The following is a 72,089-nucleotide window of genomic DNA, read 5'->3' on the forward strand; positions in this document are numbered from 1 at the left end:
CATATCTTATCCTCTTGCTCTTCACATACTTGTAGAATGCCTTGGTGTTTTCCTTAATCCAGTCAGCCAAGGCCTTCTCATGGTCCCTTCTGGCTCTCCTAATTTCATTCTTAAGCTCCTTCCTGCCAGCCTTATAATCTTCTAGATTCCTAACATTACCTAGTTTTTTGAACCTTTGTAAGCTCTTCTTTACTTCTTGACTAGCTCTACACCAGCCTTTGTGCACCATGGATCTTGTACCTACCATCCTTTCCATGTCTCATTGCAAGGTAACTACTCAGAACCCCACACAAGTATCCCCTGATCATTCACCATATATTTTCGGTACGTTTCCCTGAGAAAATCTATTTCCAATTGATCCTTACAAGTTCCTGCCTGATATCCTGACAGTTACTTCACATCTGATTAATTTCTTTCACACCGATCCTTCTCGTTTAACATTGAATTGCTCCTGTTTCTGCCAGCTCACGTTGTTTTGTTTTCTGACCTGAACCATTATCCCCTAACTCTTTCACCTGGTGATATCTGTGATTATCAAAGTGAAAAACTTGAGAAGCTAGAAATCTGCATTAAAGGAGATAATGATGGAAATCTTCAGCAGGTTTGGCAGCTTTTGTGGAGAGAGACACAGAGTTAGTGTTTCAGATCAACGACCTTTCATGACTATGGCAACACACACAAAATACTGCAGGAACCAGCATGTCAGGCAGCATCTATGGAGAGGAATAAGTGGTCTTACATCACCATTTTCTGTTTTCTCATTCCCAAATCCTGTTTCTGTTTTCCCATTTTCTATTTTCACATTCCCAGTTCTCGTTGAATTCTGTTGATTGGAAATGTTCTCTGAGCTGCTAGCAACACCTTATGTATATTCCATCTGGGTAGCCTCCAACCCAATGACATGAATATCATTTTCTAATTCTGGTAAAAAAAATCCCTCCTCCTCTCCTCTTCTTCTCCACTCTGTCCTCTTTCCTCCTCTCAGCTGCCTATCACATCCTCCTTCCTTTTCTCCTGAGCTTCACTGTCCTATCCTATCAGATTCCTTCCTTTCCAGCCCTTTATCATTGCTACCGACCCAGTTTCACCTATCACCTTCTAGCTAGCCTCATTCCCCTCCCCACACCTTTTTATTCTGGTATCTCCCACCCTTCCTATGCAGTCCTGAAAGGGTCTCGGGATGAAACATTGACTGTTTATTCATTTCCATAGATACTGCCTGACCTGCTGAGTCCTTCAGCATCTTGTGTGAGTTGCTTTGTTTCTGCTTTTCATTTTCCACCAATAGCTGGCTTCCCCTCACCTGAGTTACAAGCAGAGCACACTGGGTGTGTCAAATATGCAAGCAAGATTTATACTTCAGATATAAAGTCAAACAACTCCCGGAACATCCTTTCATGCACACAGAGTGGCATGAGTGAATCCCATTTAAGACAGGTAGGTGCCAATGAATTTGAATGCGTGTTCTTTGTAACTATGTTGGGATTTGTTTTCATCTTGGGAAAATGTGTTTCCTTTTTCATCAATGGTCTCTTTTGATACTATCAGCCACTGAGCAATCGGTGGATAGATTCAAACTTGAATGATTCTCTGATCGATTTTCACAATGTTTGGCAAAGAAAAACATTATGGCAATTAGGAATACAGAAATATAAATTCTGAGTGTTGAAGCCCCGATATAGGAGAAACAGACAGCACAAAAAACATGTACAACAAGCTGGAGAAACTCAGCAGGTCTGAGTCCCTCCAGCTTGTTGTGTGTGTTGCTTTGACCCCAGCATCTGCAGTGTACTTAGTGAGCATGAAAAAACATGTTTATTTAGAAAAAAAGTTTAGTATATTAATATAATCCAGATATAGCTTAGGTTTTGTTTGTGTTTGCTTTTACTGTGTTTCTCATTAAAATATTGCCTGTGGCAAATTCCGTGAGTTATCAATTTTATCTACACCATCATTTACACCTATAAAGGCAGATAAAGCCAGCATTGATGCATCAGGTGATTTGTTTAGCTGGAATTCAGCTGTAGAGGCGTAACAGATTTGTTATTTATAGCAGATAATTTTTATTGGAAGAACCAAATCATGAGACTGTAAGCAATGTTTGAAATTGTATAAAAATGTGAGGAGTGTCTGATGCGGTCAGGTGGAGAGAGTGAATAACATAGATGGTGTCAGTGTTAAGGGCTTGTATTTGCAACTGATCTGTCTGGAGGTAGGCAAATATGATGAGCCGACTCGGGACTCAGTGGGCTGAAGACCGTGTTTCCTTATGCACAATTCTACAACCCTGTAATGGCCAGAACTGATATCAGTGGGAAAAGATCCATAGATACTGCCTGACCTGCTGAGTCCTTCAGCATCTTGTGTGAGTTGCTTTGTTTCTGCTTTTCATTTTCCACCATTAGCTGGCCTCCACTCACCTGAGTTACAAGCAGAGCACACTGGGTGTGTCAAATATGCTAACAAGATTTATACTTCAGATATAAAGTCAAACAACTCCTGGAACATCCTTTCATTCACACAGAGTGGCATGAGTGAATCCCACTTAAAACAGGTAGGTGCCAATGAATTTTAATATGTTTTCTCTGAATTATGTTGGGATTTCTTTTCATTTTGGGAAAATGTGTTTTAATTTTCATGAACTTGATCTCTTTGGATACCATCAGCCAGTGAGCAAACTGGGGATAGATTCAAATTTGAGCAATTACCTGATCTGTTTTTACAACGCTTGGCAAAGAAAAACATTTTGACAATCAGGAATACTCTAATATCAATTTTGAGTGTTGATGCCCAGACATCACAAAAACAAAAAGCACAAAAAACATGTCATTAAGAAAAAGATGTTTAGTATATTAATATGACTCAGACATAGCTTTGGTTTTGTTTTGTTTTCTTTCACCATGTTTCTCATTAAAAGTATTAAAGAAATTAGAACAATCAGGAGTATTGAAGTAATACTGATGCTTCACTGAATTGGATCATTAATTTCTGGTTTCCACTCTACTTGTACTGCCAGACCCACATTCCCCTGGTATGTTAAGCTGTATTTCAGATTTTCATCATCTCTTTTATCTCTCAAGCACCAAACACAGTCTGTACAGTTAACAAGCCAGTGCAGGTTGGGAGTGGTATGCATGTTTGCCTTGGTAATAGAACATAGAACATAGAATAGTACAGCACGTTACAGGCCCTTCAGCCCACTATGTTGTGCTGACTCTCAAACCCTGCCTCCCATATAACCCCCCACCTTGAATTCCTCCATATACCTGTCTAGTAGTCTCTTAAACTTCACTAGTGTATCTGCCTCCACCACTGACTCAGGCAGTGCATTCCACGCACCAACCACCCTGAGTAAAAAACCTTCCTCTAATACCCCCCTTGAACTTCCCTCCCCTTACCTTAAAGCCATGTTCTCTTGTACTGAGCAGTGGTGTCCTGGGGAAGAAGCGTTGGCTGTCCACTCTGTCTATTCCTCTTAATCCCATGGGATGATGGATGGAGATCCATGCCAACCATTTGTGGCATCATGACAGCAAATCTTCATCAGAACTGTCCCTAATGCTGTGACTCAGCTGGAATTTTGTGTGATATTTTCAGTGTAGTGATAGCTGTGAGAGAGGCTGTCTTTAAGACAAAGGCTTTCATGTCAGCTAGAAAAGTTGAAATAAGAAGGTATTTCCTCTGCATGTGGACTGCCAGCATGATCAACAGGTTAGAGATGAAGTGGGGATGGCAAGTAATGACTGTGGAAATCTCTGCCGGTGTTGCATCCGGTATCTGAGAGCAGTTACAAAAAAATCCATTGCAATTGTCACGGTTAATTCACTGACAGAATCAGAGATAACATTTGCAATCTTAGGATGGACACAGCTACACATACACAACACACACAGGAAAATGGACACGTACAGACATAGACATGCACACACACACAAACACTCTGACTCAAAGGTATTTACATATGTAGTGATATGCATGTGTATTTACACACACACACACACACACACACACACACACACACACACACACACACACACACACACACACACACACAGAGTTCAAGAGAGAGGAAGAGGCTTCGATTGCTTGATGATTGGTGACGGTATGATTGTGTCATGATCCAGTGGATGTGTAATGACATGCCTGAGAGCTGACATTTGATCTCTGCAAGTTAGCAAACAATTCACTGAACTAGACCCGTCGCACTTTGTCAGGAAAAGAATGGTATTATCACTGTCCTTTCAGAGAGGAATGCTGCGGGTTCAGGAGGGAGTAGGTTATAGTGAGAGAGGAAGAGTCAGTATCTTGGCCCTACCCTATTTCTCTTTGTCAAATGTTATTTCCATTGTCTAATGCACGTCAGAGTCCACTCCATCCCACCCCTGCACTTTCTAAACACATAAAACTAACTTTTCTCTCACTGCATTTCTGACAATGGGTTTTCAACCTGGATCGTGAGCTCTGTTTCCACAGTTGCATGTGACCGGCAGCTTTGTCTATTTTTATGTTATAAATCCTATGTCTGATCAGCTCAAAACTTTCATGATAACTTTGTCTTTGGGTCCTTAATTCTAGATCCCAATATTTCAGAACAGTAAATGCTGGGGATTCATAATTTGCCAGTTTCTTTTAAACTTGTTTTTTTTAAAGAAAGATTTCTGCCATCAATAACAGGATTAATTTGTCTTCCTTTTCTATAAATCTAAATATGTCTTAGTTCATGTAGTCAATATTGAAAACAGAACGTGCATTTTTGTTTTGCAGGAACATTTGATAAACCATCTCAGCTCCACATTATGATCTCCATGCAGAAAGGATATTTCCTTGTCTTAATATTTGCAACTGCAGGTGTGTTGTACAAATGCTGGGATTTAGAAGGCTATTATTCCATTCAAAGGTACATGCTTGGAATATTGCATCTAAAAGACAAATCTGGTTCTGAAAAAGATGTTCCTGATCTTGCATTCTTATACCAGAATCCCGGGATTATATTTCTGGAGTCGACTGACAACGTAGAGCCGACACCATTAGTGGTGTGTTCAGTGGAGTCTGCTGCTCTCCGAAACCCAGACAAACCAATCTATTACTTCATGAAGGGATTCAGTGGCAACTTGAGCCAGTATCCACAGCCTGAGTACAAAGTCATTCCTTTGCTCTCCTCAGTGAGGAATATCACCATTCTACCCTTGAATGTCACTGAACTGTTCGAAGACACTCCATTGAAAAGCTGGTATCAAAAGGTAATCAACAGAAACATTGCTTTGCCTATTTACTTTTTAACCAGTGTGTTGTATCTGAGAGCATTTTACTGCAGGCCAGATGTTGGAGGCAGGGCAGACACGCTAATGGACACCAAAGGGAAAGGTACATGGTATATTTTGAGACAAGGCAGTGCTGTACAAAGCAAGTGGAGAAAATTAATGTGATTAAAAATTTAAACTTGACACCTTGGGTCTCAATCGAAGACAGCAGAGATACGCTGTACAACAGTCACTTGCCTAATCTGGCTTTGGATTCTCCAGTGTAGAAAGACAAGAATCCTGATGCAGTGCACTAAAATTGGTAGAAATACAGATAATTTGTTGCTTGACCTGAAGGAGTAATTGAGCACCTGGAAGATAGATAAGGAACTTTTATAAATAATAACTTCCCTTCTCACATGACCAAAGTGCAGAAATTTTTCCTCTATGTACATGCAAAGGTGCTGTATGATGGAAGATGATTACTGGTGGTAATAGGTGTTCGAGTTAATTCCATAATGAAACTTCCAACATGTGGTCCAAAACCTAAAGTCAAAAGATGATGGATGACAGTGGGAGCCCACATATCCACACAACTCAGAAAACTTCTTAAAGAAACAGCACACAAGACACAAGTACTGCAAATCTACTTCATAAAGAGTCGTAATATCTTCAGTTAGTCACAGCATAGTCCTCTGGAGCATAGAGTTAGTATTTAAATATCTTCCAGCACGTTACAGTGAGTGAATATTTTAGGGAAGTTGTTGATGCCAAGGTCAGTGTTAATGCCCGAACAACAAAGATATGATTTTATTTTGTTTAAGCAACTTTATTTTCAGTGTCTCAGTTCAATACCTGAGGGCCTCCACGTTTTCATCCCACAATCCCCTTTCTCGCCCAGTATGTACGTGCGTACAAGGGAAAAAGCACATCCCTACTAAATGCTTACATAGTCTTAGTTGACAGAACTCAACATTCTCCCATCCTTTTTGTGTATATATTGAAAAATATAAGTTAAAAAAATTCAAGACCATTCAAATACCAATTAGGATATGAAAGTTAGTTTTAACCCCTGTCTTTAAAGAGGGTGACCACTTGCAAGACTGAAGGTCCTGATGGAGTACCAAGTAAGGCTCTGAAAACCTGTGCCAACCAACTGGTGGGAGTACTCAAGGACATTTTCAACTTCTCACTACAAAGGGCGGAAGTTCCCACTTGCTTCAAAGAGGCAACAATTATAACAGTGCCTAAAATAATAATGCGAGCTGCTCACACCTCCGGTTCCATCCACAACGACCTTCTGAGCCTTCGGCCACCGTCCGAACCACCGACATCCAGTATCCATTGCCCTGGAACTGCTGTCTGCTCCTCACACATCCGTCCTCCTCGTTCTCCTCCTGAAAAAGACCACAAACTCCCGCTCAGCTCACACATACAAGATAGCATAACAATTCTCCATTGGTTAGTTCCCTACTTATCGGTAGTCAGAACCCAAACATTCCTGACACAGGAACCCATTACAGCATTACAGAGAAGCCATTTCATTATAACAATACAGAGAAGCCATTTTGTTAGCCTGAACAGTTAACACCACTGTTACTGGTACTGAGAGTCCTACATTCTCCCCCTACTAAATTTAGTCAAGCCCTCGTGACGCTCAGATAATTTGCCAACCCTTCCTGCAAAGCACAAAGCCCAACCCAGGTGCAGAAAGCAGTGACATAACTCCCTAAAACAGTGGAGATCACACCCTGCTCCCCAGGTGCAACATAGACCAACCTATCTGGGGGGCGCCTACTTCTCTGATACCTGCGCACTCCCTCTTCTACCTCCTCCACTTCGGACACTACAGAATACTCATGGAAACTATGAGGCGAACCCTCCTGAAAGCGGTCACCCAAACCCTTCTGCACCTCGCAACCCTCTATCTCTTGCTCGGGCCCCACATCCTCCTCACCAATGCCCTGTGCTACTCCCAACAGCCCATCACTAGCCCCCCTTACCCCCTCTAACCCAGTGGGGGAAGGGCCAGTTGTAGCAGTGAACCAGATGTCCAATATGTTGACTCCATCGACTCTTTTTGCTGATCTCCAGAGTCCCGAGCATGTCTAAAAAAGTCCGATTAAACCTCTCTGGCTGGGGATCGCCCTGTGGATGATAGGGGGTGGTCCTCGATTTCTCAATCCCCAGCATATCCAGTAACTCATAGATGAGCTTACTCTCAAAGTCCCGTCCCTGGTCACTGTGTATCCATCGGGGAAGGCCATAATGCACAAAATACTTCTCCCATAGCACTCTTGCCACTGTAGTTGCCCTCTGATCCTTGGTGGGGAATGCTTGAGCATGCCTGGTGTAATGATCGGTGATGACTAAGACATTCGCCGTGTTGCTGGTATCGGGTTCTATGGCCGGGAAATCCATACACACCAGGTCCAAAGGCCCCGCACTCTGCAAGTGCGACAACGGAGCAGCCTGCACAGGCAGCGTCTTCCGGCGTATGCAACGTATGCAGGACTTGCAATACTCATCAACCTCTGACCTCATTCAGGGCCAATAAAACCAGTCCTTCAGCAATCCATAGGTCTTCTCCACCCCCAAGTGCCCAGAGTCATCATGCAGTGACCTCATCACAACCCTCCGATACTTCCCAGGCAGGACCAGCTGCCAACGCTGAGGTTGGTCCGGGGGTGACGTTACCCGGTATAACATTTGGCTCTTCAACCTCAACCGAGGCCACACTCTCAGTAACAGAGACACTGAGCCGTGTTGTGTCTTCTCCACCCAGGCCACGTCCCCCTTTTCAACTGCGTCCCAAATAGCGTCAATGCCAGGGTCATCTCGCTGAGCAGCTGCAATTTCCCCAGGACTCAACTCTGGCAGCTGTGGGGTCTTCAGAGCTGACATGTCACAGTCAACTAGGGGTAGGGCATCATCAGATGCCCCCAATGGGTCCACCACACACTCTGGCCGCTCCTTTTCCTCGGTCTGCGCGGTTATAGCAAACTGACACATGGCCTTCACTCCGGATGCAGGAACGCTCTCCCACTCCTCGTCCCCCTCCAGGTCCTCATGTTTCCGTCGAGACAGAGCATCTGCATCGACATTCCGGCTCCCCGGCCGGTATTTCAGGCTAAAGTCATTTGCAGACAGGACGGCCAACCAACGATGACCGGTGGCGTCCAGTTTCGCCGAGGTCAGGATGTAGGTAAGCGGGTTGTTGTCCGTCTGTCCCTCAAACTTGGCCCCGTAGAGATAGTCACTCAGCTTATCCACTACCGCCCATTTCAATGCCAGAAACTCCAACTTGTGGCTGGGGTAGTTCCTCTCGGAGGGTGACAAACTCCGGCTGACAAATGCTACCGGCCTCAGCCCGGCACCCTGATCCTGATACAAGACCACCCCTAACCCCTCCCGACTAGTATTGGTGTGTAGCACATAGGGCAACCGGGGTTCCGCAAATGCCAGCACCGGTGGCTTTTCATTAGCCTCATTAGCACCTTCATTAGCCTCGCATCGTTTTCTTCCAAGGGGGATCGAAATACTATCAGGTTGTCCAAATATACCAGCACTTCAAGCAGGTCCATATCCCCCGCGATCTTCTCCACGACCCTCTGGAAGGTGGCGGAGCCCCCAATATGCCCTGGGGCATCCTTTCGAACTGGTAAGATCCCAGAGGACATATAAAGGCCGTCTTCTCCTTATCCACCTCACTCATTGGGATCTGGTAATATCCACTCCTCAAATCCAACACACTGAACCACTTTGCCCCACTCAGACAGGCCAGCATGTCTTTGACCCTGGGGACCGTATACTGGTCAGGGATGGTGCACCTATTCAGGGTCCTATAGTCCACACACACACGAATCTTCCCATTTTTCTTCCTGGCCATGTCTATCGGGGACACATAAGGGCTGCGGGACTCCGAAATTATCTCAGCTTTCTTCAGCTTAACTCAAATGCAGCCACACATTGTTCACTTCTGCAGGGACCAGTTGCTGTGACCTTTCTCGAAACGAGGTGTCTTAAGTCTCCCGGATGGTGTGGCGAGTGCTCCTGGAACAGCCCACGTCAAACTCATCTTGGGAAAAAACATCTTTCAGCATCAACATCTTCTCCACGATCCTCCGCTTCCAACTCTCTGGCACAAGCGAGGCCAAAAATTTAAACGCCCCAGCGGTCAATTTATCCCTGTTTTCCAATGGTTCTCCTCCCGCGAGCCTCACGGGGGCACTATGCATCACCGTCACTGGGAACAAATGCGCCAGGGGCATTCCTCGTTTAAAAGTGATCTCCCGTTGTGTGGTGTTCCTGATGTTCACCGCCACCCGGCGTGCCTTCACCACCGAGAGCTTCTGTAGCTCAGGCCTCACCAGCACCCCAGCTGGGAATCTCGATTCCCCCTCGAGATCCTCCAGGCTGTCCACTAAAAAGGCTTCACCCTCAGGCACTCTGGGGTATCTGGGGATCCCCACCACTCTCGCTACTTCACTGGGCCGTACCACCCTGGGCTTCGACTGGGCACACCATACAGTTCCTCTTTCCAATACCGTGTCCCACCCGTGGCAACCACCCACATCCTTAAAGGCAGCTTGGAACACCGGGTGCACCGACAGTCCTCACCCGCCTTCTCCTTGCAGGCCCCCAGGAGTTTCTGTACAATAGGGGTGTTGGTCCCTACCAGAACTGACACACCTGCTGTTGTGACTGGGTCCGGGCAAACCAGGACCAAGGCCTCATGAACCTCAGACACTCCCACCTCGGCCTCGAGGAACTTCAGCCTCATGGACGAATAACCATTGTATGGGTACTGACCAGCACTGATACCCCAAATTTCCAGGGCATTGAAGGATGTCGGGGTGAATGTGACAAATACTGATCGTAGAACGAATGGTACAATAGTGTGACCTGCGACCCCGTGTCTAGTATGGCTTTTGCATCTATTCCCTCTATCCGGATTGACACACTGGATCTGGGTCCCACCAATCCTTCTGGGATTAGCTCTTCTCCACTCAGGGGTCCCGTGGCACATTGCTGGGAACGTGTTTTCCCAGAGAGTCCAGGCCGTTCCCTCACTGAGTCTCCTCTAAGTTTCACGACACCCTCATCCTTCATCCTTCAAAAATGATAGGACCCGCTCTCGAAAATCTCCAACCCAGCTGCTGGCAACTCCTCAGGTGTCCCATCAAACCCATCAAACCCTTCCTCTGTGACAATATGCACGCCCCTGTCACTGAGGTCACAGAGATGGTGGCAGTCCCACCACCGAGACGTCAGCACCAATCTGCACTAACACATATCTCTAACCGTACTCAAACATCAAATTAACACTTCATCTGAGGTACGCATGTGCACCCCACTTAATACTCAGGCATGATTAACTGCTATGTCCTCGATCTCACACTGGAGTTCAATCTTATCCGAATCCATCTCCCGTCGTTTAAACCGGGGCGTATTACCCCGTATGTGACAAATTCTAACCCAGACAAGAAACCCCCACAAATGTAGCCCAAGTTGGCCCCAGTTCGCCTAGGGTGAATCACCGTCACCCCGCCAATAGTGCAATACTTTGGTGTATATACGGAGTAATGCCCCCCCCAGTACACACTCGCAATACAAATATCAGACAATGCACCCAAAAGCGATTAAATAATTGCAACTTTGTAGTTATCTCTTAGTGATGGGTTAGTAGAAAGAGATAATCTAAAGGCACCAAATAAGTAAGTTTATCAGTTTGTGCACATAATATTTTAATAGATTGGAGCTCAGGCCTCCCGTTCCATCCACTATGACCTTCTGAGCCTTCATTCACCGTCTGAACCGCCAACGTCCAGTATCCATTGCCCTGGAACTGCTGTCTGCTCCTCACACGTCCGTCCTCCTCCCGGAAAAGACCGTGAACTCCCGCTCAGCTCACACATACAAGGTAGCATAACAATTCTCCATTGGTTAGTTCCCCCCTTATCTACAGTCATAACCCAAACATACCAGACACAGAAACCCATCACCGCATTACAGAGAAGCAATTTTTTTATAACAAACAGAAAAGCCATTTTGTTAGCCTAAACAATTAACACCACTGTTACGGGTACTGAGAGTCCTACATATATTATTTGCTTTTGCACAATTTTTAATCTATTCAATATACATATACTGTAATTGATTGATTGATTTATTTTTTCTTCAATATTATGTATTGCGGCTGCTAGTAATTTAACAAATTTCACAACATATGCCGATAATAAACCAGATTCTGATACTGATATTAATAGAATTCATAATGCCTTCACTATGTGCCTTTGACAGCAGAAGAGCTGGTGTTCCTCCTTTGTGAGACACCCAACTAGAACTTCCTTTGTAGTTGACTATTATCTTAATTTCCTTTCTCATTATTTTTACATCTATATTTCTCTTCCTGATGCTAAATACAGTTCTTTATTATCACTGAAATATTCAGTTAATGGATTAAACTTTTCTTGTCATTTATACTGTAGGTAAATCCACAAAAGGAGAGGTTTTGGACTCATGTACTTGCTGATGGCTGCAGGTTAGCGTTGATCTGGAAATATGGAGGAATCTACCTAGATACTGACATTATATCACTGAGGTCTATGCCATTTGATAACTTTACCTGTCCACAAAGCCCAAATGATTTCAGTAATGGAGCAATGGGTTTCTATCAGAAGCATCATACCTTTTTGTGGAATTGCATGGAAGATTTTGTGGCCCATTACATTGGACGTGTTTGGGGTCAACAAGTGTGCTGAAGAGATGGTGCAATACCACTGAACTAGCCACCTTCATTGGCAAGGAATGCAATGGCATCTCTATATGGATCTCAAAACGTTTCTATCCAATCCACTATCCAGCATGGCAGAAGTACTTTGCTCCCTGGAAAAAGGAGCATATAGAACGGGTCTTTTCAGATACGTATGGAGCACATGTCTGGAACTTCATGAATAAACACAAGAAAAGAAAAGTTGCTGCTGGAAGTGGATCATTAATGGAACATTTCTTCCAGTTGCATTGTCCAAATACATACAAAAACTTAATTCAATCCAGCAATAGTACAGAATGATTTTGGATCTGATATTGTACAATGAATGACATAATTAGATTGACAAGTGTGTATTCATTATTAAACTAGGAATTCTGACAAATGGATACCCTTCTTTCAATGATTCAATGGAAAGACTAATCAGAATTGAAAACCAATTTCCAACCCTAGTTTTATGTGATGTAACTGGGCAGTGAAAGTATTTGCCAGTGACCATGAAGCAGCTGATCCACAGTCAGCTCCCCGTAGAACAACAAAGCAGCAACATTTGACAAGCTTCTCTGGTGAAAAATATTGAATGAGAAAGAAAAAGGTTTCAGGTAATCAGGGACTTTGCATTGTTGCATTTACTTTTATCAAACTGTTTAATACTTTTGTATTTAGAAGAATGATGATTCTGCATTATTAGAGAATGGCCAAGTGCATAGGAAACTGCACTTGAATAATTTACATAATTCAAGGAAGGATAGTTTAAAAAAAGAGTTAACAAGGAAGATGAGATTATTTCTATGCAAAGGAAAATATCAATGCTGAGGAAATCACTGGGAAAACCAAATTGACTCTTGGATGCAGGGATATGACTGTAAAGCATGAGTACCATAAAGTCAGAGAACACACAGGCTTACAGTTCACTTTGTACTGCACGAGAAGCTCCAGATATATCAGTGACTGTCACACAGATGTTCTTGAGATCTTCATTTGACAATAGCAGACTATGGACAATGGAATGGGGAACCTACAATGCACTGTCAAATATCATTTTTGTTGCTTTCAGCAGATTATGTGATAATCACGTGACAATAAAAATGAATGGAAATTTTCTGCCATATATCAAGTTATCTTTCATGTCACATCCCGTTGCTGCCAGTCGTTGTTGAGTATGATTGCCAAAAAAAAGACACAATACAGCTCAACATGACTCCCAACTCAAGTGCTTTTTCTAAAACACTTTCTGAATTATTTCCCATTCCCAAGTGTCTCAGTCATACGTTGAGTAAAATCAGGTTCTTTTTGGACCATTTAATGAAGAGCCACATTTGAGGCAGAACTTGATAAAGTTTTAAGGGAATTGGGGGATTCTCAGATACCTGTAAATAATGGGGTAAGTACTGATTATGCCTGTGTATTTTGTGAGTGACTGCAGCGTGTTTGAATATTGGCTCACAGCTGCTTCTTTGGAGCAAGATACGTGTTAAAGTTCACACAGATCCACAAAAGATATCCCCTGATTTTTCACACCTTTTGGTTTCGACAAAAGGCGGTACCTGATGGAAATTAGACAGAACATTCCTTTCTTAATTAAAGCATAAACTTGGTGGATGCTCTTATCTTTGTAATTAAGTTTTGGCTCCAACAAACCAGGTAGGACATTCCTTTTTTAATTAAAGTTGCTGGTGTGTCTATCTTTTGTATCAATAGTCCATTGACTTGGCTGGAATGTTTATCAAGCTGATTGTTCTTTTGTATCGGTGGCCTTATAAATTTTAACAATTCTGGAAGCTGAACAGTGAACTTGTTTGAACCACCAGAGGGATGAGAACGCTTCCCCCCTGTTGTCGGGACCAAGTTCCCTCACCAGCTGAGCTCGAAGAAATAAACTGGTGAAAATATAAGTAACAATCTTTTATGCTGTGGTTATTTGGTCCAGCGAATTTAAGTTTAGAAAGTGATGAATCTAATGTAATGCTGAGATTTGAACATAGAACATGGAACATAGTACAGGACAGTATAGGAACAGGCCATTCAGCACAATGATTCTCTGGGAAACATCATGCCAATTGAGACTAATCTCACCTGTCTGCACGTGATCCTCATCCATCCATTACCTCTGTTTATGCCTCGGTTTAAAAGCTTCTCAACGATTGCTATCATATCTGTTTCCACCATGTCCCCTGGTAGCAGATATATGTGAGACCTAAACCCCCTCTGTGTAAAGAAGATGCTTCAATGTTTTCCACTTCTCACCTCAAAGATATATTGCACTTGTTCTTGCCGTTTCCAACCTAGGAAAATGTCTCTGACCACCTGGGCTATCTCTGACTCTCAGAACTCTCTTGTGTAATTTTAATCAGAATGATAGGCCAATTCCCGACCCAAGGTTTGAGTGACAAAATACATCAGCCCCTAGAAAATCTCAGCAGGACCTCTTTACTTTTCTACTTGATTCCAACAGTTATAAATTGTCCTGTATGTTCCAATGTAGCTGGTATTTATTTTCATCTCCATTCTGCATGTGTAGGATGTATGTTTCAACAATGGTCACTGGTATATATTCATGAAGATTGAGCACTGTGAATAGAATCAATAAACTTTCTTCTTTGTGACTTAAGCAAAGTTGAATAAAGTAACGGAGTAGATTATAGAGGTTTTGACTTGAATGGGGTGCAAATACAGCTGGGCTGTGTGGTGGGTGACTGCTTCTGTAGTCAGGCCCAGATGGTGTACCTGGCTGACTGCTGAAAGATCTGTGCAAACCAAATGGCTGCATTTTTTCAAGGGCAACTTGCGCCTCTTGCACCTGTGGTCTGAGTTCCCCACCTACTTCAAAAGGGTATCTAGCGTACCCATGCCCATGAAGAGTCTGATGGCCTCAATGGCTACTGTCTGTCAACACTTACATCCACCATAACCAAATAGACTAGTTATGGCATTTTGGAGGAGTTGTTGCAGGTCTGCATTGACTGAAGTATCCTGATGATTGTGGCCAACTCCAGCTTCAAAAATGATCTGAATCCAATTCAACAGGTCAATGTTTGATGCTATTTCACTGCCTGCATAATCTCTTCTGCTAGACCATTTGGATAACTGCACGTCAGTCTACTGGTCATTGACTACAGCTTGGAGGTGAGCACAATTATCAGCAGGTCATAGTCACTGCAGATCAGAAACAACATCTCCTGCTGACTAATTCATCAGCAGGTCTAGGTTGAAAAACTCACGACACAGTTCTTAATTAATCAAAGCTCACGTTTGATTGTCTCTGCATACCAACAGAACTATATTGACCCCCGGCCAACAACTGAAGCCATGAATTCTACTCTTCCCTCAGTGCCAATACTCACTCAAACCATTTCTCCAATTTATAAAAGCGAAATAGAAGATCATGCATTGGCCAGATGATTGATCCTTCGTCTGTCAAACTATTGCAAACATAATGGTAAATATTCTGTCAAATTATTTCAAACATACATACTATCTGAGTATATGATTGCTCCTGAAGGCTATCTGCCTGGATGGCTGACAACAAGAGATATAACAGCAAGCTCGGTCTTTTGGTCACACATTGTCTTCGGTACCTTGTTTGCAAAAACTTTTGATCTTATTGAGAAATATACCTGACATAATCATTATATATACCTGAAATATAATCACTATGTATTAGCTATTTACTATACTACGTAATCACTTCTAGGTACTGAATATTACTATGTATTATTTTACTAGACACATTTTGCTATGTATTGTTTTAACTAGATACTTTGTACTCTCTTAGCTGCATACTGTGGTACTTACAGAACACCTGTTTAGCTAGCAGCACTATTAGTTGAAATGTACTCCATATATTACACTCAGCCTTTGTTTAGTAAGAGATAACGGTGGCGGACAGGATGGTGCGAGCAGGAATGTAATGTGAGGGAGGTTGTCTGGAAAAAATAACCTTGGCCAGGAATAAGGCCCCAATGCGAACGGGTGAAACATAACGGTGGCGCACCGCGAGCTAGGCAAGAGCGATTGATTAGTTAATATATAGATGATATGCAATTAAAACTTGATTGGGTATGCTGATGAAACCGAAATGTAACTGAGATAAGAAATTACTATAAAGAATGCTGTACACCGGAGCTCGGGGGGCTTTCGGTGACAAGTTCATTGATTGCCTCAGCCTTTGTTTGTAAATAAAGGTTTAATTTTCTTGAAGAATTATCTGTGTCTCCAGGTCATTTCAAGTAACCACGACAAAATTGGCGCCCGAACAGGGACCGGAAAGAGACCCACGGAAAAGTTTTGGCGGGCTGAGGCCGTTTCCCGGTCCCTCGGGAGCCCTCACAGAGCTAACAGAATTACAGGTAAACCCAAAAAAAGGTAAGCGCTTCTTGTGACAATTTGGATTAAAATTCTGTTGGTTTTGGGGGTCTCAGGGACTCAGAGGTGTGTAGCAACTGCCGAAGGGTTTCTCCGATCCAAAGAATCTGGCAGAATTGAGGGTTTGACAGGAGGCTCAGAGGATTGATCGAGAACACTGCAGTGGGGGTAAGTACGAATAAGGTAATAAGAAGTTGAGTAAAGAAAATTCCACGTGGTGTTGGTAAATCCCTGTGGATACCGCTTCGCATGAAGCGAAGGGCTGAACGGGCAGGGAAAGTGAAGAGAAAGTTCTGTGAGTACTGCCCTAGGTTGAGGGCTGTTCGGGCAGAATGGAATAGAAGGTAAGAAGAATTTGATAAATTGCTTAAACACTGGTAGAATAAACTGTAGGGCTAGGCGTAAAGATAGGATCGGGGAAATATTTGAACTGTGAGACTTTTAAGAAATAGTACCTAAGAGAAGGAGAAAATAACATGGCAGAAGAAAAAGGAACAGCAGTAGACAGACTGTGCAAGAAATTCCCGGTAAGTAGAGGTGAGATTACTGCAATTTCAGAGAAATGGGAAAAAAGAACAAAAAACCTGCACACGAAATGGCCAAAAGAAGAGACATCCGATGTAAGCTTGTGTGAAGAGATGGAAGCACTAATTAAAAATCATAAACCAAACGATAAGTCCAAGAAAAGGGAGGAAAGGAGAGAGCAGGAGATGGAAGTATTGAAACTTTTTAGGATGGAGGGAGAGAGATTGAGAAAGACAGGCAGGATATTGATAATAAATGAAAAAGACAAAAGGGAACAGGTAAAACAGTTGGGTGGGGGAGAGGAAAAACCTAACAGAAGCCCAGCTTCAGCTCTATACCTGGATCTGAAAGAAGTAGAAAGACCCCCTCCCTATCATGAGCAGGGAACACCCAAGCAATGCCCCATGATATCAGGAACAGTAAGCCTGCAGGGGGAAGTAGAGGTCTGGGACCCTGAGGAGGAAAGAAGGAAATATGAGAGGGTGAGAGAGGTGCTGAGGAACGAGATAGAGGGAGAAAGGATAAGGATGGAACAGGAAAGAAGGGAGATGGAAAGAGAAGTGGAAAGGCTACACCAGCTGAGAGAGAAGAGGGATTATGAGGAGTATCGGTTATACTGTAGAGACAGACAGACTAGAAGAGAACAGGAATCATCTAGACGGCAAGAACGGAGTGAGTTGAGAGGAAGTTGGAGGAAGGTAGGAGACGAGAGTTTGGAGGAAGTACGAGAGAGGACGGAGAGGCAGATATTGGAGATGGAAGAGGGGACTAGAGGAGAGAAGGAGCAAGGAAGAAGGTATACCCCAGGAAGGTATGAGTGGCAGCCGGTAGTACTAGGGCCAGCAATAGATGAAGAACCAAGTGAGGAAGGAAGCTTGATTACATGGAACGGGGAGAAGGAAATGCTGCCACTGCTGGTAAAGGGATCAGGACAAGTACAGTATATCCCTTGGGGATCCCAGGACCTGGAAGGGCTGAAAAATACTCTGCCTAGTCTGCACGAGGGGGCAGGAAAGTGGATTAGAGCCTTTGAGGAGGAAACAACAGGACGATTGTTGGCTATGGGAGATTTGAAGGCACTGCTGATAAGGTTGATGGGAACTTCCAAGCTAAAAGAACTGATGGAAATGGCTGGCTTACAGAATGTGGACAGCCCACAGACTGATGGGACCAATTTTGATCCAGTGAGGCAGAGGTTATGGCAGGCCCTCAGGAAGCTTTATCCACCCAGAGTGGACCCCAAAGCCTTAAAGGGGGAACCACTGGGAGACACTGAAAACCCAGCAGCCTATGTAGAAAACCAGTTGAAAAGGTGGAGACTGGAGACTGAGCAAGAAGTGGAAAATAGCTTGTTTCTGAACTCACTGTTCCGACAAAGCATTCTGGACGCAATGCCTCCGCAAGTCAAATCTAAATTGGAGGAAGTGGTTGGGCTGTCGTCGCTGACCCCACAAGAATTCAGTGATCACGTAGTCCACGCAGTGGAGAAATATCGGAGAGACAAACGAAAGCTGGCTGAGCAGCAAGAAGAGGTGCAGCGAAAGCTATTGCAAATGCAGCTCGAAGAACTGAAAAAGAAGGAAAAAGAAAAAAGCAAAAAGATGCTGCCAGCCATCACTAGTGTGAGTACAGCCATTAAAGTGAATGAAGCACCACTAGATGGAGGAACCGGTCATTCTGTCAGTCAAGGGCCAGAAAACCCCATGCCAATAATGAATGTCTCCGGCGGAACATTTCCACAGATACCTTATTGGGGACAGAGTAGAGTTAAGCAACAGCCCAGACAGGACTGGAACTACCAAGGAGGGGGGCAGAGGAGTTATGGGCAAAGAGGATTAGAGAGGAGACAGGGGGAAAGAGAGGCAGAAAGATTGTGCTGGGGATGCAACCAGCCTGGACACATGAAGAGAGACTGCCCATTTAAACCATGGCCCGTCTCGTATCAGCAGGAGCCGATGGCAAGGGAGCCACAGTTTGGCCACATGCTGGCTCCTGGGAGTCCGAGCGGACCTGTAAACCCCTATGCATGGTATTAGGGATGCCCCGAGAACTCGAGTGGGAAGGGACATAACCCAATGATAACGAGGGAGGCAGAGGAGGAACCTATGGTTTAGGTTATGTTAGAAGGGCAACTGACACCAATGATGATAGATACTGGAGCCACGTACACTTGCGTACAGCCACAGTATGCCCTTCACCTTCCCATGTCAGGAAAGTTTATAAAGACGGTAGGGTTCTCGGGGAAAACACAGTAGACACCGTGCACGGCTCCAGTGCATTTGAAAATGGGAAATAAAGGAATTGTTTTGCCAGTACTAGTATCTAAAGGAACTCTGATTAATTTGTTAGGCAGAGATGCTCTATTGAAACTGGAATTAAAATTAGAATGCACCAGAAATGGGCTGAGTGTGGAAAGAGCAGGGGCTCAATTAATAATGCGAGAAGATAAGAGAGCCAATGTTTTTTGGATAGGGGACATAGAAGATCAGATCTGGGATACCTGGGAAAAGTGGAAACAGGGCGTGCAGGCCATATTACCTGAGGCTGTAGCGCCCAAATCTGAGTTACATTGTACTGTAATTTTCGATGAGGCTCAGAATAAGGAGGTAGAGAGGAGATGGAACATGAGGACAGATATTCGACAACACCTAAAAGGGGAAGCCATAGTAATTGGGAAGCAGGGGGCGGCCCTGCAAGTCAGGTGGAATACCTTCTTGAAAGAATGGTACAGGATACCGGAAGCTGTACCCCACATAATCCTGCTGGTAAATGAGGGATACCAGTCTAAAGACCTCGGACCCCTAGTAAAGCAGGTAAGCACCGTAACGGTTTGGAGAAAGGTTATGCCTGAGGTATGGATATCCGGAGACAACAACTACATTAAGATAGGGGTAAACATAGGTGTGACAGGAACTATGAAGGAAGTTGAAGTAACTCCTCAGCCACACATGCCGTTGTTGGGGAAGGCAGAGGATCAGCAGAAAAATAAAATATTGGACAAGTTGCCATCTATTCTGTGGTCGCAACATGACATGGACGTGGGGAAAATAAAAACAGCCAGTCCGGTGGAGGTAAGGTTAAAGAAAGGAGCAGTTCCACCTAGGAGACCACAATATCCCTTAAGACCGGTAGCAGAGGAAGGTATAGTGCCGACAATACAGGGACTGTTAGGGGCAGAAGTACTTAAGAGGGTAAACAGCCCCTGCAATACTCCGCTGTTGCCTGTCCCAAAAGCGGACAGGTCTAAGTGGAGACTGGTGCATGACTTACGAGCAGTGAATGAGGTAGTGAAGGATTTGGCAGCAGTGGTCCCGAATCCACACACACTGCTGACTAATATCCCGCCAGAAGCGAGCTACTTTTCAGTAATTGATTTGTGTTCGGCTTTCTTCAGCATTCCCCTAGCCGAACAGTGTCAGTATTTGTTTGCATTTACATACAGAGGCAACCAGTACACCTACACTAGAATGCCACAAGGATTTAAGCATTCGCCACATGTTTTTAATCAAGTATTGAAGGCAGATTTGGATGGCATTCTGCTGGAAAGTACACTGATACAGTATGTGGATGATTTGTTGATTTGCTCTGAAAGTGAAGAGCAGTGTGAATGGGATACTGTGATACTTTTAGAGAAACTGGCGTATGGAGGACATAAAGTATCTAAGAAAAAGCTGCAATTTTGCAAGCAGCAGGTGGAATATTTAGGAAGGATGGTATCTAAAGGTGTGAAGGCAATAGTGCCGAGTCAGATTGAGGCGATAACGAAGGCTCCAAAGCCCCAGACAGTAGGGCAGATGATGACGTTTTTGGGAATGACAGGATATAGCTCAGATTGGATTGGAGAATATGCTGAGATTGTAGCACCACTGAGAAAGATAATGAAAGAAGCAGGACATACCAATTTGAGTACTAGCCTGCAGTGGAATGAGGAGGCGGAGATAGCCTTCAACACTATTAAACAGGAATTGCAGTCAGCCCCGGCATTAGCATTGCCTGACTATGAAAAGGTTTTCCATCTGTATGTATCTAATCGACGGGAAGGCTATGCCGCAGCAGTGCTGACACAAGTGACAGGTACAGGGAAAGTGAAGCAGCCAATAGTGTACTTCAGTGCAAAACTGGACGAGGTGGCCCAGGGGTATCCACCTTGTTATCAGGGATTGGCAGCACTGTACTATGCGTATGAGAAGGCATCATCTGTAACTATGGGTTATCCAGTGATACTGTACACACACCACAATGTAGCAGAATTGCTGGATAGAGGGAAATTTGTGTTAACACCAGCCAGGATAGCAGCGTATCAGATGCTGTTGACATTTCCGGATGTAACCATACAAAGATGTACCACCAGCAACGTAGCTGATTATGTCCCTTTGAGCTGCGAAGGAGAACCCCATGATTGTGTAGGGAAAACGATGACATTTGCCAAGCTGAGAGCAGATTTACGGTCAGAGCCACTAGAGGATTCGGATAAAAAGGTTTTGTTTGTAGATGGTTCTTGCTATAGGGATTATGATGGAAATCATGCAGGATTCTCAGTGGTACAGCAGGACCAGTCAAGCTTCAAGACCATCAGAGTGGAAGCTTGTCCACAACCGTGCTCCGCCCAATTAGCAGAACTCAAGGCTTTGACAGCAGCATGTGAGATGATGGAAGGTGAGAAAGTAGACATTTACACTGATTCCGCATATGCCCATGGGGTATGTCATCTGTTTGGGGCAGTGTGGAAACAGAGAGGTTTCAGGAAAAGTAATGGAGACCCCATACAGCATTGTCAGCAAATTTCAGACTTAATAAAAGCACTTATGAAACCCCAAGCATTGACTATAGTGAAATGCCAGGCACATAAGAAAGGGAATGGTATGATAACAAAAGGAAATCAAGCTGCAGACGAAGCGGCCAGGAAAGCATCTGGGTGTATATCGGCTGTTATTACACCCCAGGTAAGCCTAGAGCTGGAACCCATGATAGAGGACCTGGTTGAAATGCAAAGTAGGGCAACGTTGGCAGAACAGACGATGTGGAGGTGACGGGGGGCCAAGCAGAACTCAGAAGGCTTGTGGAGCATGGAGGATGGTTTGTGGGTAGCACCTACTCCTTTGTTGACTATCCTAATTTCAGAAGCACATGGAGTGGACCATTGTGCAAGGGGGGAAGTAATAAGGAAAATAAAAAAGGATGGTTTCTGGTCACCTTACTTACAGGCTTCGGTAGACTATGTTTTAGCACAATGTGAGGTTTGTGCACAGAATAATGTTCGAAGGGGGATTGCAACCCCAATAGGTCACATACCCATGCCTGAAGGACCATTTCGACATCTGGTGATCGACTACGTAGATATGATAAAGACGGTAAGAGGGAAAAGATACATTCTGGTGGTAATTGATAGGTTCAGCAGATGGGTAGACGCAGTACCCTCGAAGGATCAAGGGGCAGGAACAGTGGTAAAGTTCCTGACAAATGAAGTGATCCCAAGATTTGGAATACCTACGGAAATTAGCTCGGACAATGGTTCGGCCTTCATCCAAAAGGTGGTCAAATTGGTATTACAAGTGCTGAGAATAAAATAAAGGTTTGGATGTGTGTACCACCCACAGTCACAGGGCATGGAGGAAAGAATCAATGGCTCTCTGAAGGCCAAGCTGAACAAAATTTGTGCAGAGACTAGACTGAATTGGGTTGATGCATTACCGTTAGCACTAATGAGTTACCGTATGCAGACTAATCGGGTAACATGCTTGACACCACATGAAATGCTGACTGGAAGGCCCATGCCAGTGCCCCAATGGAGAGGACCATATAAGGGACCCAGTTTAGAGCAATTGGAACTTGAACTAAGACAATATATGCGGCAATTAACTATGATACATCAGTCTATCTATACACAGGAAAAACAGAAAGAGCCGGAGACTGTCCAAAGGGAAGGACCAATCCAACCGGGAGATCAGGTCTACGTGTGAGCGTTTCGAAGGAAGTGGAGCGAACCAAGAAGGGAAGGGCCTTTCACGGTAATCAAGGCATCACCCACTGCGGTTCAGGTGGAAGGGCGTTCCACTTGGTATCATCTCAACCACTGCACTAGGGCAGTTCCGCAGGTACAGTCAGAGGCGGAACCCGAGGTAAGTGGTGAGGAGGAGCAGATTGCAGAGACCAGCCAGGAGGAACAAGAAGCCGACACTGCAGCACAGGAATTTGACCAGGTGGTAAGGGAAGTCTTTGGTAATTCTGATGACTCTGAGAATGAAGTTGTGGATAGTAGTATTCCTCCAGATAATGGGGATGGTTTGGGTACAATCAGTTTTGCCCCACAGAATAACACACCTGCCTACTATAGCGCAGATTTGGAAACCATCAACATGGAGGATATGGCATGGGAATGATGTAACCCTGGGAAACTCGGGGGCACGCAGTAAGAGAAGTAGCACACACACCGTTTTGCCACAACAAGAGAACACATGGTACCAATGGGCAATGTATACAGCAAGCACGATGGAAAGACAGAATTGCTACCTGTGCTCAAAGGCAAACCCTGCGCAGCATGTAGTCCCCATGCCTTATAATTCTTCCACTTGTGCGCAGTGGCGTAAGGAACACAGGAAGCGATGTGGGCAACGATGTCCTAGTCCAGTCAGTGCCAGGGCTTGTTACATGAGGATTTGTGTTAACACTGATCCCTGTTATCGAAACTGTCTGAACAATGCACCCATGTGCCCATATTGGTGTATGCTATATCAGGAGTCTTCGCAGTTTGACCAAAGCAAGCTTACCTATCACTGTAATTATAGCAGACCCTGGGCTATAAATAGCTATAAATTACCATGGATCCCCACCATCCAGGCTGTGCGCCCTCTTCACTCGTACAGAGCTTGGAGTCCTACTTCACCTGATTTATGAGCATCCACTTTTCTATGCCATTCATTTCTTGAACCAGACAGCCCTAATCCTGCCTCAGTGATGGGTACTGCAGACCACTTCATGCACTCCACAGACCTGCTTTTACTTGATTTTTTTTACCAATTTATGTAAATTTATGTTCAGACTACTGTCCAATCTACGGTTCTGCCAGCAAGTTTTTCATTACATCTGCATTTCAATGTAATTGTGCAGTGAAGTGCATAATAAACACAACTTGATTTGACTTGACTTGAGTGTCATTAAAGCATTCAGTGTGTTTTAACGGCTGAATAATGACATTCCTCATTGAGGAGAGCAAAGAGATGCATCTTTGTTCAGGCTGTGGATACCTGTTCAAGTTGCCATTGAACCCCTTCATGAAGTAATAGAATGGTTTGTCTGGATCAATTGAACATTATTTCCAATTGTATTTTACTAATGGATACCAAAATTTAATTCAGTCCAAAAAAGAAGTTCAGAGTGATTCAGGATCTGAGGGTCAAAATTAAATTGTAGATTTCTAAAATTCTAAAACTGCATAATACTTCTTTGACTACAATGCAATCCACAATGTATTCATATTAATGCTTTATATAGTGACTATTATTCTGATCTGGATACGTTGATTGTAACAATCAGGAAGGCACAGAGTCGACTGTACTTCCTAAGAAGGTTGGCATCATTCAATGTCTGTAGTGAGATGCTGAAGATGTTCTATAGGTCAGTTGTGGAGAGCGCCCTCTTCTTTGTGGTGGCGTGTTGGGGAGGAAGTATTAAGAAGAGGGACGCCTCACGTCTTAATAAGCTGGTAAGGAAGGCGGGCTCTGTCGTGGGCAAAGTACTGGAGGGTTTAACATCGGTAGCTGAGCGAAGGGCGCTGAGTAGGCTACGGTCAATTATGGATAACTCTGAACATCCTCTACATAGCACCATCCAGAGACAGAGAAGCAGTTTCAGCGACAGGTTACTGTCGATGCAATGCTCCTCAGACAGGATGAAGAGGTCAATACTCCCCAATGCCATTAGGCTTTACAATTCTACCGCCAGGACTTAAGAACTTTTTAAAAGCTATTATTAATGCTTTTTGAGATAGTGATTTAGATGTATATCATATTTTTTACTGAGTTAAGTATTGTATGTAATTAGTTTTGCTACAACAAGTGTATGGGACATTGGAAAAAAGTTGAATTTCCCCATGGGGATGAATAAAGTATCTATCTATCTATCTATCTATCTATCTAATCACCATTAGAATCTAGCACCAATTTCCAACTCCAGGTTTCTGTGATGTACCTTGGCAGAAACCAGGCAGTCATGTTCCACAGTTAACTCATCATGGAACATCTGACAGGTATTTCAGGTGAAAACTGTTGAATGAGAAAAACTTTGGGATAATGAGGAACTCTATATTACCACATTAAGGTTTATCAAAATGTTGACTGGTTTTGCAGTTGGAAGAAAGATAATTCTGTATTTTCACAGAGACAGTAGAGAATGGGCAATCATATAGGAACATGCCCATGATCAATTTACAAAATTGAGGATAGATCATTAAAATGAAGATCGCAAAACAAATGAAATTACTTCTATGAAAAGAAAAATATCGATGCTGAGGAAAAGCCAGGTAAAATAGAATTAACTTTGAGATGCAGGGAAATTAATGAAAAGGACAAGTGACATGAAGTCAGAGATGTCACAAGCTTATGGCTCACTTAATACCACATTCCAAACTCCAAGTACAATTGTATAACATTGCCTGTCACATGGATGCTCTTGTTATCTTCCTTTGACAATAAAAGAACAAAATGTCTGTGATCTCTAGTTTGCTACAGCTCAGTTTGTTTGACAATTAAAATGAGAGATACTGTAAATGTTAGTACTACCCCTTTCAAAGGATGCATAAATGGCTGTTCTGGGAATGATGTGACAGAAGTCCCTAAGACCATAAAATATAGGAGCAGAAGAAGGCCATTCAGCCCATCGAGTCTGCTCCGGCATTCCATCATGGGCTGATCAAATTCTTACAGTCATCCCACCCCACTGCTTTCACCTCATACCCTTTGATGTTCTGGCTAATCAAGAACCTATCTATCTATGCATTAAATACACCCAATGACTTGGCCTCTATAGCTGCTCATGGAAACAAATTCTACATATGTATCACCCCCTGAGTAAAGTCATTTCTTCTCAACTCAGTTCTAAAAGGACGTCCTTCAATCCTGAAGTCATGCCGTCTTGTCCTAGAAACCTGTACCATGGGAAATAACTTTATCATATCAAATCTGTTCAGGCCTTTTAACATTCAGAATGTTTCTATGAGATCCCCCTCATTCTCCTGAACTCCAGGGAATACAGCCCAAGAGCTGCCAGACATTCCTCATACGGTAATCCTTTCATTCCTGGAGGCATTCTCGTGAATCTTCTCTGAACCCTCTCCAATGTCAGTATATCCTTTCTAAAATAATGAGCCCAAAACTGCACACAATACTCCCAAGTGTGGTCTCGCGAGTACTTTATAGAACCTCAGCATCACATACCTGCTCTTATATTCTATACCTCTAGAAATAAATGCCAACATTGCATTTGCCTTCTTCACAACTGAGTCAACCTGGAGTTCAGGCTATCTTGCACAAGGACTCCCAAATCCCTTTGCATCTCTGCATTTTGAGTTCTTTCCCCATCTAAGTAAAAGTCTGCCTGTTTACTTCTTCCACCAAAGTGCATGACCATACACTCTCCAACATTGTATTTTATTTGCCACTTCTTTGCCCATTCCTCTAAACTTAAGTCTCTCTGCAAGGTCTCTATTTCCACAGCACTACCGGTTCCTCCACCTATCTTTGTATCATTGGCAAATTTAGCCACAAATCCATTACTACCATAGTCCAAATCATTGACATACATCGTAAAAAGCAGCGGTCCCAACACCAACCCCTGTGGAACTCCACTGGTAACCGGCAGCCAGCCGGAATAGGATCCCTTTATTCCCACTCTCTTGTTTTCTGCCAATCAGTCAATGCTCCACCTAAGCTAATAACTCCCCTGTAATTCTGTAGGCTCTTATCTGGCTATGCAGCCTCATGTGTGGCACCTTGTCAAAGGCCCCTTCTGAAAATCCAAGTATACCACATCTACTGCATCTCCTTTGTCTACCCTGCTTGTAATTTCCTCAAAGAATTGCAGTAGGCTTGTCAGGCAGGATTTTCCTTTCCGGAAAACATGCTGGCTTTTGCCTATCTTGTCATGTGCCTACAGGCACTCTGTAATCTCATCCCTAACAATCGATTCCAGAAACTTCCCAACAGTTGTATAGTTTCCTTTCTGCTACCTCCCTCCCTTCTTAAATAGAGGAGTAGCATTTGCAATTTTCCAGTTACCCGGTACAATGCCAGAATCTATTGATTCTTGACAGATCATTGTTAATGCCTCCACAATCTCTACAGCTACTTCTTTCAGAACCCGAGGGTGCATTCCAACAGGTCCAGGAGATTTATCCACCTTCAGATCATTTTGCTTTCTGAGCACACTTCTCAGTCATAATTTTCACTGCACACTCTCAAATGTGCAGTATATTGCAGACATCTTCCACTCTGATGAAAAATACGCATTCAGTTTCGCTGCCATCTCTGCATCTCTCAGTACAATATCTCCAGCGTCTTTTGGTATTGGTCCTATATCTAAATTCTTTTACCCCTGATCATGCTATTCTTGCACGCCTGTGGTTCCTGCCTTTTAGCTTCCTACCCAACTCCCTGAATTTTCTCTTCATGATCTCCTCCCTTGTTCTACCTATGTCATTGGTACCAAAGTGTACCAAGACTTCTGCCTGTTCACTCTCTTCCTTCAGAATACTCTGCACCAAATCCAAGACACCCGGTACCCTGGCACCTGGCAAGCAACATACCAAGTTGGTATCTCTAACAGGCTGACAGAACCTCCTGTCTCTACCCCTCACTATGGAATCCCCGATGACTACCACATTCCTCATCTTCCTCTTTCCCTTCTGCACCACAGAACCAGGCTTAGTGAAAGGCGCAGTAACACGGCTGTTCTGGAAATTATGTGAAATGGCTGTTCTGTGAATGATGTGAAATGGCTGTTCTGCGAATGATGTGAAATGGCTGTTCTGTGAATGATGTGAAATGGACACTTATGCAAGCTGGTTTTACCTTGTAGGAAAAGACAGTATGCAAGCTCTGATGTCGCCTTTGAGCTTCTGTCTGTGACCAGATTTGTCAAGAATTGTTTCTTTGCATTGGTGTTTGCTCTCTAGAGAAGGTACCTGTAATTCCTTTGTCTCAAACACCACAGATTAGGATTCAGCAGATTATGAATTTTGTACAAGACAATAAAAACCAATACCAATTTCCCTGTCATAGGTCAAAAGATCTTTTTCATTCACACCCCATTGCTGCTGCTTATCATCAGGCATGATTTGGAATAACACACAAGTCTCACACAGCTGAAATGTGTTCTACTCAGAGCTGTTTCTCAAACCTGATCTTTCACTATCTCCCAGAACAAAATGTTTCCAGTGGATGTCCAGTAAGATCGGGTTCTATTTGTAGCATTTAATGAAGAGCAACTTCTGAGGCTCAAATAATTCACATGAACAAGAAGTAAGTTGTCCAATGCTGAGAGTCAGAACAGAGAACATGGAACAGTACAGCATAGGAACAGGCCCTTTGACCCACAGTGTCTATGCTAACCATGATGCCAATAGAAATCCCATCAGTACACACATGGTCTATATCCCTCTGTTCTTTCTGTTTATTGACTATCTAAATGCTTTTGCATCATTGCTATCATATCTGCAACCATTATTTCCACAGGCAGTGCTTTCCTAGCTCCTACCACTCTCTGTGTAAAGACCTTGCCTTGTCTTTTCTGATTTCCTCATTCACCTTAAAGATATTTCCACTTGTATTTGACATTTTCAACCTGGGGAAAAGACTCTGAGCATCTACCATATCTATGAGTCTCAGAACTCACTTGTGTGATTTCAGTCAGACTGATAAACACATTTCCAACCCTAGGTTTGTGTGACAAAGCATATCAGCTTCTAAAAAATCTCAGTGAGATGTTTCTCTTTGCACACACTATATGTTCAATAGCATTTACAAATTTGCCCACAACACCAGTGTTGTCTGAATCACGAGTGGTTTTGAGTGTTTCTCTTTCAACCAATGGTCCCTCACTTGTGTTGTTCCAGAATTCTCTACTTTTATTTCAGTTTGACAGTATCTGCAGGTTTTGATATCATTTTTTATTTTTTCACTTCTAATTACTAATTCCTTTATCCCTGAGCATTCCATTCTCACATTGAATCACTCCTGGTTCCATAGGATCACATCCTTTTTTGTCTCTTACAGTCCCTAGTCTTTGCTCCCCACCTCTGGGCCCATTTTCAAATTGTGATTGCTCCATCTATTGAATCACAGATGTCAGAGAATCAAATTTAAAACTGAAAATACTAAAAATCCTCAGTGATCACATAACTTCCTAGAGTTAGAGTTGGAAGTCACTAATTTTCCATCAGTATATATTGTTTTCATATTACCAACTCCTTTGGAATTTTATTAATTGGGAGTACTACTTCTGGATCTGAAAATTATTTCTAACGCTGAATTTTCATTTAACCATTAACCATTATCACTTTATGTGAATGCAAATTGTTAGGAAATATTTCCTGGTAGTATGACACCAAGGTACTTTGTAAAGTTCAACGTTCAGAACACTAATTTAATAACCCTCCTTTTGAACATACCCCAGTCACAAGGAACGGACAGCATCACAACTTCAACTATGTTACTACAGGTGGGTAGTGCCGTGGTTTCTCGTGCCCCACAAATGACCAGGAGACGCAGAAGATTCTTCGAGAAGGGTTAAACTTTAATTTGCAAATCAAAGCTGAGACAGTCATTAAGCTAGTCGCTGATTGCCCACCGATCCCCGGACACAGCATTCTTTATAGCAATCTCCTGGTCCAGTTGCTTTAGCATATGCAATCGATCTATAGTTGCGTATCACACGTACATCCTGCCACTATTGTTTCTACCCATTGACTTAATCATGTTCTAACCTACATCTCTTAACTACCTCTCATTAACGCACCATTGTCTTCTACATTCTTAGGATTTTGTGACTTATCTAGGTCTCTTAGCTACCTCTCATTAACACACCATTGTCTTCTACATTCTTAGGATTTTGTGACTTATCTACATCTCTTAGCTACCTCTCATTAACACACCATTGTCTTCTACATTCTTAGGATTTCGTTCTCCTACAGAATTGGATACATGCATAGCAAATAGCAGGTTTCAAAACTGATTACATAGTTTTGGTTACACAGCAAAATTTCAACTTTTATACTCCAATATATCCTCCCTTTGAGACCCAGAGGGTCTCACACAGAGAAAAGACTAGGAGTCTGCGCACAAAAGCCCCAATAAACTCAAGCATTTATTCCCAAATCTCGGGTTAAACTATAATTTTCTGCGCCAAGACCTCAAAGTATTCTCTCCCTGTTACCCTGGGCTGCTGAGCCAAAAACCTGTCCCTCTGTACCTGAGCCAGGGAAAAAGACTCAGAAGCCCTTACAATCTACTCCCACACTGTTGTTTTGCTCTTATTCATCCTGCAGGTGTTGTAGGCTGTAACAATACATTTTCAGTGTTTCTTTCTCCACTAAGCTTGCTTCAGTAATTGCCACGAGCATTGGAAATTGTTTGGTTGCAGCACGCACTACAAGAGATTTGAGACAAGGAAGAAAACAGCACAGCACAAGTGCACAGCTCAACAATATAACACTGACAGTTATTGCTATTTTAGTCAGCCATGCTCCCCATCCTCTGAGTCTACTTTCCAACCAATCAAAGAACTGATGTTCAAATCCTGCAGTCTGTTTGACCTCCATCCGCAGATTCTTTAATTTATTCATTGCTCTGGTGAAAGACCCTTCTGGGCTAGTATTGTTTGGTATGAAAGTGCAGCATTGTTCTCCAAACATTACACACACACACCCTTTTTCTGCCAAAAGCCAATCCAGTACCTGTCTGTTTTGCCACGCCATCCTGCTAGTTGCATCTAGTTGTTGCCCTAAGGCCTCCAGTGCATCATCGGTGTAGTTGATGAATCTCTGTTGATTGTAGTATATATAGTTTATCCATTCAACATTTTTGCTTACCCCTATCACAGGTATGATAGCTTTCCAGCCTGCATCTCATGCAGTGTCAGGCATGTCATTCGATTAGTTTGCATGCGGTAACTCATCAATGCTAACGGTAAAGCATCGACCCAATTAAGTTTAGTGTCTGCACAAATTTTGTTTAGTTTTGCTTTCAGGGTTCCATTAATTCTGAAGTGGAAGTTGATAGGTTTTTGATTATTTAGGGTGTCAAAGATTTCAGAGAGAATGAAGGAGTATGGAGTTGATGGAATGGTGGAGCTGACTTGATGGGCCAAATTCTTTTCCTGTGAGTTATGGTCTTATGGTTTAATCACAAGGTATAGAATGAAAATGTGTTGAAGCAGGGAACAGACCTAATGAGATAATGTATTGAAAGAAAAGACCAAGAATCAAAGAACCCAGAAGATTTATTAGATGAGAAAATGAAGACCAGAATGTGATGGGCAGATTAAGTCATCAAACAAGGCATATTGAGACCTGCTGATTCTGCTAGATCTTGAGGAAAAATGGATTTGAATGAGGAAGGCAAACATTAGTTAAGGATCCACCAGGGGTCACTGGAGATGAGCAATATTTTCTTCTATTTATATATACCAACTGAATTCTAAGTTAATGTTAAGTTCTACAGTAAAGAAAAAGCACTAAGAAAATTCACATTGGCTTTATAAAAAGTCAATAAAAAGGTGAACAATCTTTGTCAATGTGATTGAGACTTTCTCTACATTTAGTACTTCTGACCAGGTGATGTGGAGAATTGCATTTTGCATAATTCCCAAGACACATTACATTGATTCTGCTACATACACTACAGCGTCATTGTAAAAAAAAAATCTGAGTCAACTAATTTACTTCATGAATCCCTTCATGAAGTAATAGATTGGTTTGTCTGGGTTTCAGAGAGCGGCAGACTCCACTAAACACACCACTAATGGTGTCGGTTCTACATTGTCAGTCAACTCATGATCAATGATCTACTTTGTATATTGATGAAGGTTGAGCACTGTCAATAGAGTCTATAAAATTTCTTCTTTGCCTGGCTTACTGAGTTCCTCCAGAATTTAGTGTGTGAAACTTTATTCTTTGTTACTGAAGCTAAATTCAAGAAAGGAATGGAGTAGATGATGGAGGTTTTGCCTTAAGTGGCTGAAAATGCAGCCGGGCTGTGAGGTGGATTGGTGAGCTGCTTCAGTAGTCAGAAGCTTCCAGCTCAGAGAATGCTGAGTGCTGAAGATCTGTACAGACCAATGGCTGGTGTTTTCAAGGGTGTCGTACATCTCACATCTGTGGTCTGAACGTCCCACCTACTTCAAAATGGCACCTATTGTACTGTGCCCAAGAAGGGCATGGTGACCTGCCTGAACAACGACCATCTGTCAGCACTTACATCCACCATAACAAGTTCTTCAAGAAGTTGGTTATTGTGCTGGATCCTCTTCATTTGCCGATCAGCGTATCAGGTCAACACCAAACGTTGTTTCACTGGTCCTCTACTGTGTTCTGGACCATCTGGGTAACAGCACGTCAGGCTGCTAATCATTGTCAACACTCAGCATCCACCACATTCATCAGAAGATCTCCATCAGTGCAGATCATTGACAATATTTCCTCCTCACTGATCATCAACACAGGAGCACTTCATGCTTAGACTCCGCTCTTCTCTTTGCACACACTACAGGTTCAACAACACTTACAAATTTTCCAGCAACACCAGTGTTGTCTGAATCACGAGTGGTTTTGAGTGTTTCTCTTTTAACCAATGATGCCTCACTTATTGAGTTGTTCCAGAATTTTCTGCTTTTATTTCAGTTTAACAGCATCTGCAGGTTTTGATTTTCATTTTTTATTTCTTCACTTCTAATTACTAATCCATTTCACTCTGACCCTCCCTTTTAACATTGAATCACTCCTGGTTCCATGGGATCACATCCTTTTGTGTCTTACTGTCCCTAGTCTTTGCTCCCCACCTCTGGGCCCATTTAAAAATTGTGATGTCTCCATCTATTGAATCACTGATGTCAGAAAATCAAATTTAAAACTGAAAATACTAAAAATCCTCAGCGATCAGATAACTTCCTTGGAGAGAAAAATAGTTATCGTTGAAGTCACTAATCTTTCATCAGTATATATCTTGTTTTCACGTTACCAATTCTTTTGTGGTTTTATTGTTAGTTAATATGACTTCCTCATCTGATAAGTATTTCCAATGCTGGGTATTAGTTTAACCATTAACTTTTTCTGATTGCCACTTTATGTGACTGCAAATTGTTACATAATATTTCCTGTTGGGATCATACCGAGGTGCTTTGTAATAAGTTCAACATTCAGAACATTAAATTAATAACCCTCATTTAGAACATACAACCAGACTCAAAGAACGGACTCACAGAGCAGCATCACACATTCAGCCACGTTACTACAAGGTGGGTAGCAATAGCTTTTAAAACCTATCCCTTGTCATCGTGATATGTTTTTCATGTTATTTTAGGAAAATTCATTTTATTTGTCATAAAATTTTGTTTATCGTTAAAAGTGTGAAGGAAATTAACAGCATCAGAAATACTAAAACAATATTACATGTTAAACAACATTTTAAAACACTCATGTAACTTCATATAGCTGAATAGGATTAGAACATTGTGAATCAATTTTATTTCGGAGATAATTTATTCCACATCTAATCTAAAGGTTTTGTTTTAATTAGTTGAGTGGGGCAGATCGGGACTGGGTGCCAGTGTAACAAATGTCAGCCACCAGTCAGGGATGATAAACAGGTGCCATTTGATCTTCACAAATCTCACGACATATGGTGGTGATATTAAACCTGATTCTGGTTCTGACGTCTCTCACAGAGACACCGTCAAAGACAAGGAGTGAGAAGAAAAGATTTTTTTATTGCACCTTCCTAATCTCATGGTGTCCCAGGTGACTGCAGGCAGTAGACATCTTTGAAGTCAGGTCCGTGGCAATGGCAAAGAAACAAAGTAAAGACCAAGAAATAAACTTTGTCCTTCTAACTCATGTGTTGAGAGCATAAAGGACTGACCAGAGCCCAGCACTTGATTCAGTACCAACAATTGTCAAAAACTGAGAAATCTGATTTTCTCTCTGACAATAAACCGAATGTGAAATGGTTGCCAGGAAATATATTCCTTTTCACTGTTTTGTTGCCCAGATTGATCCCGGAATATTCCCTTTGCCGAATTCAGGCAGCATCTGTGAAAAGAGGAACAGCGAATTAATGTTATAGCCGTGTACCAGAATTACTCCACTCTGATACAAAATCAAAGACTCAGCACCTGAAATTGTTGAATTCACTGTGGGGTAGTAAAGGCTGAAACGTCCTTTGTGATAAAATGAGACCCGAATGTTCTTGACCTCTCTCTGCTTACAGCACCTTCATCAACAACACCACCAAGCCTACCCTATCTACCCTGCACTCCACGTTTCCTCTCTTCCTTCAAAGCCAAGGTTATAAGACTGTATGACATAGGAACAGAATTAGACCACTTGGTCTGTGCCAACATTCCATCATGGCTGATTTATTATCCCTCTCCATTCGATTCTCCAGCTTACTCCCCATAACCTTTCATACCCTTACTAATGAAGAATCCATCAACCTCCTCTTTGAATATACCCAATGACATGCCTCCACAGCTGTTTGTGGCAATGGATTCCACAGATACCCCTCCTCTAGCTAGAGAAACTCCTCCCGATCTCCATTCTAAAAAGACGTCCCTCTGTTATGAGGCTGAACCCTCTGATCCTAGACTCCCCCACTATAGAAACATTCTCTCCACATCCACTCTATCGAGGCCTTTCAATATTCAATAGGTTTCAATGAGATTCCCCCTTATTATTCTAAAATCCAGTGTGTACAGGTCTAGAGCCACCAAATGTGGCTCAGATGTTAACGCCTTTGTTCAACAGCCTGATGGTTGAGGGGTAGTAATTGTTCTTGAACTTGGTGTTCTGAGTCATGAGACTCCTGTAATTTCTAACTGATGGCAGCAGGGAGAAAACAGTACTGCTTGGGGGGTGGCGGGTCGAAGCTCTGATGATGGATGGTGCTTTTGTATGTTTTGTATGGGAACGTTTCATATACTCAATGGATGAGAGGGTCTAACCCATGATGTACTGGGCTGAATCCACTCCCTATTTCAGATTTTATGTTCTAAGGCCTTGGTGTTCCCATACCAGGCCATAATGCCGCCAGTCAGCACACTTTCCACCACACATCTATAGACATTTGCCTAGTTTTTAATGACATGCTAAACTTTGGCAGACTTCTGACGAAGTAGAGGTGCCGTTCTGCTTTCTTTGTAATTATATTTATATGACGGGTCTAGAACAAGTCATCTGAGGGAGTGACACCTAGTAATTTAAAGTTACTGACCCTCTCCACCTCTGATCCTCCGATGATTACTGACTCATGGTCCTCTGGTTTCCCTCTCCTGAAATTGACAGTCAGTTCCTGGGTCTTTTGACATGGAGTGAGAGGTTGATGTTATTTAACCACTAGTTATTTAACTAGTTAAATTGCTATTGATCTCAATTAAGAGACTGTAGAAACATAGAAACATAGAAAATAGGTGCAGGAGTAGGCCATTCGGCCCTTCGAGCCTGCACCGCCATTCAGTATGATCATGGCTGATCATCCAACTCAGAACCCTGTACCTCCTTTCTCTCCATACCCCGATCCCATATCCCCTTACCCCTTGTAACACAATACAGGATCATTGTGTTTCTATTCGTTTTGAACATTAAAAAAATTCTTGCTAATGTTAATAAATACAATTGCTCCAATCAGTCTAATCGCATCAAATACAAGTTGTTTCAATGTCTAATGCAAATAAACCAGTCAGCTAGCCAGCAGTCTTGTTGCTGGCAGTGAACGTTTTAAATAATATGGGAAATGCATTAAAAAAGCTTGCATTTATTTATTCACAGGACTCTTTGAAAGAACATCTCAACTCTAGGTCATGATCCTCATGAAGAAGGACTGTTTCCTTGTCTTAGTATTTGCAGTTTCAGGTTTGCTATACAGATGCTGCGAATGGGACCAATATTATTCCATTCAAAGCTATTTCAGAATAGCTCAGATGAAAAACAATTTTGGTACAAAAGTTTCTGATCCTGCATCCCCAGACAAGAAACCCGGGATTATGTTTGTGGAGTCGACTGACAACGTAGAGCCGACACCATTAGCGGTGTGTTCAGTGGAGTCTGCTGCTCTCCGAAACCCAGACAAACCAATCTATTACTTCATGAAGGGATTCAGTGGCAACTTGAGCCAGTATCCACAGCCTGAGTACAAAGGAATCCCATTGCTCTCCTCAGTGAGGAATATCACCATTCTACCCTTGAATGTCACTGAACTGTTCGAAGACACTCCATTGAAAGGCTGGTATCAAAAGGTAACCAATTACAAGATACGATTTCATTTCATTAACTAATCATTTGACTCAAATTATTTTTTCACAATAGCACCTTTAATGCAGTGTGTCTGTGGAAATTATGTGAAATTCAATGATCTCAATATCACCTGGTCAGAAATACAGGGGCCTGAAAGTCTCAGGCACATCAACAAAGAACAGTCAATGTTTGGGCCCAAGACCCTTCAGCAGGACCGGAGAAAAAAAAGGTGAGGAGTAGATTTAAATGTTGGGGGGAAGGGAGGGAGAAACACAAGGTGATAGGTGAAACCAGGAGGGGGGGGGGGCTGAAGTAAAGAGCTGAAAAGTTGATTGGTGAAAGAGATACAGGGAAATCTAATAGGAGAAGACAGAAGGCCATGGAAGAAGGAAAAGTGGGGAGGACCACCAGAGGGAGGTGATGGGCAGGCAACGAGATAAGGTGAGAGAATAGGGGATGGGGAATGGTGAAGGAGAAGGGAGGGGGACGTTATCAGAAGCTCGAGAAATCGATGTTCATGCCATCGGAGGCTAGCCAGATAAAAAGTAAGATCTTGTTTCTCCAACCTGAGTGTGGCCTTATCAAATTCATGGTATCTTGAAGGGCTTCAGAAGATTAACTGAATTCAGAATGACCTGTGATGCACTCCAATCAATTTGACTACTCTGTATCTAATTCCGATAATTTTCTCCAATTATATCCTGCATTTTCTGTGGAAGGGTCTATATCTGGTTTCCTAACTCTGCTATATCTAAAATATTGACCATTGCAAACCTTGATGCATAACATACTTCGTTGAATTCCAATAGTCCTCTCTTTCAATTTTTGATTGACTTGAATCAATGCCGCTTAGCTGTCTCCCAAGAAAGTGAGTAAATAATTGCCTCATTGTAGACAGGCACCATTCAGGAACCATATTTCAGTTCTAAAATTAACTACGCTTACTGATACCCTGGTACCAACGTGACAACTTCCCCTGTATCTAGATACACTGATCCTTTTTTTTTGCACTACCTTACTTTCCCTTTTCTATTTATGATTTATATTTTAAATTTTTAATTATATTTACTATCGATTTGTACACCAGGGAGCGTGAAGCGTAGAATCAAATATTGCTGTGATGATTGCATGCTCTAGTATCAATTGTTTGGCGACAATAAAGTAATAATGATATTCCTTTGTGTTATGCTTCATCTCACTGAATTTAGGATCTGGTGTAGTTCCAGCTATTTGAGGTTGTAGGTAGTCAATTTTACATTAATTTTACATTATTCTCCTGTAAAATATAACCGTAATTTCTGCTCTGATCTCCGGTTTTAATTTTCAATTGTATATCATTTTACGTTCATAGTTTCTATTTCATAGTTTACTAGCCTATCCAATTCAGGTTCCCAATTGTCTTTGGACTCAAGTCATCCATCTTTTTTTTTGCCACCCAAATTCTTTCCTAAATTGGGGTGGCAAGAACCAATATGTTTTCTACTTTTTCTTCATTTTCTTAACAAAACTCCCCTGATTCTCAGAATGAGAGAATGGAAAAAATCCATCTTGGTCAAATCTATTGTAATTCTACTTGGAAAAGCAGTTCCAATCTATTTTGAACAGCAGTTCCAATCTCAAATCTTCCTCAGATCAGAATTACCACATTCATTGATCACCAGGTCTCCAAAATTGGGAACATCATCTACATCAATTGTTATCTGCCAGTGATGATAATATTCCTGTTGCTCCCCCACAACTTTCAATTGGGGACATGGTACCATCCACTTTTATTTGGAGAAATCAGCATCCTGTATACTGATGGATTTGTTTTGTCTATAATTTTCATGGGGCCCTGCAAACCTCGGATTTAGAAATGAGGTGAGTTCGTGCATTTTAATTGTCACTTTCTCCTGGACTTAATCCTATGGGACAACTTTTGAGTCAAAGTCAGCTTTACTCTGTTGCCTCTTCTTTCATAGTTGATGGTTGCCAGATAATTGGTCTCTTTTGCCATCTCTGCATATGATTGTATCCACTTTTCTGACACTATTCCATCTAATATGTACTGAAACATCTGGCTACTCACTCCTCCCCCACCTTTTAGAATGCCATGAACCAAATCAGAGAAGTCCCTGACACTGGCAGCTGGATGGCAACATATCATCCAGGTGTGTCTATTGCATACAAAGAATCTTGTCTCTGCTGCTCTGACTGGAATCTCCTGACACCACTGCTGTCCTCTTCTCCCCACTTCACTTTGAGCCACAGAGATGCACTTAATGCCATTGACCCTGTTACTGTGGCTCCTTCCAGTAGGTTCCCCACTCATAGCAGTGTCCAAAATGCTAAACTTACTATTGAAGGGAATAGCCACAGGCTGCCCATTTCCTTTCCCTCTGCTGACAGTCACACAGATACCTGCCTCCTGCAACTTAAAGGTGGCTACCTCCCTGTAGTTCTTATCTATCACCTCCTCAGTTTCCCCATTTGAGTTGGAGATCATCGAGCTGCAGATTATTTATTAAATGATCTCTGACGAGCTGCAGTTCAGTGTAGCTGATGCAGATGTGGTATCCGGGAGGCTGGAGGTCTCCCAGAATTCCCACATCTCAGAAAAAGGATCATAACACAGAACCTGGAGCCATTCTCCCTGCTCTAACTATGTACTAACCAAGAGAGAGTGAAGAAGAAACAAGAGAAACTTAAATGAAAATAATGGGCTGCCACATAATTGGCCTCTTTCTCTATCTCTACATCTGATTGTACCCACTTCTCTGACACTATTCCATCTAATCTGGGTTCTGACAAGTCAAATCATAACATGTCCTCCAAATCTCTCGCGTCTCTTGTGGTCATGTGTTTATTGGGGTGTATAACAATGTATTCTTTGTTATCATCAGTTCATAAGGCAAAACTACCTGCCCTGTTCTTCCATTTTGTTGCATTATTTTGACTATATTTTTTAATGTTCCTTTGGTACTTTCCACAATTGCACTAGACTGTGAATTATAGGGTATAGCAATCTCTGCTTGATCACAAAAAGTGCCATGACATCTTGCATTATGAGGGAGGGCTGTAAAATGTGTGCCTTGATCCAATTTGATACTCTGAGGTAATTCCCAGTGAGTGAAAACCCCTTCCAATAACATTTTTCACTGGCTTTGGCCATGTTTGTCTTCGTCAGGAACGCTTCCACCCACCTGTTAAAGAATCTACCAAGCCAAGACACCTGGATCCTCGGTGGGTAGCAAATGTCCAGTGTAATATCTCTGCAAGTTCATCGAAGTTCCCTTTACTGTTATGGTAGGTCACAGGGCTCCTTTTTAACATTTCTATCAGGATTGCATTGTGCACAAATCAAGCAAGTCTTGACATGGTGCTCCACACTGTCCTTCATCCAAGGCCACAAACACATCTTTATCTTTTCCAGGGTGCTATTGGCTCCCTGCTGTTCTCATAGATTGTGGTACCAATGGATCATCATTTTTCTTCCTTCCTCTGGGAGCACAAACTTCATTTCATGATGGACTACTTCATCCATGACAAGTATGTCCTTGTGTTCCTTGTATGTTTCTGACCCTGCTCCTTCTATTAATTTTTTTAAATTCTTTATCTTTCTTCTGCTTCTCAATTAAATTTATGACCTTAAACTATTCCTTCTGTCTTCCCATCTCTGTGGCTGCCATTCCTGCCAATTTAAAGCACCTTGCTTTACTAACTCATCAGCCTTCCTATTTCCCACAGAGAACAGCTTTGAGTGAGCTGTCACCTTTCTGGGTCCGTATTCTTTCCCCTTTGCTTCCTCAAATATATACAGCGATGGAGAAACAGATGGGAGGGGCTTTCCATCATCTGAAATAAATCCTCTTGCTTCCCACAGAGGCAAATATTCTGTTAGACGATTACAAACGTAAGTACTATCAGAGTGTATGGCTGATCCAGGTGGAAAACATTCTGGGTGACTAAGCACATATGCCACATTTGCTAATTCTGCTGCCTGGGCACTCATGATATTGGGTAAATTGAGGTTATGCTCTACCTTTTCTAGCTGTCGTCATCCTGTACATATGCCACCTCCAGTTCTTCTCTCACCCATCTGTATTGACGAGAGGGCATCTACAAAAATTTTAAAATCGGGTTTTTCTTTCATTGTGCCTGTGTTCTTCGTCATTACTTTGTCTGATCTTCCTCTACTCCCTCATTAGTTTGATACATATGTTTTCTTGGGTTAATCTGCTGTTATATACTGACACCCATGTGGTTCTCCAGTACAATGAAGATTATCTGCAAAGAAGGTAGAAATTTTGATACCGTTTACAACTACATCTCAACCCTGTAGTGCCAAGACTGACTGAACAAGATATTTTAATTTGAACATCCAGCAGCTGGTGTTAAATGGAAATTCTTAATTAACTAGCCACCAATTAGTAATTTCCTTGAATGCCTATTTCCTTTTGAAATGTGAGCATCTCATACTCAGAATAGAAATGCACATATTTCCATCTGAACCTAGATTACACAAGGCCAATGTGTAATCCAGGATCCCCTCAAATCAATTCCATGGAAAACAAAGAAACACAAACCAAGAACAGAGTCAAGACGAAAGACAAAATTCCATGCTTGCACTGTTCTTCCTTCAGAACCTTCCCCAATAACTGCAAAACTTGTGTAAGCCCTTGGGTCGCCTCAGGTTCGCTCAGCTCGTACTTGTCTGGGGGAGCAGCCTTTGACCCCACCAAACTGGGTAATCACCTTGTGTGGAAGCTGTGTGATGTCCTCGCCTCGCCAAAGAACAAACAGGACACCATATGCGATTAAATAATTACAATTTATAAAGATTACTATAACTAATTAATAACCACACAGTATATGAAGGAAAAGAAAATAAAGAAAAGCCGCCAAACTTATCAAAGTCCAAACCACTTCGTGCACAACCGTTGGAGCTCAATTACTGAAGTCTTCTGGCCACCATTCGATCCCCTCCGAACTCCTCGACTCGCAGCTCAGGACCACCCGAAGTGGTCAACCAAACACATCCATCTTCATCTCCTCTCCTCGGGGTACCTCCTGGCCTTGGACCCCGGCTTGGGGTCCATTCCTCGCCCAGTTTACAGCATCGCATCCTCTCTCTCACCCCCTCGCACCGACTCCCCAAAAGCCCACCAACAATAGCTTACAGACTCAGAAGAAAGAACAACATTAATCCCAATTGGTTTATAAAGGAATACAATTCTCATTATCAGTAAATTTTAACCCAAACAAGCTTCCAGCACTCTCTCGCAACAAAGAAGCATTCCTACTTTTAAAAAAAACAAAGAAGCCATTTTGATTAACATACACAGTAACAAAGAAAAAAAAAACCCATTACACTTAAAACAGTGAATTCTCAATATGTCACAGGGGGACATGGAGACTGGACACAAATGTAGGACGCAGGCACTGATGTACTAGGAGCAGGACAGGAACAACTTAAAGAATAGAACAAGATGGGGTGACCGTGGTGTGCATGAGGGACGTGGCATTCAAAAGTGATCATGAGGTTCAGAGATAGTTTGTAGCGAGGCAGGACCTTGGCTAGGCTAGAGGATGGGTCTATGGGACAAGGAATGCTGGGAGGATAGCCCCCTGGATGGGCCACATAACTCCTGGGCAGGGCCCAGCCTCCCAGGCAGGAACACAGGGGTCTGGGCAGGTCACAGGGCACCTGGGCAGGATGCAGGGCACAACCCATCAGAAGAGAGGGGTAGGAAAGGGTCAGAGTCCCCCACTGGGCAACAGCAGTCCAGCCAGCTTACCCAACAAAGGCAAGGGATCAGAAGGGAGCTCAGTCTAGGGTGGCTACAAGAACGGACTTACAGAACTAGTTGATTAACAGTGGGTACTCCAAGCCAGGATGAACAGAACAAATCCAGGTGAACAGCACAAGCAGGACAAACATGATGCACAGGTCAGAACAGGGCAACCAGGTCAAAACAGGATAGACAGGCAAACAGCATAACAGTGAGAACAAGGCACATCAGACAGACTAGCACATACAAAGCAAACAGGACAACCCCCAACTAGACTCAGTCCCAGAGCCCCTTATATACACCTGCCAGCCGATAGGCATCATGTGCGTCTCCTTAAGCCAAGATGATCCTATTTGGGCTTAAGGGTGAAAGGAGGAATGGCTACAAGACCCGGAGTCCGGAGTCCATGGACCGGATCAAGACCCAGAATGCAGGCTCCGGGCAGGACCATAACACACTAAGAAAAACTTTTACACATTTTCTGAAGAACCAAAGAGAAGAAAAATAACTGCTTTGTGGTGGCCGCTGACACATTAACACACTGATACAATCACTTCAGGGCACAATCTTTTTAAAATTGTTCTTGCTCTCTCTTTCTCTGTCTCACATACAGACAGATATTCTTTCAAGTGAACTCGCATGTGGCTACATTTTACAAAATTAAAACATACAAATCATTCACACTTCAAACCATTCCAGAAAATCTCTTTACCTTAAGGGTTAAACCATTGCCAAAATATTGAGGAAACGCATTACTCTCAAAGTTTAAAACAAAGAATTCTCATCATGCAGAAGTAAAGAACATTCAGCAAGTTTAAAGCATGAGATCCCCACATTAACCAAAATTCCATCATGTTCTGACCCTTTTGTTCTTACAGAAACATCTGCATGATGCTAAGCTAGGGCATATCATCTGTGATGTTACTTGGGGTCGTCAGGTGTTTCGGGTCTATCAGCATAATACATGCTCACCCAGGTGACCCGACCGGGGTTGATCAGACCCCGGCCTGTGCCCTAGCAACAACCCATGGATCTGCCCTCTTTATCCAGAGCCATCTTGATGTTTTCTCTGCTGCATCTGTGGTGGTAGAAATGGCTCTCCTTCTTCCCTCTCCCATGATTCCAAGTGCAGTGTGTAGTTGCAGAGCGACTGGCCTGCAAAGCCACGACACCCAACTTCCATGGGCCAACACTTTGCTCTCCAGCCTCTTCTTTGGCAGTTGTTCATCAGATCCTCATACTTGGCTGTTTTCCGCTCATTGGCCTCCTCCATGCATTCTTCCCATGGAACTGTAAGCTCAAGCATAAGAATGTGCTTCGATGAGTCGGACCACAACACAATGTCGGGCCGCAATGCAGTCTCTGTGATGTGGGGAGGGAACTGCAGCTGTTTTCCCAGGTCTGCTTTTAGCTTCCAGTCCTGCGCAGTGAAGAGCAACCCGGATGCTTTCTGGTGTTCTGTTAGTTTTTTTCCACTCTTTGACAAAGCAGATGGTATACTTGGCCGGACTTGTTTTCCGACAGATGTTAAGGGTGCTGCAGATTGTCTCAGCAATTGTCCGGAGGACCAGGTCATGCCGCCTTCGATAACGGCCATCGGCAAGAGCTCTGGGGCAGCAGCTCAGAATATGCTCTAGTGTACCAGTCTTCTCACAGAGGGGGCAAGCTGGTTGTTCAACAAAGCCCCTGCCGTGCAGGTTGGATGGGCTAGGAAGGACGTCATAAACAGCCTGGATAAGGAACTTGATGCGGTGTGGATCCACCTTCCAGCGATCGTTCGATGTGATCTTTCACTCGATCACCTGCTCCCATTTGGTCCAGGCTCCTTGCTGTTTCATTGCCACTGCTCTGCTGGTCCTCTCCTTCTCCACAGCTGCCCTTACTTCATTCTCATTGCTCTTTCCCTTGTGCTTTGTCAAAATGGAAAACTTCAAGGCTTCCAAGTCCAACTCTTCCCTTGGCAACTGCCCCCACCAGCTCTTTGTGGCGCAGTTGCGCCTTAGCTTCTGCTCTCCACTTTCTTCCAGTTCTCACTGCCACTCTTGCTCTGGCAACCTCCAGATCTGAAGATTCCCGGAACTCCAACACCTCTCTTGCTCGCAAAACCTTGAACTCCTCTTCGATGGATTTCAGGGGGAGCTTCAGTTTGCAGTTATTCCCGTACAGAGCGATGCTGCTGATGTTCCTTGCTAAACCCAGCCATCTTCAGAGGAACCGGCTGACTACAGTCTCTAATTCAGCAACAGTGGAAATTGGAAACTCACAGAGGAGCATTGGCCAGAGGATTCCTGGTAGTATACCGTGCTGGTAAATCCATGCCTTAAACCGCCCTGGAAGGCCAGTCCTCTCACCTCTTGCAACCATTGTTCAAACTCCCCACAGGTGTTTCCTATTGCCGCTTTATCTCGGAGTGTTGCATCAAACATCTTCCCAAGACTTTTAACAAGGTTCTCTGTGATGGTAGGAATTGGAATGTCCTCAATAGAGAAACAAAATTCCTCCTTTACGCTCTCCTTCTTCAGCGCTACAGATCTTGATTTTACAGGCTTAAAAGACATCCTTGCCCAGCTCATCAACCTTTCCAGCCCCTTAAGAAACCACCTACACCTGGCACTGACTCCGTAGTGATAGTCAGATCATCCATGAAGGCTCAAATTGGTGTTTGGCAGATCCCAGATCCTGATTTTGGGCCTCGACACTCTGGCTCTGCAGATTTTACCAGCATGTTCATTGCCAGGACAAAAAAGGTGATTGAGATGGTGCAGCCTGTGATGATACCAATCTCCAGCCTGCACCAGTCTGATGTTATTGGCCCTGTTGAGACTCTCAGGTGGAACTCATTGTAGTAGTCCATAAGGAGGTCTCTGATTCCCTCAGGAACACGGTGCCTCTTCAGAGCATCTTCAACAACCTTCTGGGGGATTGATCCATAGGCATTGGCCAAATCCAACCACAAAACCACTAAGTCATCCTTATTCTCTCTGGCCTCCCTCAGGAGCTGTGTGATGACTCCAGTGTGCTCCAAGCAGCCTGGTACTCTTGGAACGCCAGCCTTCTGGACAGAGGTGTCAATGTAATTGTTCCTCAGGAAGTACTCTGTTAGGCGCTTTGCCACCTCGCTGAAGAAGATCTTACTTTCAACACTGAACAAGGATATTATCCTAAACTGGCTGATGTTCTCAGAGTTCTCTTCTTCTGGAATCTGTTGGGGTTAATTCGTGTTGGGGTTAATTCGAGACTGCCATTACAGGTCAGGAGTGGCTCACGTAACACACATAATGTTAGGAGGCCGGGATGCGAGGGAGGGGGGAGCGAAACTGGGGACCCCGCTACACCGATACTATTGGTGTCACGCGATTCAGTAAACAAAAGAAACGGGTAACTCGTGAGCATATGGCTGCGGGCCAATAAGATGGACACAAGTGCCCGATATTACCTAATATGTAATGGGGGGTGTGCTGGGGGAAAAAGGGGTATAAATAAGAGCAGATTGTAAGGGGAAAACAGAACGCCTTCTCCAGCGACTCCGTGGATTCGCTGTGCCAGTTACGAATTCTGCAATAAAGCCACGTTTTGTAATATTCCGGTGTAAGTTGTCTCTCTTCCTAAACGAACACAGGGCAGAATTTCAAGCCCAACATTTGGTGACCCCGACGTGGGGAGGGAGAGACAACACAGGCTGGCGGGTCCGACGGCAGACAACTTGCGGCCGCAAGCTCGACTAAGGTCAGGAAGTGCCTGTTATATCAAAGACTTCCACTAGGTAGTTAAATCACTGAGTTAGATCTTGTCTGCTGACGGATCCTCACCAACCCCAAATTACCCTGGGAGAGATCATTCCCGGTGCAGAATCGTGACTGGTAAGTACTAACTCTTAATCTGTTTTTAGGAAGATTCTCCGCCCGTGGAAAAGTCTTCTGAGTGAGGGTACCCGCCGCCCACGATGGGCATAAAAGTCTCAGGAGTGAGGAGAAAAGTGTTGCGGGCACCGTAGTACACAGGGATAATGACGGCGCCTACCTTAGACTGGTTGTTAAGAGGAGAAATCTCCCACGCGAAGGTCAGGTTTTGAAAGGCGACCGTCCCACATTTGATCCTCTCTGTGTACTAGGGAGCCATGGAGCACTTCCAATTTCGAGTTACCAAAACTCAGACATTTGTGTGTTGAGTAACAGAGTATATGAGAGTTTTTAGAATTATGGTAAAATTGATAACTGTGCGAGTTCAATAATCTAACAGTGAGCAGCCGCAGGGGTCGGACACCATCAAGGTAGGAGTGGAAGTGTTCCTCCGAGGCCCAGGGAAGCTCACCTGGAACGGAAAACGGTGGCATGGTCCATACCCTGTCGCCGAGGTCTCCAACAGGGCATTAAAAGGTAAGAAGGGAGGGGGACAATAACTGGCATCATTTTCTACTGGCTAAATAAGACCTCTGGCAAGTGGGGAGCGTTTCTGGGACAGTCGGCTCTAGGACTGTCTATTTCAATTGCTATCTTTATCACGTGTGGTTGTTGTTGCATACCCTGTATTAGGACCCTAGTCATCCGGACTATAGATCGAGCCTTGACTGGAAAGAATGGACCTCCACCGGCGTACCAGGCACCCTTGTTCCCGGTGGAAGGGGAGGACACGGCCCTCCCGGAAAGCGGACGCGCTATGGGAGGACACGGACTGAAATGGACCATGGCAAGGGGGGGGATTGTGAATTTGTTATTGAATAAGTTTTCTGAAATGTTGCATGCTACTTGTAAAAATTGCGGATGTTTAGGGAACCCCTACCCATATTTTGTGACCCTAGGTCGGACAAATCAGGATAAGCAAATAGGGAGGACACGCCAAAGAGTGCCGGGGGACGCTCACCTCTCTGCCTGATCCCGGCAGCCGCGGAAAAGATTGTAAGGGATGTGGGGATGTGGCCTCTGGGAGGCCAAGGGAGGGAGTGTTGGGGTTAATTCGTGTTGGGGTTAATTCGAGACTGCCATTACAGGTCAGGAGTGGCTCACGTAACACACATAATGTTAGGAGGCCGGGATGCGAGGGAGGGGGGAGCGAAACTGGGGACCCCGCTACACCGATACTATTAGTGTCACGCGATTCAGTAAACAAAAGAAACGGGTAACTCGTGAGCATATGGCTGCGGGCCAATAAGATGGACACAAGTGCCCGATATTACCTAATATGTAATGGGGGGTGTGCTGGGGGAAAAAGGGGTATAAATAAGAGCAGATTGTAAGGGGAAAACAGAACGCCTTCTCCAGCGACTCCGTGGATTCGCTGTGCCAGTTACGAATTCTGCAATAAAGCCACGTTTTGTAATATTCCGGTGTAAGTTGTCTCTCTTCCTAAACGAACACAGGGCAGAATTTCAAGCCCAACAAATCCACACTCTGTTTTGCATACTTCCATTCCTTGGGCACTTTGCCTCTCTTCCAGATGACCTTGAGGATTCTCCACAACCACCCGAGGAGTTGGGGGCAGCATTTGTAGGTGTTGTAGGTAGTGCCACTCGGACCAGGTGCTGAGCCAGATCTGGCTCTCTTGACTACTTGCTAAACCTCCTTGAACAGAGGCTCTTGAAGGTGGAAAGCCTCTGTTGGTTCTGCGGGGGCGATGAGGGCATCACAGTCTCCCAGTTCAACTTCTCTGTCCGGGTTACTGAAGGTGCTTCGAAGATGGTGGTCCATCTGTTCCTCTGTGCAGGACAGCTTTCTGCTTCTCTTCTGACCCAGCAGCTGTTTGGTGAACTGAAATGTGTTATTGATAAATGCAGATCTTTTCTGTGCTCCTTCTCTCTTGCGCCTCTGATGTTGCTCCATTCTTCTCTGAGTTAAGAACCTTTTCCTCAGCATCACACACAGTTCTTCCAGTCATGCCCTGTCCTCACGGGTTGCCAATTTATGTTGTTGCTTGAGCGCCTTGAGTTCTTTCTGGATGTTGTGGATTTTGGTGGCTCTGTTGTTTCTAACATATGGCTGTTTGGCCCGCTTCTCTTCCTCCATACCAAATCTTTCTGCTGCCATAGTTAAGATCACTGTTGTCATTATCTGGGAGTACAGTTAGACGAGAAGCTAGACTAGACTGCCAACACAGATGCCTTGTGCAGGAAGGCACAGAGTCGACTGTACTTCCTAAGAAGGTTGGCGTCATTCAATGTCTGTAGTGAGATGCTGAAGATGTTCTATAGGTCAGTTGTGGAGAGCGCCCTCTTCTTTGTGGTGGCGTGTTGGGGAGGAAGCATTAAGAAGAGGGACGCCTCACGTCTTAATAAGCTGGTATGGAAGGCGGGCTCTGTCGTGGGCAAAGTACTGGAGGGTTTAACATCGGTAGCTGAGCGAAGGGCGCTGAGTAGGCTACGGTCAATTATGGATAACTCTGAACATCCTCTACATAGCACCATCCAGAGACAGAGAAGCAGTTTCAGCGACAGGTTACTATCGATGCAATGCTCCTCAGACAGGATGAAGAGGTCAATACTCCCCAATGCCATTAGGCTTTACAATTCTACCGCCAGGACTTAAGAACTTTTTAAAAGCTATTATTAATGCTTTTTGAGATAGTGATTTAGATGCATATCATATTTTTTTTTACTGAGTTAAGTATTGTATGTAATTAGTTTTGCTACAACAAGTGTATGGGACATTGGAAAAAAAGTTGAATTTCCCCATGGGGATGAATAAAGTATCTATCTATCTATCCATCCATCCATCCATCCATCCATCCATCCATCCATCCATCCATCCATCCATCCATCCATCCATCCATCCATCCATCCATCCATCCATCCATCCATCCATCCATCCATCCATCCATCCATCCATCCATCCATCCATCCATCCATCCATCCATCCATCCATCCATCCATCCATCCATCCATCCACACCACCTGTGGCCACTGTTTCCAACACTAGATCTCTGTCCTCATCAAATCTTTGCCACTCTGCTATCTGGCAGGCTTTGGGCCATCTGATTCACATGGTCTGAGATGTGATGTTGTTTCCCGGACATCCCACATCCAACACCCAGTACAGAACACCGACCTCACAGACATAGTTCCTGTTCCTATTCTTCACAAGCAACTTAACTCGCATTGACATGTTATCACTGAAACCCCAATGAGCCAACACCTTTCTACTATGATTCCCCTCTACTCTGACACCTGCTCTATAAAGCTGTCTTCTTAAATTCTTCCCACCTGTCTAATTCGATGATGTCCATGTGCCTGTGCAGTCGTGCTTTGACCAAACAGTTGAAGAAAAAATGATCTCCTTTTAACTTATTCCCACCAGTCTAACTCAATGATGTCTACGTGTCTCTGCTGTGAGAACATGATTTGTAGGCTCCTTGAAAGTGAGGTTGTAGGTTGTGGAATAAGTTCAGATTTAGGGTGAGTGAAGTGATCCACACTGTTTCAGGAGCTCAATGGTTGTAGGGTAACAATGTTCCTAAACATGGTGGCATGGAACCTAAGGCTACAGCATATCCTGCCCGATGGTAGAACTGAGAGAAGTGCCTGACCTGGATGGTGGACATTCTTGATGATGGATGCTGCTTTCTTGTGTCAGCGCTGTTTGTAAATGTACTGGATGGTGATGGGGGCTTTGCCTTCGATGGATTAGGCTGCATCCAACACTTACTGTAGATGTCTCCATTCCTGAGAATTGGTGTTTCCATAGCAGGCTGTGGTATAACCAGTCAAGCCACTCTCCACTGTGTGATGATGTGTTGAATCTGTCAAAACTTCTAAAAGAGTAGAGGCGCTCTTGTGAGAGCTGGTCAGTAGTAAGTGAATCCAGATGAGAAGGGGTTGATGGTGTGAGTAGGGATGGGAAGTATGGACACAGAATCAGAATCAGTTTTATTACATCTGACAAGTGTCATGAAATCTGTTGTTTTTCAGCAGCAGTAGGTATGATAAATTCTGATAAGTTATGATATTATGATAAATTAGAAAAGAAATACATAGTGCATAATAAGACATAATACTACATAAAAAGAAAAGGCCAAAAATGGTGTAGAGCAATAGTTTCTTTGCTCTCCAGCAAGCATCTAAAGTTCTGTATAGCTCACATGGTGAGAACTTCCAGATGTCCAAATTACCCTCTTTATAGTGCAACTAATCTTGTGGTGGACTGTGAATTGCCAACAACTTTTCTAAGGCAGAAAAATGTGACCAGCTTCAGCAATCCAAATCAGCATTCACAGGGGACATTGTCAGTCTGTGTGTATACTTCATGTCTAAATCTAGTGTGAATGGTGTGTACTGTAGACAGTTCAAATTCTGAAGTTGACGTGTGATATGATGAAGATATCCAAAATAATAAGGGGAATAGTGAGGGCAGATAGTAAAAACTACATAAAATAAACTGGTATTAGACAGAGGAAATGCATGAGTTTATGTTAAGACTGTGGTTGCAATCTGGAATAAGAAAGTAATGGAGTACTCTCATAATATTCAAGAAGTGTCTAGACAAACTCTTGAATTGTCAAGATGGAGAAGGCTACAGAGCAAACGCAGGTAACTTGGACAGGAAAGGCAGGGGTCCCCAACCTGGGATCCATGGAGAGGTCCATGGCATAAAAAGGGTTGGGATCCCCTGATAGCGGGATATGGGCTAAATGCAGGCAAATGGGATGAGGTCAGTTAGGCAGATTTGGGCTAAAGAACCTGTTTATGTGCTGTAAAACTGTTTAATTCTGGACTGTATGACTCCAAATGGGATTAGTATAAATGAGTGCAGTCAGCTGATGGATGAGATGTGCTGAATGACTTGTTTCTACCTTTACAATACTACAACTTTCTTTCTCAGTGAGTAACAAAGGTGACAGGTTAAATTTCTTTCCCAAGGAGTGGAACCACCAAATTAATCTGGATTGAGGGACAGCTCTGGAGTATATTTACAGGGGTCTTTGGATGAAACATTCCTCTTCTTCAGTGTGGGATTGTGTGGAGTGAACATTTCACACATTCCCTCAGTATACTGGTTGTAGTGTTTTTGTGTGTTGGCTGCAGCCACTGCACACTGGGCTGTCTGACTGAACTGTCATTAGCTTCAGCAAGAGGCAGAGTCTGGACAAGAGATGTTTTAGAAAAAATAAAAATTAACATAAAATATCAACATTGTCTTTATCCATTATACCACAGGTAAAACCAGAAAAGGAGAGGTATTGGACACATATACTTGCTGATGGCTGCAGATTGGCACTGCTCTGGAAATATGGGGGAACCTACCTGGATACTGACATTATATCACTGAGCTCTACGCCGTTTGCCAACTTTACATGTCCAGAGAGCACAGAAACAGTCAGTAATGGGGCACTTGGTTTCCATCATAAGCATCATACATTTTTATGGAATTGCATGGAAGATTTTGTGGCCCATTACAATTTTTCAATATTTGGGGTCAACAGGGTCCTCGACTGATCACCCGTGTGCTGAATAGATGGTGCAATACTAGTAAACCAGCCACCTTCATTGGCAAGGAATGCAATGGCATCTCTATATGGAGCACAAAACGTTTCTATCCAATCTCATATCCAGCATGGGGGAGGTACTACGTTCACTGGGAAAAGGGGAATATAGAACGGGCCTTCTCGGCTACATATGGAGCACATGTCTGGAATTATATGAATTCCAGAAAGAAAAAAAAGTATTGTTGCTGGAAGTGGATCATTAATTGAAAACTTTTTCTAACTGCATTGTCCAATCACATACAAAAATTTAATTCAATCCAGAAATAGTACCGCGTCAGTTAAGACTTGATATTGTACAATGATTGACAAAATGAAGTAGACACATTTCCCAAAATTTCACTTTATAATTTATAAGAAAATCCTTTGAGCATATTTGTAATCCATGAAACACTTATTGTCATACATAGTCTTCAAAGAACATCTCATCCAATCTAGATACCATGCAGTTCAGTTGCCAAATATCAATCAGACAGAAATATCAATTTCCCACTGCAGGTTTGTAAAATGTAATCTTGCATTGAGATCAGATGGCAGTGACCATGCAGGAGGTGTCTCACATTTAAGTCATCACAGAGCAGAAAGCAGCAGGATTTGACAAAACATTCATGTGAATTAGTTGAGAAACAAAAAGACAAACTCTTGAGAAAATCATTCACTGTGTTTTGCTGCATTTAGATTTGTCATAATGTTAATTGGTTTTGTATTTGGAAGAAGGATAATTATGATTGTGTGCTGACAGAGTCAAGAGTGGCTAAGCACATAGGAAGATTTCCATGAAGAACATAACTAAATTTCAAAGGTTGAATGGTTCAATTTAATATCAGAGAATGTACATTATACAGTACTGTATACAACCTGAAATCATCCCCTCCCCCCACTTTCTGCAACAAAAACATCAACACCCCCCCCCCCAACCACCCATTTGGGGTAATAACAAGACCCCAAAGACCATGATCTGGAGTCCGTCAAAAAAACTACTATCCATGCCAACACTTTGACATCACAACACGCATCTCTCTCACTAATGAGAGAGATGGAGAGATATCACTCCTGCCACAGTCAGAGGGGAGGCCAACAGCTCACTGATTCGATGTTACAATCTGCAGCGTTGTTTATTCCAGTTCCTCCAACTCAAGAATCATCAAACTCCCTCTCAAGCCAGAAGTTACTAATAGGGACAAATTATAAAATAAAGTTTTCTGCATTGGGAAATATTTTTGCGGAGGAAAGGGCTAATTAAAAAAGTGATCATTTTTAACTTTACAATGTGGGGATATGATTTGAGAGGACGAAGAACATCAAGTCACTGGCTTCCAGTTCACTTCAAATTGCTGGGCAGTCTCCAGATATGAATGTCTATTCATGACCGCAACACAGAATTTCAACAGTAACAGGATAAAGTGACTTTAATTTTTGTCCATTACTACTGAGTTTATATTTGATATTTAAACTGAGAGCTAAGATCACTAATCACAGTTGGTAAGGCATATCATACAGGAAGTGTAACAATTCATGTCATTGCTGCAAATCTTGTACTTTTGCAGTTTGGTATAAATTGAAAACAGTTAACATGGCATCTGGAAACGCAATCGAAAATTGTAAAATCAAAATCAACTATCAAGTAATATATAATAACAACAATAATAATAGAGACTTTGAAGTACTTTGGTGTTCACTCCAACAAACAATGGAGTCGACATCTCCTTCCACTAGTCAAAGTGTGGAAACAGGCCAGTCACATCTGTGTTTTCACCCAGTTAGCCATTGGTCACTGAGCTGCAGCTCCAGTTCCCTAACACGGTCTGTAAGGAGCTGCAGATGTGTGTACTTCAAGCAGATATACAGCAGCTATTAGTGTGACTGGAAGTCTCCCAGATCTCTCACATATGGCATGAAGAACAGACCACTAACCCTGGATCCATTGTCACAACTCTAGCAAAGCAATAATAGACAAAGACAGAAATAAACTTTGAATAAGCTTACCGTAGCCAACACCTCTAATTTGGTGCACTCACACAATGGCTGTTCCATCTAACCTCAGTGAATAGTTTTGAAAGGCCTCACTGAGAGATATCTCAAGCCTATTATAAAGTTCTAAAAGGTCCCTCTTGGACCCTAAACCTCTCATTCGCTTTCCACAAACATGCGACTGCACACAATATCTTACGCACACTGAAAAGTTCCAGAAGAGCCGGATCACTTTCAAATTTTGTGCTCACTCTCAAACAAGTGAGTGCCAAAAATCACCATGGATACCACCATCCAGGCCATGCCCCCTTTTCACTTGTACAGAGCTTGAAGTCCCACTTCATCTGATTTAGGAACACCCACTTTTCTTCAATCAACCAGACCTCAGTGATGAGTACTACAGACCGCTTCTTGCACTAATTTTGTAGACTGGGAAAAATACACACTCAGGGCAACAAATACTTTATCAGGTCTTTAATTCCTTTATCTGTTTTAATGCAGAAAGAGTGTCTCAAAATAAAAACAACAAAATGAGTTTAAAGATGTCTATCAACTAGTTATATATGCAGTATGAAAATAAATAAAAAATATACAAAACTAATATGGATGTGGCAATTCTATAAAAACAATAGAAACAAAATTTGAACCCCACCAGCCCTCTGACTTATACACATCAAAAATATGAATAAGTACATCACTTCTTAACTGAGAGGTATACTAACAATGGCACACATGTGCTTAACTTCCAAACATGTGTAGGCTAGACTCAAAAGAATTGTCTTTGCTCACACTATGTGAAGAGAAATTAATACTTCCACATTACTCCATTATGTTCACATTCGGTCATGAAACAATAAAGTTAGACAAAAATACACTTTTACAAAGATTTTTGCAGTATATTGCCCTGTGGTTAAATTCACTAGAAAGACTGACCTACTAAGCCAATACGGAACTTTGCACAACCACGCTATCCAGCGCCGATGCCTTACTTGCGAAATCTAAAGCATCCACATGTAAAGCATGTAAAATTACTGATATTCTAGATTTACAAAGTATAAATGAATTTACATGGATATTATCAAATAATATTCACCTTTTCTCACCAAACCTGGGAAAAGCAGCTCCCAGCACTTAACATTTATTCTAGAACATTGTTACTCTTCTTTCTACTCCACATGTGCATAATGACATCACCATTTTCTCTTTAGGTCCCGGGCAGCTATGTCATCATTACTAGGGTTAACGCATTAGTGCATTTTAACCATAAAAAATGATATTCAATGATCATCTGGTTACACTCGTCGTCGTTGTCATGGCTATCCCTCGAGCTTGAGGATGATGGTCTTCATTCCATTGATCTATCACAGAGCTAAGACGCATGTGCGTGTATTTGTTTAATGTGTACTTGATGTTGCACTCCAAGAAGTACACGATACTTCACAAGTCAACCAACTAATTCCAATGGCATGGAAACCACGACAATTGGAGCTGATGGATTTGTTGCAGCCTTCATCCGCCTTCACAGCCATTGAGTTTGAAGTAACCGTCGGCCTGTTCCACCGTTGAGGTCTTGGTTGGATTGTTCTTTGTCAGGGACCTCACCCTCGACCTTAGCGCCATTGGTGACCCTACCAGGAGCAGAGCTCCAGACAGCATCGCTCTCGGGATCTCAGGACAACACAAGCTTCTCCATCACGACAAAGTGACAATCCTCACTACCATAGACTTGTCTTTGGTTGAATATTTTTCACCAATTTATGTAAATTTATGCTTTAGCTGCTGTCCAATCTCTGCTACTGTGAGCAAGTTTTTCATTGCATCTGCATTTCAATGTACTTGTGCAGTGAAGTGCATAATAAACACAACTTGATTTGATTTGACTTGAGTGTCTTCAAAGCATTCAATGGGATTTAATGATAGAATAATGACATTCTTCACTGAGGAGTGCAAACAGGTACCTCTTTGTTCAGGCTGTGGATACCTGTTCAAGTTGCCACTAAATCCCTTCATGAAATAATACATTGGTTTGTCTGGGTTTTGGACGCCATCAATGGCGTCAGCTCTACATTGTCAGTCAACTCCACAAACATAATCACGAGGAAATCTGCAGATGCTGGAAATTCAAGCAACACACACAAAATGCTGGTGGAACGCAGCAGGCCAGGCAGCATTTTGTGTGTGTCGCTTCTACAAACATAATGCTGGATTTCATGTCTGGAATTGTTTTTCACCTAAGAGATTCTGAAGGTGTAGATTTGAGTGAAATGAAAGCTGTCCAATTACCAGCATCTGTACATCACCTATGCTATTGTAAATATTAAGACCAGGAGACATCTCTTCTGCATGGAGGCCATGGTGTGGAGCTGAGATGTTTCTTCATACATTCCTTCAAAAGAGATACAAGCTGTTTTTCAATAAAATATGCTTCGTTTTATAAAATAAAGGGAAACAAATTAATCACATCAATGATGGCAGCAAATCGTTCTTTACCAGCGCCTTATAAGGTTTGAAAGGAAGTGAGTGGGGCAGGCCACAATTAGTTGGTTAATTGGACACTTGGTAAATACTATAAAGATGAAGTTAGGTTTCAGCAGACCAAATATTATGTGAGTGGCCCAGTGTTAGAGTAGAGGGATAAGTCTTTGACTCACATAGGATTCAGCAAGGAGAAGCTATGGAAAGATTTTGAGTAACATTCTTTTTATTTTTCCTTTCTTATTCACTGTTAAAGCAGTGGGAATGCTTGGCAGGACAGTAGAATATTCCTTTTGTGGTATGATAGAAGGCAGGGAGACCTCCAGTGAACCCAACCACTACACCTGTAAGAAGTGCATCCAACTTCAGCTTCTTCTTGATTCCGTTCTGGAACTGGAGCTGCAGCTGAAAGAGCTGCAGATCATTTGGGAGGCTGAGTGGCTGATTGACAGGACATACAGGGAAATCATTACACCTAAGGTGCAGCACATAGGCAATTGGGTGACTGACAGAAGGGGAAAGGAGATTGGCTTCCAAAGCAAAGTACGTATGTGGCTGTTTTTCTCAATAAAAGGAATACCACTTTAGATACTGTTAGAGGGGATGAGTTAGCAGAGAAAAAACACATTAGTCAGACCCCTGGCACTGAGTCTGGCTCTGTGGCTTAGAATGAAAGGGAGAAAAAGAGGTGAGCTGTAGAGCTAGGGGTCTAGTGCTTAGGGAAACACACAAGAGGTTCTGTGGATGAGACAAGGATTACTGAATGGTAAATTGCCTCCCAGATGCCATAGTTAGAGACATAGCTGATTGAATCCACAGAATTCTTAAATAGGAGGGTGAGCAGCCAGAGGTTGTAGTCACATCATACTGATGTCATGGCGAGGAAAAGTGAAGTGAGTTCAGAGGGTAAGGTGCAAGGTTGAAGGGCACAAGTTCCAGGGTTGTGATCTTATGATTGCTACTCATGCTGTGTGCCAGTGAGGCCAAAATAGGAAGGTAAGACAGTTTATCATTTGGCTAAGGTGATGGTGCAGTGGGTAGGGCTTCTTAATTTTAGATAATTGGGCTCTCTTCCATGGAAGGTGGGAACTGTACAGGCAGGGCAGTTTTCACAGGAATGGGAGAGGGAGTAATATCCTTGTGGGAAGATTTGCTGGTGCTGCACTGTGGAAGGTGACTTTAAGTGAGAGTTGCTGGGCAAAGGAAAGCAGAGTACCAGAGCAAATAGTGAAATGTTTGCAGTTAGGATGTTGTCAAGCCCACACACAAAACAGAAATAGAATGGCCCCAATATTCACAAGATGGATGACACAAAGTATGTCAGGCAGAGCATTTTTCAATGAGTAATGAATCCTCTGTATCTTCTTCTCATCGAAGCAGCACTATTATCAGTTGCAAAGGCCATTATGTATGACATCTGTCTGATTGGGCAGTCTGACAGAAAGAAGCTGCAAAAGGTTGCAAATCTAGTCATCTCCATCTTGGGTACTAGCCTACAAACTACCCAGGAGATCTTTAGGGAGCGGTGTCTCAAAAAGGCAGCGTCCATTATTAAGGACCTCCAGCACCCAAGGCATGCCCTTTTCTCACTGTTACCATCAGGGAGGAGGTACAGAAGCCTGAAGGCACACACTCAGCGATTCAGGAACAGCTTATTCCCCTCCGCCAACCGATTCCAAAATGAACTTTGAATTTTTGGACACTAACTCACTTTTCTTTTAGTATATAGTGTTTCAGTTTTTGCACATTTTAAAAAATCTGTTCAATATATATAATTGATTTACTTGTTTATTTATTATTTTGTTTATTTTATTTATTACTATTTTATTTTTATCTAGATTATGTATTGCATTGAACTGCTGCTGCTGAGTTAACAAATTTCCTGTCACATGCCGGAGATGATAAACCTGATTCTGATTCTGATGGACTCATTGGGTGGAAGAGCCCATCATCGTGTTGTATCTCTAAATCAACACAAATGTTTGTAAAACCTGTGGAAGATGTTGGGAAAACCACATTTGGAGTACTGTGTACAGTTCTGGTCATCCTGCAATGGGAAGGAAGTCATTAAATTCAAGTTACAAGGAAGTTACTGTGACCAGAACAGGAGGATTAGAGTTATAAGGAATGACTGGATAGGATCGGACATATTTTTTTGCTTGGAGCACAGAAGGTCGAGGGGTTGACAATATAACATCATGAGGTCAGCTGTTCACACAGAGGGGAAGGTGATTACATGGACTGAGCTGCCAGAGGAAGTGGTAGAGGTGGGGACCACCACATTTAAAAGTCATTTGGATGGGAACTCGGATAGGAAATGTTCAGAGGGACATCCCCCAAATGTAGGCAAATGGGACCAGCTTAGACGGCATCGACCAATTGCATAACAACCTGCATCTTCCTGTAGTCACGTGTTTGATCATCATGAGGTAGATTGTGAAGTGGTTACGGTGCAGTACCTGACCACAAGAAACTGCAGGTTGAGTGCAGTACACGAGGAGAGGATACTTTCCTTGATATGCTGAGCTGCTTTTACAACATTTTCTCGGAATAACTCACAAAGTTAACAGAATTCCATAAACTATCCTCTTTTGGAAGAGGACAGCGAGGCTTTGAGAAGAAGTGCGGCGGCGGCCATTTTCAAACTGCTTCTCAGATCGGAGTTCTGAGAGGCGGGACTGTGCAGGTGCATGAAGGAGGCCTGGGAAGGAGGGAAGATATAAAAAGAACACAGCCTTAAGCAGCAGGCAGCGGAGTGAGCCGGGAGCAGAGTGTAGGGCTTGGGCTCAGAGGGCTTAGGTGGAAGAGGGCACAGTAGGCTTATCATTTAGTTCTCCTTGTTATTTTCAGTTATTCGGGAAGTATGAGTGTGAGGGCAGCTTGTTGTTCTCGGTGTTGGATGTGGGAGATCCTGGAGTCTCCGAGCCTCCCAGACGTCCACATCTGCACCAGGTGTGTCGAACTGCAGCTCCTGAGGGACCGAGTTAGGGAACTGGAGCTGCAGCTCGATAACCTTCGCCTGGTCAGGGAGAGTGAGGAGGTGATAGAGAGGAGTTACAGGCAGGTGGTCACTCCGGGGCCACGGGAGGCAGATAGGTGGGTCACGGTCAGGAAGGGGAAGGGGCAGGTACTAGAGAGTACCCCAGTGGCTGTACCCCTTGACAATAAGTACTCATATTTGAGTACTGTTGGGGGGGACAGCCTACCTGGAGGAAGTGACAGTGGCCGGGCCTCCGGCACAGAGGACGGCCCTGTAGCTCAGAAGGGTAGGGATAGAAGAAAGAGGACCATAGTAATAGGGGACTCGATAGTCAAGGGTTCAGACGAGCGGTTCTGTGGAGGTGATCGGGAGTCCCGGATGGTAGTTTGCCTCCCTGGTGCCAGGGTCCGGGACGTTTCTGATCGCGTCCAAGATATCCTGAAGTGGGAGGGTGACGAGCCAGAGGTCGTGGTACATGTAGGTATCAATGACATAGGTAGGAAAGGGGAAGAGGTCCTGAAACGAGAGTATAGGGAGTTAGGAAGGCAGTTAAGAAGAAGGACCGCAAAGGTAGTAATCTCGGGATTACTGCCTGTGCCACGCAACAGTGAGAGTAGGAATGGAATTAGGTGGAGGATGAATGCGTGGCTGAGGGATTGGAGCAGGGGGCAGGGATTCAAGTTTCTGGATCATTGGGACCTCTTCTGGGGCAGGCGTGACCTGTTCAAGAAGGACGGGTTACACTTGAATCCTGGGGGGACCAATATCCTAGCGGGGAGGTTTGCTAGGGCTACAGGGCAGACTTTAAACTAGTAAGATGGGGGGGGGCGGAAATCAATTTGAGGAAACTATGGGAGAGGAGGTTAGTTCACCAGTAGAGCAAGTAAGTAGACAGTGTGTGAGGGAGGAAAGGCAGGTGATGGAGAAGGGATGCTCTCAGCCCGAAGATGTAGGGGAGAAGAAAGAAAAGGACAATAAATTTGAATGCATTGCTAGGGATGAAAAGAGAGGAGGAGGTGGAGAGTATCTTAAATGTATCTATTTTAATGCTAGGAGCATTGTAAGAAAGGTGGATGAGCTTAAAGCGTGTATTGATACCTGGAATTATGATGTTGTAGCTATTAGTGAAACATGGTTGCAGGAAGGGTGTGATTGGCAACTAAATATTCCTGGATTTAGTTGCTTCAGGTGTGATAGAGTAGGAGGGGCCAGAGGAGGAGGTGTTGCATTGCTTGTCCGAGAAAATCTTATGGCGGTGCTTTGGAAGGATAGATTAGAGAGCTCCTCTAGGGAGGCTATTTGGGTGGAATTGAGGAATGGGAAAGGTGTAGTAACACTGATAGGAGTGTATTATAGGCCACCTAATGGGGAGCGTGAGTTGGAAGAGCAAATGTGTAAGGAGATAACAGATATTTGTAGTAAACACAAGGTGGTGATTGTGGGAGATTTTAATTTTCCACACATAGATTGGGAGGCTCATTCTGTAAAAGGGCTGGATGGTTTAGAGTTTGTGAAATGTGTGCAGGATAGTTTTTTGCAACAATACATAGAAGTACCGACTAGAGATGGGGCAGTGTTGGATCTCCTGTTAGGGAATGCGATAGGTCAGCTGACATGTATGTGTTGGGGAGCACTTCGGGTCCAGTGATCACAATAGCATTAGCTTCAATATAATTATGGAGAAGGACAGGAATGGACCTAGAGTTGAGATTTTTGATTGGAGAAAGGTTAACTTTGAGGAGATGCGCAGGGATTTAGAGAGAGTGGATTGGGTCAAGTTGTTTTATGGGAAGGATGTAATAGAGAAATGGAGGTCATTTAAGGGTGAAATTATGAGGGTACAGAATTTTTATGTTCCTGTTCGGTTGAAAGGAAAGGTTAAAGGTTTGAAAGCGCCATGGTTTTCAAGGGATATTAGAAACTTGGTTTGAAAAAAGAGGGATGTCTACAATAGATATAGGCAGCATGGAGTAAAGGAATTGCTCGAGGAATATAAAGAATGTAAAAGGAAACTTAAGAAAGAGATTAGAAAAGCTAAAAGAAGTTACGAGTTTGGTTTGGCAAATAAGGTGGAAGTAAATCTGAAAGGCTTCTACAGTTATATTAAAAGCAAGAGGATAGTGAGGGATAAAATTGGTCCCTTAGAGAATCAGGGTGGTCAGCTATGTGTGGAGCCGAGGGAGATGGGAGAGATTTTGAACGATTTCTTCTCTTCGGTATTCACTAAGGAGAAGGATATTGAATGGTGTAAGGTGTGGGAATCAAGTAAGGAAGTTATGGAACCTATGACAATTAAAGGGGTGGAAGTACTGGCGCTTTTAAGAAATTTAAAAGTGGATAAATCTCCAGGTCCTGACAGGATATTCCCCAGGACCTTGAGGGAAGTTTGTGTAGAGATAGCAGGAGCTCTGACGGAGATCTTTCAGATGTCATTAGAAACGGGGATTGTGCCGGAGGATTGGCGTATTGCTCATGTGGTTCCATTGTTTAAAAAGGGTTCTAGAAGTAAGCCTGGCAATTATAGACCCGTCAGTTTGACATCAGTGGTGGGTAAATTAATGGAAAGTATTCTTAGAGATAGTATTTATAATTATCTGGATAGACAGGATCTGATTAGGAGTAGCCAGCATGGATTTGTGCGTGGAAGGTCATGTTTGACAAACCTTATTGAATTTTTTGAAGTAGTTACGAGGAATGTTGACGAGGGTAAGGCAGTGGATGTAGTCTATATGGACTTCAGCAAGGCCTTTGACAAAGTTCCACATGGAAGGTTAGTTAAGAAGGTTCAGTCATTAGGTATTAATGCTGGAGTAATAAAATGGATTCAACAGTGGCTAGATGGGAGATGCCAGAGAGTAGTGGTGGATAATTGTTTATCGGGATGGAGGCCGGTGACTAGCGGGGTGCCTCAGGGATCTGTTTTGGGCCCAATGTTGTTTGTAATATACATAAATGATCTGGATGATGGGGTGGTAAATTGGATTAGTAAGTATGCCGATGATACTAAGGTAGGAGGTGTTGTGGATAATGAGGTGGGTTTTCAAAGCTTGCAGGGAGATTTATGCCGGTTAGAAGAATGGGCTGAACGTTGGCAGATGGAGTTTAATGCTGAGAAGTGTGAGGTTCTACATTTTGGCAGGAATAATCCAAATAGAACATACAGGGTAAATGGTAGGGCATTGAGGAATGCAGTGGAACAGAGAGATCTAGGAATAACAGTGCATAGTTCCCTGAAGGTGGAGTCTCATGTAGATAGGGTGGTGAAAAAGGCTTTTGGAACACTGGCCTTTATAAATCAGAGCATTGAGTACAGACGTTGGGATGTAATGTTAAAATTGTACAAGGCATTGGTAAGGCCAAATTTGGAATATTGTGTACAGTTCTGGTCACCGAATTATAGGAAAGATATCAATAAATTAGAGAGTGCAGAGACGATTTACTAGGATGTTACCTGGGTTTCAGCACTTAAGTTACAGAGAAAGGTTGAACAAGTTAGGTCTCTATTCATTGGAGCGTAGAAGGTTGAGGGGGGATTTGATTGAGGTATTTAAAATGTTGAGAGGGATAGATAGAGTTGACGTGAATAGGCTGTTTCCATTGAGAGTAGGGGAGATTCAAACGAGAGGACATGATTTGAGAGTTAGGGGGCAAAAGTTTAAGGGAAACACGAGGGGGTATTTCTTTACTCAGAGAGTGATAGCTGTGTGGAATGAGCTTCCTGTAGAAGTAGTAGAGGCCAGTTCAGTTGTGTCATTTAAGGTAAAATTGGATAGGTATATGGACAGGAAAGGAGTGGAGTGTTATGGGCTGAGTGCGGGTAGGTGGGACTAGGTGAGATTAAGAGTTCGGCACGGACTAGGAGGGCCGGAATGGCCTGTTTCCGTGCTGTGATTGTTATATGGTTATATGGTTATATAGGCTGGTGGTCTTTGGTGGTATTGCCACCGTCTTCAGCTGGTGGGCTGCCTGAGGTTTGGCAAGAAGCGCCCCCAAGCTGTGACAGCCAAGCCCACAGTCGGCATAGCCCAGACACTAGATTCCAGCACTGAGGAAGTGGAGCCGGGGGGCAGTGCTGCTCACTCTGGACTACCAGTCAATAGAATTTACACTGTGGATCTGAAGCCACAAGGTTAGAAGCCAGAGTATGGAGCAGGGGTATATTCAGTCAGAGGATGGAGGAAATGAGCAGGGGATGTCGTCACAGGGACTGGCAGATCGAAGTCCTGAACTTACCCAAACAAAGACAACTGAATCAGTGGACGAACTTGAGAAACGAGAGGAGGAGAGGGAGGAAAACGACAAACGAACCATCAGAGATCAGGAGGAAAAAAACAATGAAGGGAGGCTGGGGGGTGTGTGGGGTGACTCCACCAATGTCCAAGTGGGCAGGAGAAGGGGAATAAAATTGAACAAGAGAAAGAGATCCCTGGTGAAGAAGATAGTTGGAGAGGGGAAGGAAATGAGGAGGTGGAAGACAAAACTTCAAAGGGAACAGGTCTTTCTAGGTCAGAGAAGTAGAAGGGGACAATGGAGAACTCGCAGAAGAGTTCTCAGGTTTAGTGAACCAGTGCCTGAGGCTCGGTCAATGAAAGGAAAATGGAAAGAGCAATCCTTTGGCCCTAGCAGGAACACATAAGACTGTGAAGCGAATGAAGGTAAAACTATTAGTTTAAATAGATGTGTCTGTGTGTACGTGTAAGAGTTTGAGAATAAATGTATAGGCACAATTGCTGTATCAAGTTTTTAATGTAAAGGGGTCTGTGTTCCAAAGACTTTGAGGCTCTAGAATATCTAAGTTGTAGAGGGCTACTGATCAAATGCTGATAACTGGGGCTAGTATGGATGACATCATTGAAATGATGGGTCCAAGGGCCTGATTCTGTGCAGATCTCTCAATGACATGTCATGACATTACAGACCCTTTGTTTACCTGCAGTCTCCCACCCACCTTCATTATCTAACTGCCCCTCACCTCTGGTACGGGGCAGTAAAGAAGCAATTAGTGCAGCACTCCACAGGGCCAGCGATCACCAATCAGGATACAGTTCCACAGCTCTCTGTGAGGAGTTTGTACATTCTCCCCAAGACACCATGGATTTCCTCCAAGTTCAATCAGAAGCTTCGAATTTCCCCACTTCCTGGTATCGGCTGTGCAGAGGAGATTCACTAAGATGCTACCTGGACTAGTTTAACCCATCCTCATGTAGTCTTATGAGGAGAGGATGAGCACGTGAGGGCTTTTCCCTTTGGAGTGAAGGAGGGTGAGAGGAGACTTGAGAGGGGTGTATAAGTTCATAACAAACATAGATCGAGTGGATAGCCAGAGATAGTTTCCCAGGGTGGGAATGGCTAATACCAGGGAGTGTACACAGAGAGAGGAGTGTGTATGGAACCACCTCAGGGGTGGTGGTAGAGGCAGATACATTGGGGAAATTTAAGAAATACCTGTACAGAGCACATGAATGATAGAAAAAGGGAGTGCTCTATCTGGGGAAAGGGTTATATTGATCTTAGAACAGGTTAAAAATTTGGCACAATACTGTTGTTCATCAGGAGTCACTCCTGTTGAAGGGTTTCGGCCCGAAACGCCGTCACTACCTCCTCCCATAGATGCTGTCTGGCCTGCTGAGTTCTGCCAGCATTTTGTGTTTTTATTTATTTCCAGCATCTGCAGATTCACTGCCTAAACTGTACACAGTACTGCAAATGCAGTCTCTCCCACTGCAACAGAATGCCCCAACTTCAACGCTCAGTGTGCTTTCTCTGACGACAAAGAAAGAGTATTAGCTTAAGCAGTTTCTTCTGTGTCATCAAGCATCCACAGCTCATTAAGTGGTGCAAGAAGCACCCATGGGTGGGTTGGAAGGGTGGCAATGTGCATGCGCTAATATCCGTGAGCCTGGGGATTGTGCAACCTGCCTGGTGGACTGGGACATCCGGGGGAGAAAGTGAGAGCAAGGGTGCCCTTCCAGGCTGTAGGCTCACACAGGTGCTTGTAGAACCGATTCCTGCTGCGTGTCCGAGGGTCAGAGTTACTCCAGCCCCAGGCTCTTGTCAGGGTGCACTCGGGCCCAGTTAAAAATGGCTAAGGCAGCAACAGTGTTATTCACCACACCACAGTGAGGAACACACTGACCCAATCTCCACCGATCCTGATGAAGGGTCTTGACCCAAAACGTCAAACATCAACTGTTCATTTCCCTCCATAGAAGCCACCTGCTATGCTGTGTTCCTCCAGCATTGTGTGTGTGTGTGTACGTACTGCTCAGGATAACAACTCTCCAATTCCTTCAGCATTCCACAGGCAGAAGAACTTTTAGACGATATGATCCACATGTTGCAATATTCTCCTCCAAAGCTCCTTTTACACACACACACACACACACACACACACACACACACACACACACACACACACACACACACACACACACACACACACACACACACACACACACACACACACACACACACACACACACACACACACACACACACACACACACACACACACCTGTCTGCAGCATTCATCCTGATGGAGGATGTTGGCCTGAAGTGTTGACTCTTTACTCCTCTCCATAGATACTGCCTGACCTGCAGAGTTCCTCCGGCATCTTAGGGGACCACAATAGCAGAGGGGTTTGTGCGATGCTGTTGCTGCTCGGTCAGGGATGGGGGGGCAGGGAGAGGGCAGGTAATAATTCAGAGTTCAATACCAGTGCTGTGTGTAAGGAGTTTGTATATTCTCCCTGTGACCATGTGGGTTTCCTCCTGTAGTTCAAAAAAGGCTGATTGGTGATTGGAAATTTTCCTGCGGTTAGGCTGGTGTTAAATAGGTGGGGTGTTGGGCAATGTAGCTTTCTGGGGCAGAAGGGCCAGTTCTACAGAGTATCTCTAAATAGATAGAGTACTGTGAATAAATAACTTTGTGTGTGTTACTCTGAATTTCCAGCTTCTGCAGAATCTCTTGTGCTTATGAATGTGTCTGAATCTCTTGTTCTGATCTCTGCTGCTGTTTTGCTCCCTCCCTTGCAGTCTCAATTAATGATATCAAGGAGCTGAAAGCAGGTCATCAGACGCAGGGAATGCAGCGGAATGCCACAGACATACCAACCGACCAATGCTTCAGCATTGTATTTAAAGGCAGCCGGAAGAACTTAGATCTGGTGGCCACCAACGCCGACGAGGCCAGGCAATGGATCCGTGGCATTTCAAAATTAATGGCGAGAAACAACCTCATGAAGAGGAGACAATGGCTGCTGAAGCATTTATCCAGCAGTGTGCCACAGCACAGAGCCAGGGAGAGAGCACCAGGCAGAGCATCAAGTCCACCCCTACCCCATGTAGGAGGTCAAAGGCACCTCTCCATCTTACAATACTTCTCTGTTTGCTTCCCCTACATCACCTTTAGTTCCCTCAGGCCCTCAGCATCCACAGATTCAATTAGTTATTAAAGATTTTAACCCAGATCTGTCTGCCTGCCTACCCCGAACTATGGGATCTGTCTGGCTGCCTGCCCCGAACTGTGGGATCTGTCTGCCTGCCTGCCCCAAACTGTGGGATCTGCCTGCCTGCCACGAACTGTGGGATCTGCCAGCCTCCCTGCCTGCCCCGATCTGTGGGATCTGCCTGACTGCCTGCCCCGAACTGTGGGATCTCCTTGACTGCCCCGAACTGTGGGAACTTCCTGCCTGCTGCCCCGAACTGTGGGATCTGCCTGCCTCCCTGCCTGCTCCGATCTGTGGAATCTGCCTGCCTCCCTGCCTGCTCCGATCTGTGGGATCTGCCTGCCTCCCTGCCTGCTCCGATCTGTGGGATCTGCCTGCCACCCTGCCTGCTCCGATCTGTGGGATCTGCCTGCCTCCCTGCCTGCTCCGATCTGTGGGATCTGCCTGCCTCCCTGCCTGCTCCGATCTGTGGGATCTGCCTGCCTCCCTGCCTGCTCCGATCTGTGGGATCTGCCTGCCTCCCTGCCTGCTCCGATCTGTGGGATCTGCCTGCCTCCCTGCCTGCTCCGATCTGTGGGATCTCCTTGCCTGCTCTGATTTGTAGGATCTGCCCGCCTGCCCCGAACTGTGGGATCTGCCTGCCTGCCCCGCAATGTGGGATCTGCCTGCCTGAACCGAACTGTGGGATCTGCCTGACTGTCTGCCCCGAACTGTTGGATCTGCCTGCCTGATCCGAAATGTGGGATCTGCCTGCCTGACCCGAACTGTGGGATCTGATGCCTGCCTGCCCCGAACTGTGGGATCTGCCTGTCTGACCCGAACTGTGGGATCTGCCTGCCCGATCCGAACTGTGGGATCTGCCTGCCTGACCCGAACTGTGGGATCTGCCTGCCTGACCCGAACTGTGGGATCTGCGGTCATGACCCGAACTGTGGGATCTGCCTGCCTGACCCGAACTGTGGGATCTGCCTGCCTGCCTGCCCCGAACTGTGGGATCTGCCTGCCTGCCCCGAACTGTGGGATTTGCCTGCCTGACCCGAACTGTGGGATCTGCCTGCCTGCCTGACCCGAACTGTGGGATTTGCCTGCCTGACCCGAACTGTGGGATCTGCCTGCCTGCCCTGAACTGTAGGATTTGCCTGCCTGCCTCGAACTGTGGGATCTGCCTGCCTGCCCCGAACTGTGGGATCTGCCTGCCTGCCCCGAACTGTGGGATCTGCCTGCCTGCCTGACCCGAACTGTGGGATTTGCCTGCCTGACCTGAACTGTGGGATCTGCCGTCATGACCCGAACTGTGGGAACTACCTGCCTGCCCCGAACTGTGGGATTTGCCTGCCTGACCCGAACTGTGGGATCTGCCTGCCTGCCCCAAACTGTGGGATCTGCCTGCCTGCCTGCCTCGAACTGTGGGATTTGCCTGCCTGCCTCGAACTGTGGGATCTGCCGTCATGACCCGAACTGTGGGAACTACCTGCCTGCCCCGAACTGTGGGATTTGCCTGCCTGACCCGAACTGTGGGATCTGCCGTCATGACCCGAACTGTGGGAACTACCTGCCTGCCCCGAACTGTGGGATTTGCCTGCCTGACCCGAACTGTGGGATCTGCCGTCATGACCCGAACTGTGGGATCTGCCTGCCTGCCTCAAACTGTGGGATCTGCCTGCTTGCCCCGAACTGTGGGATCTGCCTGCCTGCCACGAACTGTGGGATCTGCCTGCCTGACCCGAACTGTGGGATCTGCCTGCCTGCCCCAAACTGTGGGATCTGCCTGCCTGCCCCGAACTGTGGGATCTGCCTGCCTGACACGAACTGTGAGATCTGCCTGCCTGCCCCAAACTGTGGGATCTGCCTGCCTGCCTCGAACTGTGGGATCTGCCTGCCTGCCCCGAACTGTGGGATCTGCCTGCCTGCCTCGAACTGTGGGATCTGCCTGCCTGCCTGCCCCGAACTGTGGGATCTGCCTGCCTGCCCCGAATTGTGGGATCTGCCTGCCTGACCCGAACTGTGGGATCTGCCTGCCTGACCCGAACTGTGGGATCTGCCTGCCTGCCCCGAACTGTGGGATCTGCCTGCCTGACCCGAACTGTGGGATCTGCCAGCCTGCCTGCCCCGAACTGTGGGATCTGCCTGCCTGCCCCGAACTGTGGGATCTGCCTGCCTGCCCCGAACCGTGGGATCTGCCTGTCTGCCCCGAACTGTGGGATCTGCCTGCCTGACCCAAACTGTGGGTTCTGCCTGCCTGCCCCGAACTGTGGGATCTGTCTGCCTGCCTGCCTCGAACAGTGGGATCTACCTGCCTGCCTGCCTCAATCTGTGGGATCTGCCTGCCTGCTTGGGTGCCTCGAACTGTGGGATCTGCCTGCCTGACCCGAACTGTGGGATCTGCCTGCCTGCCCCGAACTGTGGGATCTGTCTGCCTGCCTGCCTCGAACAGTGGGATCTACCTGCCTGCCTGCCTCAATCTGTGGGATCCACCTGCCTGCCCCGAACTGTGGGATCTGCCTGCCTGCCTTGAACTGTGGGATCTGCCTGCCTGCCTCGAACTGTGGGATCTACCTGCCTGCTTCGAACTGTGGGATCTGCCTGTCTGACCCAAACTGTGGGATCTGCCTGCCTGCCTCGAACTGTGGGATCTACCTGCCTGCCTCGAACTGTGGGATCTGCCTGCCTGCCTGCCCCGAACAGTGGGATCTGCCTGCCTGCCCTGAAATGTGGGATTTGCCTGCCTGCCTCGAACTGTGGGATCTGCCTGCCTGCCTGCCCCGAAATGTGGGATCTGCCTGCCTGCCCTGAAATGTGGGATTTGCCTGCCTGCCCCGAACTGTGGGAACTGCCTGCCTGCCCCGAACTGTGGGATCTGCCTGCCTGCCTTGAACTGTGGGATCTGCCTGCCTGCCCCGAACTGTGGGATCTGCCTGCCTGCCTGACCCGAACTGTGGGATCTGCCTGCCTGCCCCGAACTGTGGGAACTGCCTGCCTGCCTGCCCCGAACAGTGGGATCTACCTGCTGCCTGCCCCGAAATGTGGGATCTGCTTGTCTGCCCCAAGTGTGGGATCTGCCTGCCTGACCCGAACTGTGGGATCTGCTTGTCTGCCCCAAGTGTGGGATCTGCCTGCCTGACCCGAACTGTGGGATCTGCTTGTCTGCCCCAAGTGTGGGATCTGCCTGCCTGCCCCGAACTGTGGGATCTGCCTGCCTGCCCCAAACTGTGGGATCTGCCTGCCTGCCTGCCCCGAACAGTGGGATCTACCTGCTGCCTGCCCCGAAATGTGGGATCTGCCTGCCTGCCCTGAAATGTGGGATTTGCCTGCCTGACCTGAACTGTGGGATCTGCCTGGCTGCCCCGAACTGTGGGAACTGCCTGCCTGCCTTGAACTGTGGGATCTGCCTGCCTGCCCCGAACTGTGGGATCTGCCTGCCTGCCCCGAACTGTGGGATCTGCCTGCCTGCCTCGAACTGTGGGATCTGCCTGCCTGCATGCCCCGAACTGTGGGATCTGCCTGCCTGCCCCGAACTGTGGGAACTGCCTGCCTGCCTGCCCCGAACTGTGGGATCTGCTTGTCTGCCCCAAGTGTGGGATCTGCCTGCCTGCCCCGAACTGTGGGATCTGCTTGTCTGCCCCAAGTGTGGGATCTGCCTGCCTGACCCGAACTGTGGGATCTACCTGCCTGCCTGCCCCGAAATGTGGGATCTGCCTGCCTGACCGCCTCGAACTGTGGGATCTGCCTGCCTGCCTCGAACTGTGGGATCTACCTGCCTGCCTGCCCCGAAATGTGGGATCTGCCTGCCTGCCTGCCCCGAACTGTGGGATCTGCCAGCCTGCCTGCCCCGAACTGTGGGATCTGCCTGCCTGACCCGAACTGTGGGATCTGTCTGCCTGCCTGCCTCGAACTGTGGGATCTACCTGCCTGCCTGCCCCGAAATGTGGGATCTGCCTGCCTGCCCCAAACTGTGGGAACGGCTGCCTGCCTCGAACTGTGGGATCTGCCAGCCTGCCTGCCCCGAACAGTGGGATCTACCTGCTGCCTGCCCCGAAATGTGGGATCTGCCTGCCTGCCCTGAAATGTGGGATTTGCCTGCCTGCCCCGAACTGTGGGAACTGCCTGCCTGCCCCGAACGGTGGGATCTGCCTGCCTGCCTTGAACTGTGGGATCTGCCTGCCTGCCCCGAACTGTGGGATCTGCCTGCCTGCCTGACCCGAACTGTGGGATCTGCCTGCCTGCCCCGAACTGTGGGATCTGCCTGACCCGAACTGTGGGATCTGCCTGCCTGCCTGACCCGAACTGTGGGATCTGCATCTCTGCCCCAAGTGTGGGATCTGCCTGCCTGCCCCGAACTGTGGGATCTGCTTGTCTGCCCCAAGTGTGGGATCTGCCTGCCTGACCCGAACTGTGGGATCTGCCTGCCTGCCCCGAACTGTGGGATCTGCTTGTCTGCCCCAAGTGTGGGATCTGCCTGCCTGACCCGAACTGTGGGATCTGCCTGCCTGCCTCGAACTCTGGGATTCTCCTGCCTGCTTGCCTGCCCCGAACTGTGGGATCTGCCCGCCTTCTTGCCTGCCTCGAACTGTGGGATCTGCCTGCCTGCCTGCCTCGAACTGTGGGATCTGCCTGCCTGACCCGAACTGTGGGATCTCCCTGCCTGACCCGAACAGTGGGATCTGCTTGCCTGCCTGCCCTGAACTGTGAGATTTGCCTGCCTGCCTCGAACTGTGGGATCTGCCTGCCTGACCCGAACTGTGGTATCTGCCTGCATGCCCCGAACTGTGGGATCTGCCTGCCTGCACCGATCTGTGGGATCTGTCTGCCTCCCTGCCTGCCCCGAACTGTTGGATCTGCCTGCCTGATCCGAACTGTGGGATTTGCCTGCCTGACCCGAACTGTGGGATTTGCCTGCCTGACCCGAACTGTGGGATTTGCCTGCCTGACCCGAACTGTGGGATCTGCCTGTCTGACCCGAACTGTGGGATCTGCCTGCCTGCCTCAAACTGTGGGATCTGCCTGCTTGCCCCGAACTGTGGGATCTGCCTGCCTGCCACGAACTGTGGGATCTGCCTGCCTGACCCGAACTGTGGGATCTGCCTGCCTGCCCCAAACTGTGGGATCTGCCTGCCTGCCCCGAACTGTGGGATCTGCCTGCCTGACCTGAACTGTGGGATCTGCCTGCCTGACACGAACTGTGAGATCTGCCTGCCTGCCCCAAACTGTGGGATCTGCCTGCCTGCCTCGAACTGTGGGATCTGCCTGCCTGACCCGAACTGTGGGATCTGTCTGCCTGCCTGCCTCGAACTGTGGGATCTACCTGCCTGCCTGCCCCGAAATGTGGGATCTGCCTGCCTGCCCCAAACTGTGGGAACGGCTGCCTGCCTCGAACTGTGGGATCTGCCAGCCTGCCTGCCCCGAACAGTGGGATCTACCTGCTGCCTGCCCCGAAATGTGGGATCTGCCTGCCTGCCCTGAAATGTGGGATTTGCCTGCCTGCCCCGAACTGTGGGAACTGCCTGCCTGCCCCGAACGGTGGGATCTGCCTGCCTGCCTTGAACTGTGGGATCTGCCTGCCTGCCCCGAACTGTGGGATC

The 72,089-nt window shown here is 44.9% G+C and overlaps 1 long non-coding RNA gene and 2 pseudogenes across 1 annotated transcript; all 3 read left to right on the forward strand.

The window, feature by feature from the left end:
* The first annotated feature begins 2,439 nt into the window (after positions 1-2,439).
* Positions 2,440-13,959, forward strand: LOC140723640 (alpha-1,4-N-acetylglucosaminyltransferase-like; annotated as a pseudogene).
* A 6,821-nt stretch (positions 13,960-20,780) lies between these two features.
* LOC140724567 (alpha-1,4-N-acetylglucosaminyltransferase-like) lies at positions 20,781-51,928 on the forward strand (annotated as a pseudogene).
* Positions 45,636-47,338, forward strand: LOC140725342 (uncharacterized). The gene is made up of 3 exons (XR_012098324.1): positions 45,636-46,028; positions 46,408-46,544; positions 46,701-47,338. It is a non-coding gene; the product is annotated as an uncharacterized lncRNA (long non-coding RNA).
* Positions 51,929-72,089: the final 20,161 nt, after the last annotated feature.

This window comes from Hemitrygon akajei, chromosome 3, assembly GCF_048418815.1.
Source record: "Hemitrygon akajei chromosome 3, sHemAka1.3, whole genome shotgun sequence".
NCBI lineage: Eukaryota > Metazoa > Chordata > Chondrichthyes > Myliobatiformes > Dasyatidae > Hemitrygon > Hemitrygon akajei.